Source organism: Juglans microcarpa x Juglans regia, chromosome 6D (genome assembly GCF_004785595.1).
Source record: "Juglans microcarpa x Juglans regia isolate MS1-56 chromosome 6D, Jm3101_v1.0, whole genome shotgun sequence".
Taxonomy (NCBI): domain Eukaryota; kingdom Viridiplantae; phylum Streptophyta; class Magnoliopsida; order Fagales; family Juglandaceae; genus Juglans; species Juglans microcarpa x Juglans regia.
In genome coordinates this window covers 22,252,120-22,324,208 of record NC_054604.1, presented here as the reverse complement: position 1 = coordinate 22,324,208, position 72,089 = coordinate 22,252,120, and the positions used below count along the sequence as shown (strand labels likewise).

Below are 72,089 nucleotides of genomic sequence, written 5' to 3'. Positions count from 1 at the left end.
TCCAAGCACCATCATCACTTTTATGTGCTTTATCATACAATTGGGTCAGATCAAAGTCAAAAGGACTTTTTTCTTCCTAAAAAAGGAAAATCTATATTAGAACTTAAATCAGAAAAGTGTATTATATGTTAATATTTAACGGGGACTAAAATAACTTACAATTTTCTTAGACAAACGATAAAAAGATCAAGAACTCGCATGATAGTGTATCGTTAATTTTGATCTAGTTGCTTTGTTCACAGTACTCCGTTGCTAAAAAAAATATTATGTCTATATGTTTAATACATATATCATATACTATTAAAAAAAGATAACAGCAAAATTACTTGGGAAGCAAGATCTTCAAATCTATCACAAACTTTCTCCCATTCGTTTGGTGGCATTGCATGGAATGAATTTTGGAGCTTCTGGTGGGGTACTGAACTCCTAATAGTGTGTATGGCATCGAAATTTGAACCTCCAGAATGCATTCGACATCATTTCCTCAACCGTTTGTTGATCCTCTCATCAGCCAAAATTTAAGTTCAAACTTGTCCTTTCAAAAATTATAAACAATTAGTATAAATACACAGTAACTTTAAATTAATATGTTATTCTTAGTTTCTTGGATTGTAGCTTATTACCAAGAAATATTTTTTTATGTGGTCTTTCACATCTTAGGAAACTTTAGACCAGGTGGATGTTGCCATCGATGCATATGTGCAAGTAAGCGTACCAACATAAAAAGCAAGCCACACTACTGAATCTCTGGAGCCACCGGTGTGATCATCAAGAATATCAACTTTAATTTTACCCACTTTCCTTACTTTCTCTATACAAACACCCCTCGTAGTTCCTCGACCTCGACACTGGCTTACAGTAGCTATATATACAGTAATTAAAGCATATATTTTAATTAAATTATTTGTATTTTATAAATATATATTACTTAAATCAAGCATTAAATGTGGTATTTTATTTGATATACTATACCTTGTTTTGGGCTTGATAATGTTGGCCCACTATTGATGGTAGGTGAACCACATGGAGAGTCGGTAATGGATGGGATGACACACGTGTTTACTTTGCACTTGGGAGGCATATCTGTTTGAAATTGTAATAAATTATTATTCGAACAAACATTACGGATATTTACAATAATGATACTTACACAAATATCTGTTTGAAATTCATTCACTATCAGTGTTGTTGGACTAGTCGCCCTCATCCTCATAATACACTTCAGTTGATTCATGTTCTTCCAATATTTCACCCTCGATTATTCAGGTTGAACATCTTCGCTACGCAATGAGGCCATGTTATATTGGCTTAGATCAACAAATAGATTTATGACCGATTCGTTTTCTTGATAGGCTTCTTCATTTGCTGGACTATCAACTTCTTCATGTGGTTCATCTACCTCTGGAATCTAATCATATACATTTCTTGACGCAAACTTCTCCACTACCCGCCAAGGGTTCCCGTACTATGGATCATCTAAATAAAAAACTCGATTTGCTTTGTAAGTGAGAACGAAATGATCGTTCTCATACCATATGCAAGATGTATTGACACTCACAAAAGATTTATCGTTAAGCACTCCGAACCTAGGATTTGAGACATCCCACCAATTACATTTAAATAACCAGACCATATATCCCTCGACGTACTTTAACGCTATGATATCTTCCACAATTTTGTAGAAATCAATGTTATTATCCACATGGCTTCTTTCGACTACGATCCCATAATTTTGAGTTTTCCTATATCATTCTATATTAGCTGTGTGAAATTTATACCCACGCACCAAACATCCTAAGTATTGGTTGGCCCGCTTGGATGGACCACGTGCCAGAGCATACAGTTCTGGTGAGATTTCTTCAGAATTTTTACCATATTTGGATACAATCTACATCAATAAATATTTTTTTAGTTATATAAATGTTAGATAGAAAAAAAAGTGGAGTTTAGTGTTATGAAATTCGTATTATTAGATCAGGCTTTACAGTAATACCTTTTGTTCAAACCACGAGGTGAATTCCTTTTCGTGCATCTTTTCTACATCAATTACACCATTCGTGCGAAATAGTTGTATATGTTCGTTGCACATGTTCATGTGAACTATTAATGTAATTCATACTATATTATTATACCTAAACTTAAAAATACTATTGATTTAGAGGATCATCACTAACTTCAAGTAGTGGTCAATCTCTGCACAGTTATTCAATACATACCATTGAGCTCTTTCAAACTCTTGCCCACATAGGTCATAGCCCCCTTGTGCACCTATGGGACGTACGGTCTGAGAAAACACGTAAAATGCCGATGAGACTCCCATTTGTCCACCTTCATAATTTCGATCCGGTCTCGTAAATCTAGTATCAACCCTATAGAAATACATTGAACAAAAGGTATGCCACTCATTATCAATGTATGACTCTACAATCAAACCTTCCGAAAGAGCTTTAGTCCCCACAGATCGCTTAAGTTTTTCCAAAAACCGTTCAATAGGATACATCCATCTATATTGAACCGGGCCAGTGACTAAAGCCTCACGAGGTAGCTGCACAATATATTGTGAGAATATATTAGGCACTCTGATGTCAATAGAATGTGGGTACAAACTCTCAAATTTGCACAATATCACTGCAATGTCAGTTTCCATTTCTAACAATGCATCAACTTTCAACATTCTACTACAAATGTCTATGAAAAATTCACATAATTCTGTGAGAGCAGTACGAACATATCAAGTAAGCTTTCCACCCACACCAATCGGCAACAGACGCTATAAAAATACATGATAGTCATGACTTTTGAGACCAATTATTTTCCAATCATTTGTTCGAACACATCTTGACATGTTTGAAGCATAGCCATCAGGTAATTTGATCATTTGAAAATGTATACCATCCAATGGGTATATAGGCTGATGACTCATTATCTTGAAAATACAACTCCGGTCTTATCCCCAACTCCTTTAAATCTTTACTAGAGTTAATTTTATCTTTTGACTTCCCTTCTATTGACATCAGAATGCCCAATATATTCTCACATATATTTTTCTCAATGTACATAACATCTAAATTGTGGCACAATGTCAAGGTAGACTAGTATGGCAGCTAAAAAAAAATACTTTTTTTTGTTCAACTCAACTTCGCTGCTTGTCGTTTTCTCTTTAAAACTCTTACATCTTTCACAAATCTATTTTCTAGATACATTCCCAACTGCGCGATAATATCATTCCCAGACAACTTTGACAGTGATGATCTAAGCTCAACCCTTTCATCAAATATCGTTCTATTTGAATGCCATTTTATGATCATGTGGTAAATATCGACGGTGTCCCATGAAACATAAGTTCCTACCATTTGTCAACCGCTAAGACTATGTATCTTTATTGCAAACAAGACAAGCCATTTTACCTTTTGTGCTCCACCCAGACAAGTTTCCATATGCTGCGAAATCATTTATTGTCTACATCATTGCATCATGCATTTCGAACTCCCGCAACTAGGCCGCATCATATGTATTGACACCTTGATCCCACAACTCTTTCAACTCTGCAATCAGTGGTTGCAGATACACATCTAATTCGTTCCCTGATGACCTTGGCCCTGATATCAGTAGAGTCATCATAAAATACGGATCCTTTATACACTTCCAAGGTCACAAGTTATAGGGCATTAATATGACAGGTCAAGTACTATGAAAAGTGCTCATATTTACCAAATGAATTAAAACCATCCGTTGCTAAACGAAGACGTACATTGCAAGGTTTTTCGGCAAACCATGGATACTTGACGTCAAATTTCTTCCATTGTAAAGAATCTGCATGATGCGAGAGGAAGTTTTCAGTTTGGACTATTTTTGTGTGATGCCAAGACATATATTTTGAAGTCAACCAAGACGTAAACAATCTCTGAAATCGAGGAATCAACGAAAAATGTCTTAACACCTTTTGGGGTACATTACGCTTATCGGATGTCCATCTTGGCTCATGACACACTAAACATAAATCAAATTATGCATATTACTGCTAAAAGAGAACATAATCATTTTTACAAACGTGGATGATATTATAATAAAATCCTAGCCCTCTCTTCAATTGCTTTGCTTTGCTTCATAAAAATTACGAGGTACTACGTTATCTTAAGGGAGAGCCTCTTTAAATAATTCTAACAATATCTCGATGGCCTAGCCAGAAATATGACAAATAGACTTAATATGTAGCAGCCTCACTGTGAAAGACAACCTGCTATGACGGGTGCACCACTCGTACAACTCTTGTTGTTCATCCTCCCACACTCTTCCAAAGTTTCCATTTCCCTCAAATGATTGTGTAGATGTTCCTTCTCCATCCTCGTACTAAATATTCCTACACCCAGATCGTCTAACATCTGAGTTATATCCTCTCCATTATCATCATTGTCATCAGAAGCATGCACATTTATGTCGTCCATGTCGAGGTTGTTACCTTCCTCCATTTGATTGGACTGACTGCTAAATCTAACTCTTTTAAGAAATGGTTCGCTATGCAAGACCCAAGGTGTGTATTTAGGATCGATTCCATTTACAAATAAATACTCCTCTACTACCACCAAATTATAAGAACTAAGATGTTTGCACTTCTTGCACGGATATCTTATAAAACCTCGGTTGTTAACACTCATGCGAGCAAACTCTATAAAAACCTTCACCCCTTGTGCATACTCCTTATAGTCTCGCCCAAGTCTATCTCGCAATAGTATCCAACTCTTATCCATTGTCTTTCCGTTACTAGTCGACTGTCTATCAAAAAAACCCAATTCATGGGATAAACACTATCAAGATTATATTCATACATGTTTACCATCTATTTTATAAGGTAGTTGGTACTATCCCATTTGAGAGATTATCATCTATATCGCATATATAGTCAATCCAAAACTCTAATGTTAATAAAAAGTTCGGCAGCATTTTCCTACAATTCTCCAAGTATGCTAGTCACAATAAGTCGTCGACCCTATTCATGGGCCTAGAAATTTACAGACCACATACCCGAAGAATGTAAGAAAACACTGAACCAAAATTTTAATTGACTAACACAAGAGTTTAAACTGAGTATATCTACCATATAGATGATAGAATCTCAAACTGTCCACTTTGGATAATTCGAGAGTTCTACCCAAATATTCTTTAAGAGAATATTTGACCACAACTCTCGAATGGGTCTAAGGTTGAATTGCATATAAAAATAACTCTAAATTCCATCACCTAACTAGTAAACCAACTCCTACAATTATTAAATTTGAACTCAAATCACATTCCAAATTACAAAAAGTGGGAGAGAAGCCGGCCAACCTAGCGGAGAACCTAGTGCTCAGCCAGGGATACCGATATTATTTGAGCGGGAGATTATTCTAGATGACTTTCACGATATTGCTTGGGATGAATAGAGCATATACTCCATCATCACCGATTGGGGATGGGCACCGATCTATCAGCAGAGGGGTGTTGCCTATCCAGACATGGTCGGTGAATTCTACTTTACTATGGGGGAGATGGAGGCTGATGTGGATACCTTTACCTTTACCGTTTGGGGAGTGAGTATTTCTATCTCACCCTCTATTATTTCTGATTTTATTGGTATCCCACATGTGATGGGCGCATACCCTGCACCGGCTACAAGGACAGATAGGGAGAGTGATAGTGAGAATGACGCTCCAGCAGATGACGGTCTCACAGGCGATGAGGTTGGTCAGATGATGCATATTGCTTCGGCTCCTCCATATGATGGCATCAGGTAGGCTGTACAACATTTTTTAGAATGTTAAATTTAATTGTTTCCACTGACATCAATCCAAGGAACACAAGACAGATTTTGGCATCGAATGAGCTAGATTTATGTTACGAATAGCTCGAGGAGAGCCGATTGATCTGCCATTATATTTCTTCCACCGAATTCGATCTGAGTCGCAATATTCTAGTGGAGACAGTCTACCATTTGCACTGATGATCTCTAACCTACTAGTTCCATTAGGGGTTAATGTGCAAATGACTGAGAGGAGGCAGCCACAGATTGGGCCTCTTAACATGATGACATTCAACAAGAGCGAGAGTCACTTGCGGAAGACTCAAGTTAATATTCCAGCAACACAAGATAGTGGCAATCTAGCTTCTACTCATGCTGGTGTTTAGAGGCAGCCTGCTGGGGCTACTTTTGATGAGGTGCGATCTCTGCTCGAGGAGCATCACTGACTTTTGAGCAAGGAGATCGTTGAGCCCATCATAGAGAAGCTTCATGAGATGGAGGGACACATATCTTCCTTACATAATGATTTTGAGCTACTTACTAGATAGATAGTTTTAGTTTTTGTTTGACTTTTTTATGTTCCATCCAACATATAATATATTTTTGGGATGTAATTAGTGTATGATTTTTATTTTTGGTGTTTGCTAGCTTGTTTATTTTTGGGATGCAACCTGTGAGGAGGCCTGCATTGACCTTAAAAGGTATTTGAGCCACCCCCCGTTGTTTAGTCAAACAAAACCAAGGGAGGATCTGACCGTGTACCTAGCCGGGTCCCTGCACGTTGTGTCAGCAGTACTGGTACGTGAAACGAAGGAAGGACAATGGCTGGTCCACTACACAAGCCAAGCATTCCGCAGTGCCAAATCTAGGTATCTGCGAACCCAGATGTTGGTGTTCGCCCTAGTCATTGCCGCAAGAAGATTGAGGCCATACTTCTAGGCCCACCCAGTAAAGGTACTCACCAACCTTCCCCTCAATAAAATTTACAGAAGACAGATACCTCAGGACGCCTCGCCAAGTGGGCAATCAAGCTCAGCGAGTTTGACATGGAATACCTACCCCGCGCAAGGATCAAAGGACAGGTGCTAGCAGACTATGTTGCAGAGTTCACCAGCTTCCCAGAGAAAGTCCCAATTGCACCTCAAGGAAAGCCCTGGCAAGTCTACGTAGATGGTTCATCTAGTCGGGGTGGTGGAGGTGTGGGGCTGCACATAGTGACCGAGCAAGGAGATGAGCACAACTATGTTGTCAAACTCACCTTCAAAGTGACAAACAATGAGGTCGAGTACGAAGCACTCTTGGCCGGGATGTCGGTTGCACGGTTGTGAGGAGCAGAGGAGATAGAAGTAAGGGCTGACTCCCAAGTAGTCGTTAGCCAGGTACTTGGTCAGTTCGCTACGAAAAGAGAAAGGCTGTAGAAGTACCTCCAGATCGTCTACAATAAGCACGACTTCTTCCTCTACTTCTAAATCCAGTAGGTCCCAAGAAAAGAGAACCAAAAAGCAGACCGGCTTGCTCAGGCCGCATTTGGATAGGAAGAACTACCCCTCCCGGAACACACTATAGTCAAAATGGTCGACGCCCCATCCATTGGACGAGAGGTGTCTGTCACCGCGCCAGCATCCCCAGAATGGGCAACAAATATTAGGAATTTCCCACATGAGGGCAAACTACCAAGTAACCCAGACAAAGCGTGGAAGGTTAGAAACAAGGCAGCTCGGTTCACCCTATTGGAAGGGATCTTGTATAAAAGAGGCTTCTTCAAGCCACTCCTTATATGCCTCTCGCCGAATAAGGCGCAGTATGTGCTGGCCAAAATCCATGAAGGAATCTGTGGGAGTCACCTAGGAGGAAAAGCACTGGCCGCAAGGGTGACCCGAGCTGGGTACCATTGGCCTCACTCCCTCAAAGATGCGGAGAATTTCGCAAAAAAATGCTCAAAGTGCCAAGAGCACAAGACAGTGCTGCACTGCCCACTGGAGGAACTGACGTCGATCACTACCACCTAGCCTTTTGCCCAGTGGGGCCTAGACCTCATCGGCCTGTTCCCAACAGACTGGGGAGGAGCCAAGTTTTTCGTCATTGCTATTGATTACGTCATGAAGTGGGTTGAAGCAGAGACCCTAACAAGCATCACCTCTCGAACCATCATGAAGCTCATGTGGAAGTTTGTATTCTGGCAGTTTGGCATACCTTAGAGCTTCATATTAGACAATGGAAGATAGTTTGACTGTGCACATTACCAGAAGTGGTGTGCAAAGTGTGGAATCAAGGCGAAGTACTCCTATCTAGGACACCAACAAGTTAACGGCCAAGCTGAGGCAACCAACAAGACCATCCTCTCCACCCTTAAGAAGAAGAAGCTTGGGATGCACAAAGGAGCGTGGGCCACAGAACTCTCGAGCATACTATGGGTGTACCAAACAAGTATCCGAACCCCCACCAGAGAAAGATCATTTGCTCTCACATACAGGAGCGAGGCCGTAATCCCCATAGAGGTCAGCATGCCCACTTTCCGCTTTCAGCACTTTGACCCAGATGCCAATAAAGAGAGGATAGCAGAGCAATTGGATTGGTTGGAAGAAAAAAGAGAAGAGGCGGCTACGCGAACAGCAGGTAACAAGCAAAAGGCAGAGCAATACTTCAACAAGCAAGTCAAGCTGCGCTCCTTTAAAGTGAGCGACTTGGTGCTATGGCCAACCGGAGTTACTACCCAAGAGGAAGGAAAACTGGGACGGCAATGGGAAGGCCCATATGTGGTAACTGCAAGCAATCGACTCCACTCCTACCGCCTCAAAGATAGTCAAGGAAATGAGCTCCCCCACTCCTGGAAAGCCAAACATCTGAAGACGTACTACGTGTAAGGGTGTGAGGCAATATTTTCTATGAACAATGTAAACTTGCTTTATGAATGAAAATGCTCGAATGCTTATCTCAAATCCCTTGTCGTAAACTAACAAAGTCCGTCCCTAAACTCACTGCAAGGTTCAGGTAATGTTGTGGATCCCGAGCCCTCGCAAGACCTCTGAGGGATAAGGCCGAGTCTTCTAACTTGCCGATCCCCCGTCCAACAAAGTCGAGTCCCTAGAGTCACAACGAAGTCAAGTCCCCAGACCCGCCGCAAGGTATGGCCAAATCCTTGACTTGCCAACCCCCTCGTCCAACAAAATCGAGTCCCTAGACACGCAACAAAGTCGGGTCCCTAGATCCATTCTGCGGTAAATCCAAGTCTCTTGACTTGCCGACCCCCCACCAACAAAGTTGAGTCCCTAGATTCGTCACAGGGTTCAAGTGATCCCAAGCCCTTGAGAAGACTTGACTCGCGATGAACGAAGTCGGGTTCCTAGACTCGCTGAGGGGTAAGGCCAAGTCTCTTGACTTGTCGACCCCCCGTCCAACAAAACCTAATCCCTAGACTCATAACAAAGTCAAATCCCTCGACTCGTTGTTGGGTAAGGCCAAATCTTTTGACTTGCCGACCTCCCGTCCAACAAAACCGAATCCCTAGACTCGCAACAAAGTCGGGTCCCTAGACCCGCTGTGAGGTAAAGCCAAATCTCTTGACTTGCCGACCCCTGCCCCCCGGGTCCAACAAAATTGAGCTCCTAGACTCGCCGTGGAGTCCAGTGCGGGCACCCGATCATAAGCCCTCGACAAAACCTGACTCGTGACTAACAAAGTTAGTTCCCTAGACCCACTATGGGGTAAGGTCTAGTCTCTTGACTTGCCAACCCTTATCCAACAAAGTCGAGTACCTAGACTCGCCACAGGGTCCAGGTCGGGCTCCAGATCCCTAGCTCTCAACAATACCTGACTCGCGACTAACAAAGTAGAGTCTCTAGACTCACTATGGGGTAAGGCCAAGTCTCTTGACTTGCCTACCCCCCAACAAAGAAAAGAAAGAGAAGGAGAGTTGAGATTCACCGTGAAAATAGACAAAAAGTAAGACACAAATGGTTAGGAGACATATTTCAATTTCATTTCATCAACAAAGTATACAACTCTTATAGAAACGAAAATAGAAAGCGCTATACAAAGGCCCTACAAAGCTAGAAAAAATATATATATATTGCCCAAGCCGATCACTGCGGAGGAGGAGGCGGAGGAGCACCTGTGGTATACGAAGGATACCCTGCCTTCTCAAAGTTCTTAACATAATCTTGTGCTTCAGCATTTAGCAGAAGGGAGGCCAAGTCTAGAGCATGCTAGTCCAACCCATGATTCTGGAGTAGGTGCTCACACAGCTGGATAAGGCCCTCCTTGTAACCATAAGAATAGGCTGCATCCCTGATGGTGTTGGCCACCGAGATCCAAGACCTGATGTGGCGCCCCCATGTGGCGCCCCCAGCCCTCGCTTGGGATTGGACAGTGACTGAGATGTCGGGACATATAATACAAGACTACACACCCCTCGTACATAATAGATAATATGCTATGTACCTAAGTATACTAGCAGTATGCAATAGCATAGCAGCGGAAAAATTTATAAAAGTCGGATAAACTAAGCAACACAATAAGCAATTGCAAAGCACATGGCACCATACTAATTTTATAACCTAAAAACATTATCCAAACATAAGCATGAGCCATAAAGGCGTTATATCCCAAAATCATGAAACTTAGTTTAAATTTCCAAAACACAAGATTTCCTCAAAAATAACATAGATCCACAAAAGCTGGCCATAAGAACTGTTGCCTTCTTTTCTTTTCTTTTTTTCTTTTCCAAAATACTTAAACTCCCATGCTCCTCATAACCATTGTCCCATTAGGAGATAGACACCAAAAGACCCCAAAGGATTGCTAAGGCTTGGGTGGTATCAGACCTAATTCCCTTACTATTGCCGTTACGTCAGCCGAGGCTTTAGAGGCTCACTCTAAGGACATAGACAATTGATCCATATTCCACCAAAACCTCAAATTCTTAGAGGGTTGATAGATCGTAGCATCAATCTCGGTCTCACTAATACTATGTAAGATCTCCCTGAGAAGCTTAGCTATATGAATTAATACATCTGCAGTGTAGTCTTGATGAGCTTGAACAGTATACTCATCCTCTATCAGAGAACCATCCAAGTTCATGTTTCCTGGGTATCTGCGGTACCTGTTACAACTTCTACTATTCTGGTTGGGGAATGGTAGTAGAAACTACCACAATGAGATTTCAAGAAATCTCAACAAGTAATCACACAACATACCACAGTTAACACATGTATACAAAAGGTATATCATGATATGTGTGCATGGACATGTACTTGACTTATGCCTTTGAACAAAACTGACTTATGCATTTGACCATTATCAAAAGACTTGTAACAGAGACTTAAGCTTTTCATAAAAATTTCTTAACTTTTTCTTATTCGCGTGAACTTATTCAAAACTTGCCTTATCAGAATATATTATAAGATTTGCATCAATTGATTCCTAGCACTTATGCTCATATTCTTATTCAGAGAGTGGATACAACACGTTTCCCCTTAGCACTGTGTGTTCCTGCTAGTTACCGCACCATCAATAGTTTTTGCACCGTAATGAATATGTCATAAATAGAGATTCATATTAACCCAACCTTACTTCTCAGGTTACATGCCTTATGCACCCACTAGTGTTAGGTGCTTCCTAGTTCTGGTATCCTTTAAAAAGAATCAACTCGAGACTTGTCGACGATACTTTATCGACCTAGGGGTTACCACTCCATTCTTAAGCACTCAAGAGTAGACAGAGGAGTTCCACTAGGACATTCCCCTGCCCTAACACTTGGGGTCATGATAAAACTTTTAAACTTTTTCTTTGAAAACCATTTCTTTAAAAACACTTTTCAAAAACACTTCTTTCCCAAATGCATGTGACATGAGACTTAAACATGCTTACTAATACCTGACATATGACATGAAATGCCGTGCATGAAACAACCAGGCATAACATATGCATTTCATAGCATGATAATATAAACCATAAGAGATATCAAATCATGTACATGGAACCATGAAAACTTGCTTGGGCCGAAACTCATAGGCACAAAAACATGATGATTTATCACATAAACATGTTCCAAACTTCAAACATATAATATAGAAATCAAGACATAGTGAAACAAAACATGAAATCATAGGTTTTTTTATCAAGGTCCGAAACATCCAAACCATGATCAAACTAAAACTTCATATTACATAAACCATCAACCTCAAACAAGTGAAAACTGAAACTCATAGGCATATTTCATGGCATTTTCATCATAAATCTGAGACATATAATTCCTTCCTTAAAGTTACTCAAGATCATATTATCATATTCAAGCAAACAACCAAGAGATAACAAACAAAGCAATCATAATTATGGAAGGATTTACACAATCATATACAAATGTTAACCAAGAGTAAGTTGAGTGAATACGTACAAAATCCTCGTAAAGAATACTAGCAAGCTGTAAATCCGAACATACTATATTGGAAAGAGCATCTAAAATCCTATCTCATGTTCTTGAGTGTGTGTGTGGATTTCTAGAGCATCACTTGGTCTTTAACCATTCGGCTTCTATGGTTTTTAGGTTAAAACCCCTTCATTTCACTCATAAGGTAAAACAAAACCTAAAGTAGGAAAAAATACATGTGATGGTCGAAACATGGAGGATGAACTCCCCCTTCACTAATCGGCCTCAAAGGTTTTTCATGAAAACCCTAGGTTATTCCCAAGAAAAAGGTAGAAAGTGAGTGTGCTCTATCTCTCTCAAAGTCTAATGAGGTCTGAATCTCATTTTTGGATTGAGAAAAGACTTGTGTGTGTGCAAGACTCAGAGGAAACAGATCCTTACCTTGCTAATCCTTGGTAGTGCCGAAATCCCTTCTCTTGCAAAGATCCTCCTTGTTTGGTTGGAAAGAAAATACAAGAAAACGTGGGAACTTTCAAATGAACATGGGAGAATTGTGTGGAGAGAGTGGAAGCTCATGCAAATCCAAAAAATGGAAAGGGAAAAGCCCCCTAGGTGTGAACCCTTTTCTTTATATATGAGACCTTTCACTTCCCTTCTTGGTTGCATCCAAAACCCTTGCATGGATGATAAGTGACAAGATTTCTTCTTCTCCTTTCCCTATTGTCGAAATGCCTCTCGGAGTTCCTCACTTAGACTGCATAGGGAAGGGACATTTTTGGGGGGTGGCGTGTGGGACATTTTCTCCTTGGTAAAACCATACATGCCTTACCTACAAGTTATGAGGATTGGACCTCATTTCTTTTCCCTCTATTTTTCTTCCTCTCCTTTTCTTTTCTTTTCTTTCTTTTCTTTTTTTCTTCTTCCTTATTTCTCCCCTCCCCCGTGCGCGCAACTCCCTCTCCCTCCCTCTCTCTCCGTCCGTTCTTCCTCTCCCCCAGCCCGCCGCCGTCGCGCCGCCGTGCGCGACACCGCCCGGCCGACCAGCTCCCCCTCCCTCCGGCGACCTCACCCCCCAAATCTCAGCCCCTACCTCGCCGCCGGTAGCCCACACGCACCCCACGAAGCCGCGGGCCACTTTCACGCCAGCGCCGCCGTGAGCCGGCGGTGGCCTTCACCGCCCAGCCCGCTAGCTTCCCCAGCCGCCGGCGACCTCAACCCACCAATATCACCTCCGTTCGTGCCGCCGTTAGCCCCCACGAAGCCCACGAAGCCGCGGCACTCTTTCCGCCGTTGCGCCGCCGTCGCACCGCCATTGGCCACCATCTTCCTACCACTTCATCCCTGACCTCTTGACAACCCATTGGACCCAACCCCAGCTCCGATCCGTCACCGGTGAAGCCCCACTAAGCCTATTTCCAATTTGTGCATTTTTGGCCTAAAATCACCCCTTGCGCCGCCACCCACGGCAAACCACCACCACCATTGGCTTCACCGACCTCTCTAGGCCCTACCCTACCATTTTTGGGTCTTCGTTTGTCCTCGTTGAAAAGTGGGTATCTGTGACCCGCGGCCACAGTGTATTTTACACTGTGGTGTTGCTCAGACATCACCACTTGCAACTTCGTGATCCTTCGGAAATTGTTATATTGCACTGTAAGTATTTTCCATAAAGAACTTTCGTGATTTAAATATATTTTTGCACTAACACATATTATCTGTGAATTGGTTTGTTTTGCCGGACTGAGTCCGAGGAGTTTCGGGGGTCGGATGGATTGTGGACGGAGTTGTGTGTTTGTTTGCTTTGTGAATTGTGGTTGTTGGTTGTTGGTTATGGCTTGTTCATGTACATCGCATATTGCATGCATGATCATGTTTGTAAAGAAAACTGGGTTTTCGCATGATTGCATACATGTTCATGTGTTTATTGGAATTGGATTCTCATGTGAGTAAAAAGAAAAGAGACTGTAGGGATGGTGGTAAGCAGGGATGGTGGTTGTGTCCCGCCTGTGATTCCCGCCTACAGTGCTCTGTTAAGTATTCATTGTGTGTAAAGGAACTGTAGGGATGGTGGTAAGCAGGGATGGTGGTAGAGTCCCGCCTGTGATTCCCGCCTACGGTGCACGCGATAGGGATGGTGGTAAGCAGGGATGGTGGTTGTGTCCCGCCTGTGATTCCCGCCTACGGTGCACGCGGTAGGGATGGTGGTAAGCAGGGACGGTGGTAGAGTCCCGCCTGTGATTCCCGCCTACAGTGTCCGATAAATGGGTTGTTTGTGTGAATCATTTTATGGGAAAATGTTTTACGGAATGGGATTTTTGGCGTGTGTTGGAAATAATCATTTTTCTGGAAAAAAAATGGTATTTTATGGCTAAATGTATTTTGCTATATTGTTGGTTGCATTAATGTATTTTTATCCCGAGAGTTGTTTATACTTACCTGTGGTACCATTTTATGGTATCGCAGATTTTGATGCAGATGATGATGACGAGCCTTAGCTTGGCTCCGTTGGAGGAGTGATCTGGGATTGCTCCTGTTTAGTGAGTTATATTTTTATCAATTACTGTATTTACCTTTTGTATTATATTTGGGATGATTGTATATTTTTAAAGATAAATTGTGTTGAATATTTGTATTTAAATTTCTGGTACTTAGTTGACTTATTTATATTATCCGCTGCGACTTTTATTGTGCACCTTTGCATGTTGTACACACACTTGAGCACATTTCGTTGGGATGCGTGACCGTATTGTCACCATCCTGACGTCTCGATTCCCTTGTTTTTGTACGTGGGAGTCGGGGCGTCACAGCCAAGGCCCTTCCAATGGTGCCCGGCCTATTTTCCCCCCGTAGTGCAGTCTGCGGTGGACTCGCCATCCCTTTACTTTAGCTCTTGGACGTAGCATTCTCATGCCAAGATCTATTCACCTCAAACTTCTCCCACTCCTTGGAGAGTTGGAAACTTCATCTTGAGGTGGTATGTCGATGTGACGGTACTTAAGTTGTTGAAGGTAGGCTTGATAATGGCACTGTATGACGACGAGGTCTTGACTATTAGGAAGTCAACCATGATAGGGGCAGAGGCTACTACCAACGAGGACTGACAACGTGATGGTTCCCACAGGTTGAACCATACTTTCGGAAAACCTTTCAAGGGAATAGGGGCCGACTACAGCCGAGTAGCATCTATGCCCATTCTGGTGAAGGCTACCTAAAATAGGATGTCCGCAGAACTCATGTTGTCGATGAGGATTCTACGGGTGGTGAAGTTAGTGATGGGCATAGTGACCACTAACATGTCGTCGTGGGGCTACAGAACCCCTTCCTCGTCACCCTCTGTGAAGGAGATGACAGGGGTAGGGCACCCCTCCGATGCTTGGCGAGATGGTACTCGGCCGAGTACACCTCGTGATACCAAGCTTGCCTGGCGAGTGCTTTCTTGCTTGAGGAGGTAACGCCCCCACCCGCAAATCCTCCTGCTATGGTTTGAATTTTCAAGAGTGGAGGCCCCTACCGCAGCGGAGAACGAGGACAATCTTACTGTGGTTCTCTTACCGGTGGTCTCTGCTAAGGACTATCTGCCCTCCTATGCTGGTTGCCTCGATCCCAGCTCCTCTCTCTCGACCTTCCTCTTCTTTCTTGCTCTAGTCTCTAGGCTAGGGGGCGGCGTTGCCTTTCCTGTTCTGCATATTCCCTCATCCCTTACTGGGAGAAGTAGTCCTCGGTATTCTACAAGGTGGACCAGTGGTATGTGCAGTAGCACCGTGCTATTCCCCAATCGTCTTCCCTTTGTGCGGTGGAGGTATTGGCCTCGTGAATAGTGAATGTTGGCCGGTCATACCGTGGTCTAGGTCCCCTTCCTGGGACTTCCTCCCATCGCTTTTCTTGGGAGCACTTCTTTGGTTTCTGGTGGGGCTTAGCCTTGGCCAGGACCTTTGTCCTTTTCTTCACCCACTCCAACACCTTCTTTCTTGGCTCCGTCAATGCTCGAGGATTGACTTCTGCGTTGATGAAATTGTCAGCTTGATCCATGAACTCTTGCAACGTCACAGGAGTCCTCCTTGCCAGTTCGGCCATAAACTAGGATAGTGGCCAAACTCCTCCCAGGAGCGCTGCCAAGGTTATCTTCTCGTCTTGGTCGTCGGTGGTCATGCACTCTTTGTTGAACAAAGATAGGTAGGAATTCAAGCTTTCATCCTCTGTCTATTTGATGGTGAGGAGGTATGCCGCCGGACGCTGCCTCCTTCGACTGGACATGAAATGGGTCTGGAACAGCCTGACCAGCTCCCCAAAACTATCCATTGATCCAAGCGCTAGTCACCCGAACGACAAGAGTGCCGGCCCCTTCAGAGTTAGCAGAAATGCTCTGCACTCTACTTCGCCTGGGAAGCCATATAGCATCATGTGAGCCCTAAAAGTTTCCAGGTACTTAAGAGGGTCCTTTCCTCCATTAAATATTTTCATACCTGGGATCCTGAACTTTAGAGATAAGGGCACCGCCATCACCTCCTCCGTGTAAGGTAGGCCAGTGCTTGTAAGCCACTGGTCCACTGTTGACGACGTCCCCATCTTTCTTGTTATCTCCTTATACTTTCCTTTCAGATTTTGGAGCTCATCTTGCATGTTCTTCTGCTCCTTTTCTTTATTCAGCTCGACTTGCATGTTCCGGGATCCCACATGTTCACTATCGCTTGACCCTGGTCCGTCAACCAACTCCTGTTGAGGTTTTCTGAGTTCCTCATTTTCCTTGCGAGGTGTTTGCACTTCACCAGTTAACTTTGTTACCCATTCGTCCATAGTGTTCAACTTTACTTTCATGGCGCATCCTATGTTTCTCCTGAGTTACTCAAAACGGGTTGTCGCATGCATGAAAAAAACAGGCAAGAATCTATAACGATCCCATAGACGATGTCACTGTTAACGTTGTGTTTTGCACACCTTTGGGCCAAACTCCGACAACTTAGGTACTCAAAAATGGGCCTGCAAAAGATGGAGAGTAATGCAACTATGAGAGAGCTGCCTTGGGCTGGGGAACCTCCAATGCCAATGTTAGTAAATATTCTTGAAAGTTTGTAAATAAGTAAAGGAGTCTAGGGATCAGAGAGAGATATTCTCGTACCTGGGATATGCTATTTATACTATAAGTCTAGTGGGGACAGATCGTGCCTGTCCCCATGAAGTCTGCGTCTTTTGTATTGTTCCCTGTGTCAGAGTTTTTTAATGCGGGGTGACTCTGCGACGATATCATTAATGTGGCGCCAGATAGTGGAGCTATTAATGCTGCATGGTTCTCCGACCTCCTTCTTTAGGACTATCTTTTTAATGGTCCATTCATGTCTTTCCTATCAGTAGATCAAGGGTCCCCTGCATATTACGCCTGTTATGCGGGGGAGCACTTGAAAGCTGGATACTACTCAAGGGGCCTTCAGATCAACGAGTCTCATCCCTACAACACCATCCCCTTGCAAGTTGTGTCCAAAGGACTTTTCCTGTGGGCCGAGCCTTTGGTCTCAATTCTCTTTCATTCACAAGCTTCCTGGGCGTAATTGGTGAAAAATCCCCTTACAGACTCAATCACAACTTTGTAGGCATCTAAGAAATGCAAAACACTACATCGGCGCGTGTGGCCTACATGCCAACTGTGAAAGGGCATGAATAGTCAAATCTTGAAGATCTGAGACCCTTAAATTTAATGGAAAGGCGCATGTGGCCTTTGGAGCTGGATTTCCGATAGGCCCCACATGCCATTTTGGGTAGAGCGTGAGGCACTCTTGCCCACCGCTTTTTTACCCTGCTTCTTGCTAGCTCCTTGTAGATTGGCAGCGCGAGAATCCAATGGTGCAACATGTGTAGCCCGTTGGTTGCAAGAAAGTGGTAGATCGACAATTTCCTATCCAAAAGAAGAAAGTACACAAAAACTTTACATTCGACTTAGAATGGGAAGGAGAGACGGAGGAAGGAGCCAGAGCTGCTCCCCCGGCCCGTCTCATATCTGCACCTTTTGTAGATTGAAAGTGCGGCTTTAGAGAGAGGAGAGGCTCTAGAGAGAAAGGAAGGATTGAATCTTAGGTCTAGATTTTATTGGTTGACCTTTTCTCTTTTCTGAGGGTCTCTCTTCATATGTTTGTAACCTTTTTCTTCATTATTTCTATCACTTTTATTTCTTGATCTCCTTTTTTTAAGAGCGATCCGTATGCATACACGGATTGTTCCCAAACTATTATGCACGAACATATGGTTTTTGGTGATGCTTATTTAATCAATAATGTTAGATAAAGATATAAACTATGCAAGTTTTGTGTAGACCATTTGAAAAAAAAAAAAAAAAATGAGAGACCCATTATAAAAATGTTAGTTTTTTCATATAAATCCCATTTTTTTAAAAGGGTTTGCGCAAAACTTGCAAAAAATTATTAGAAGAAGATTACAAAAACCGGATACTAGATTAAACTATTGAATACAACATATTTACCCATGTTTACAAAGACGCATGATTCAACCATTGGAAATAGAAGACAAAACGGAAGGAAAGAATAAGACAAGGAAAAGCGAAGCAAGCAATCTCTCACAAACGTACGTAAAGCAAAGGAAGGTAGAAAGGGAACTGAAAAAGAAAGAAAGTGAGAAGAGAAGTAATGTATGGCTCGTAGAGAGAAAATAACTCTATTGTGGTTATTCAAGCTCAACGCTTAACAATGGGAAGGGTAGATTTGCTCTTTTACGGAATAGATAAAATAAGAAAAGATAAATGGACAATAATGGATTTTTGGTAAATTTAAATAATGCGGCTGTCAGCATCCTGTAATTTTGACAAATAAAAGAGGACAATATAGGCATAAAAACTTGTGTGAAAATTTTAAAATAAAAAATAAAAAAGCTCAAATAAATACCATGAAATTTTATTTTTTTATAGCGTAGATTTTTATAAACCCAAAAGGTGGTTCCGCGCGCTCTACTTTATCCCAATACGAATCTTGAATTTCTTTTTTAAAAGACAAAGAAATATTCTTTTTTCTTTTTTCTTTTTATAGGAAACATGAACTTTTCATTAAATCACAAAAATATTACAAATATTCATCAACCCAACAGACTTGTTTGAATACAACTAGGGACATAACCCCACCAAACATTGATGTCATTGACATTCCATGCATATCTTGCTAGTTTATGAGCAGCTACATTGCAATCTCGGCAGACATGTTGAATTGTGCACCTCGGTACCCTTTGCATAAGCTGTTGAATATCCTTTACAATATGTCCCAGCAAAGATCTTGAATTATCCAACTCTAGCTTGGATTTCTTTAACCCTCACATATAAGTGAGTCACTTTCAATATGAATCTCCTGTAGACCAAGAGGAATACTTAGTTATAGCCCTCTTAGAATAGCAATCAGCTCAATTTCAGATGAATCATTCACTGCCACTTCCTTTTTACTAGTTGCCATAAGTATTGCTCCTTAAGAATGTTCATCTGGGTTGGATTTTTTCCCAATCCAATCCAAAACTCGAGAAACCGGATTCCAGTTCCAAGTTTTGGCCTGGATCAAACCCGGGTTGCAAAATCTGGACGTATCCAATCTGGATACGGGTTTGAAACCCAGTACCCAGGTCTTTTTTTAAAAAATTACTGGTATCAAACCGACGCCGTTTTAGTAACCTAAAACAGCACTATTTTTCATATGATGGTTAAAAACTTCCCCTTCTCTCTCTCTCTCTCTCTCTCTCTCTCGTCGCCATCGCCATCGCCATCGACCTTTACCTCTAGGACATTGTTCGGGTACTCTCTCTCTCTCTCTCTCTCTCTCCCTCCCTAAAACTATGTTTCTGTGCGTGAGGAATGGATGGGGTAATCAATTGGTTGATAATGGTTTGGATTGTTTATGGATTCTGTATTGGGTATCGACTTGTTTATAGATTCATTGATTCTCTATTTTGCCTTTTTTAATGACTCTATTTGGTTGTTGGGAAAATGTAGAAGGAAAAAAGCCCAAGTTGATTCATGTTATTTCATTCACGAATTATGTGATTTCCGAGGTTAAGACAAAAAGGAATTATTCGATCTTCTGCTTAGGCATTCTGATTTCTTTAATTCATGTTATTTATTCTCCTTTTTTTGGGAATTAAGAATTTTTGTTTGTAGTTTCTTGGTGATTCAGGTGTGTTAAATTGTTTTTCCGATACTTGAAAAAAAATGTGATCTATCTAACTCTCTCTAATAAAAAAGGCAACCCATTTTTTTTTGACAACTTGGGGTCAAAGTTTTCTTGGAAGGCTCTCTAAGATTACTGACTATAGATGTTTGAGTTGTTTAATTATGTTGGGTTGAGTGGTTTGTGATTTCAATCGGCTATGTATATTAAATGATGTATATTACTGACTACAGATCTAGATGTACGTCCGGTTGGAAGTTCCTAAACCCACTTTAAAGAGGCAAATAATTTAACAACCCACTTTTAAAAAAATATAAAAAGGTAATTTTCACCCCCTAACTTTTCAGTCATATACTAACTAATCCTAGCATCACTGGTTGAATTAATCATGTGGTGTCTCTCAAAGCCTTGGTTGTTGATAGAGATTGCTACTCATGAATGAGTGAGTAAAAACAGCAGGGACTCAGAAGCTTTGCCTTTCAGTATGATTAATTATATTACAGAGATTGCTACCACTTTAATGTTATGGTAGAATTCATGAAATGAAGAAAAAAATAAAAGTAGTAGAAGAAGGAAGTGAAATTTATTAAAAAAGTAAAGAAAAAGATTGAAAAGTCACAGAAAAGAGATGCGGCCAAGTACTGAATATGGTAGAAAACCCACTTGGAGTTTGATCTCCTTATCCAACAGGTGAGAGAAGATAGAGCTAGTGAAGTAGATTTTCTATGGACAAGTTGGCTGCAAGTGATTTTCATGGCCAAGGACATCCTGTAGTGTTTCAACTTTCTTTCTTGCTTTTAATTTTCATAGTCAAGTAGGTGAGATTTTTTTAAATCTCGTGGTGAATACAGACACACGATTGGATTTTCAATCGGGAGTGACTTGCTTTGCAATTTTATCTGTTTTTTTCTTTTTTGTATTTTTTTTTTTTTTCCCGCAATGGCTAAGCAGGCGCCACTCTTCATAATATGGTTAAAAGCTTAAAGCCAAAGCTTGATAATTTCTAGCTATGACTATATATCATTCATTGGATAACTTGATCAGCTAGTGGCCTATAGCTATAGCATATGGTTGTGTATACTTTGTTTGGTTGCTTGGAAATATATATATATATATATATATATTATATACTTCAAATAGGATAATAACAACATCTGCAAGTGCTAAGAAATTCTTCGTTTCCTGTTTTCTTTCTTTAATAGGGTGATCTGTAAAACAGTTTGGCTTACAACAAGCGTACAAAAACGTCACATTTATAAACATTATAAAAGAAGGGGGGGAGGGGGGAGTAAAGAAAAATACCATCTCTGACTTATATCTACGTTTCATACCTGGTGTGGTTGGTTTGAACACTCAACATTGAGAAAAAAAAAAAGCAGTACTGAATTAAGTACATGATTAAATTTTCTTTAGATATATTCTGAGTCTTCATTTTATATTCATAACTAACTTGTGAATCCTCTAAATATTTTTTACCAATGAAACATTCACATAGGTTAAGATTATTTGTTTGCTGTGTTTGATTTTTTATTCTACTGTGTTTCATTACTCAATAACAGATAGAAAAAGATTCAGTGAGTTGTAATGTCGATACAACCAAGGGGTTGGTGATGACTCATCTTCTATTCCAGTGGATATGGAGGAGCATGAGAGTCTTCCAACCCCTTCATCCACATATACACAACATCCTACCCATTTCATCTCACTTTTACCCAAGAAATCCAAAAAATACCTAGTAACCAATCGGTGGTTTTGGGAACACTTTACTAAAGTGCAACTTATTGACCATGATAAACCAGAAGCTCAGTGCAACTATTGTGCTAAACTATACAATTGTCACTACAAGAATGACACTTCATCTATGATACACCATCTCCCGAATGCATGTGAAACTCCCCCTCTTCGTGTTAAAGGAGTTGAAAAAAGTTTATTCTCTAGTATTAAGAGGGATGTGGTAAAGGAAAATATTAGTATGAAGATGATTTGCTTGGATGTTCCTACTAGATGGAACTCCACATATTTGATGTTGACCGCTAAAAAACACAGACAAGCCTTTGAATACTATTATATGTATGTGGATAATAAATTCGTGGACCCCACTAGTGATAATTGAAAAAAAACACAGACTTTTGTAGAGTTGCTGAAAATATTTTATGATGTTACATTGAACATTTCTGGTTCTTTGTATGTGACGACTAATGTATATTTCTAAGAACTATGCACAATTGAATATACATAAAATCATATGTGCAAGAGTCATGATATTATCACTTGGACCATAGGCATAAATATGAAAAGTAAGTATGACAAGTATTGGGATAGCACATATAGGTTCAACTTGATAATATATGTTGCTTTTGTGCTTGATGCACGATACAAAATAGTATCAATGAGGTTTTGGTGAAACAGTATAAAGGTGATGAGTTGGCAGATAGGATAGAGGCCAAGGTTAAACTTTTGTTAAGCCGCTTGATTGAGCAGTATAACAATTTTTGTGTGGCTAGTAGAGGGAGTTCTAATGTGGCTCAAGGGAGGCCAAGGACTACTTCTACTACTACATCGACTAGATTTGATATCAAGTTAGAGAAATACCTTCAGGAGCAAGGGTTTATGGAGTTTAGATCAAAACTAGATAGGTATTTGTCGTAGGGGTGTGCACAAAAATCACCCAGTTTTGATATTTTGGATTGGTGAAGAGTTAATGCCACAAATTATCCTATCCTTGCTGAGGTAGCACGTGATGTGTTAGCCACCTCCATGTCCATTGTTGCCTTAGAGTCTGTATTCAGTACTGGAGGATGCATCTTGGATCCTTTAAGGAGTTCATTGTCTCCAGGTTAAGGACCAAACCTGTCGACATCTGAGAGTTGAAAGAATATGTAAAGTCAATGGATCCTAAAGGTAAGTTTGAAACTTGAAATATTTTTTTAATATCTATCTAACTCAATTTATTATATATCTAACTCATTTTTTAATATTTTTTTTAGATGGTTTTCTAGTTTCATCTTCAACCGAGGCTGCTGTGAGTCTCCCTTCCCATTCATGCTGAAATATATGTTGATCTTGGATGGTATGTAGATGATTATTTTATAGTTGCATGCAGCATGGTCACGTTTCTAATCATTCTAATTAATTAATAATTTCATATTTATACTTTATAGTTAATACTTCCTTTCTTTATGCTACAGGTTTTGTAGTAGCTTAAGGAAAAATGCTTTGAAGCATGCTAAGTTAATAGAAGACCAAGTTTTGGACAAAATAGAATGGACAGCAACAAGAAGACCAAGCTTTGTAGTTTTTTGTTGTATATTGAATTTTAATTAAAGCAATGTATGTGTTTTGTAATATTCTTAGTAAATTAATTCAAACAATGTAATATGTAGTGGACTGCATCGTGTATGTCACATGCATTTTAATTTTATTTTATTTTAAACACATGTAAAATCATTCTAATGCTACATCAATATCATATAAACAATGTAGGCTTTTATGTATTAAAAAAAACCTGGGTTCAACCTGAAACCCAGATTCCGGGTTTTAAAAAACTTGGATTCATCTGGGCTCTATCTTGGGCCTGACCCAGGCTAACCTTGTTTATGAACAGTCCTACTGCTCAGGTTCTCGGGCCAGAACTTGGATGAACAGTCCTACTGCTCCTTTGTTGTCTCGAAGAATCAGCCTCACACTTGCAAAACCTTGTTTATGAAACATTGCTCCATCCACATTAAGTTTAACAACATCTTGAGGAGGTGGAATCCATTTTGTATTTTTCTTGACACTGCTTTGAGGTGCTCCCTTGATTGACTTAAATAACTTTTGAATAGAAAGAGCTTAATTGATAACACTCTGTTGGCAAGTGTTTAACTTCAACTATCCATTGATTCCTTCTATACCAACAACTACATGCAGTCAGGAACACTAACTCCAAGTCGCCCTTCTTTTTACTCTCTTGTATTTGTCTAGCAAAATCCACAAACTGTGTATCGGGTTCACCAATTTGTAGGTCAGGAAGAACTTTCTTCCAGCTCTCTTGTAAGAGTGAGCAATGACATCGAGCATGCATTGTGTTTGCTGCATATTTAGAGCAGAGTTGACATAGATCATCAATCACTACTTTCCTCTTCCTCAGATTTGATAAAGTAGGCAACCCCTCCATAGATACCCTCCAAGCAAAAACCTTCACCTTGTTGGGGATGCTTATTTTCCAGATCCCTTTCCAAATCCTTTTTTGCCAACTAGCATTTGAAGATTCAACATGTCCACTACTTTTCTGCATATCACTGAATAGCATGTAAGCACTTTTACCACTAAACCTGCCACTTCTCTCCATAATCCAGGTCAAAAAGTCTTCATAAATCTCAGTACTCAGAACCATTTTCAGCACTTCATCTGCTGCTCCTAGTGGAAGTACATTTCAAATTTTTGAAACATTCCACCATTTGCTATTTGGATCAATTAGTGCCTCCACTTTTGCCCATACTCTTGGATCTCTCCCTCACCCACATGCACTTTTTAAGATCTTTAAAACCTGGAATCCAATTGTCATTCCAGATATCAATCTCTTCCATTACCTACCCTCCATCTGCAACCTTGTGCCAATTTATCCTTAACAGACTAGATGCCCTTCCATGCATAAGAACAAAGTGACGTCCTGACAGTAGGGCACGACATGCCAAAAAACCCAAATAACGAAACGATGCCATAATTACAAGTCTCATCACGCTACGCATGATGAGACTTCGCGGGGTATCTAGAAGGGGCCTAATCCTTTCTCGAGGGACTGCTAGGTCATATCATGGGCTTGGGCTATAACACAACCCGATAATCTAGTTGATCCAAGGCCTAACCCAATCCAAGCATATTCTAGCTAGCGCCAGAGGAACAACCGCCCAAGAACTTCGGGATAAAAGAGTTATCGGCTCATTTAAAGATAAGCTAATCCTCAATATCCCGAAGGCCTGAATTTCAAATAATGGGTGAGATAGTTATCACGTATTAACAGGAAACGTCGTGAGCTTTATTTATATCATCCAAGTATGATTATGAACCCATATGAATGAATTGTCAGAGAAATTCCATTACCTTTACTGACTTAGGCATCGGAAGTGTTCTCCTGAAATCCCAAGCCTCTTTCCTCTTTAGTTGTAGGTGACCATGTGTAAGAAGTTGTGAAACACGTCCTTGACAAGACTCATTCACCCTTTCTTTTATCACTAATATGTAATATTCGGCGCTGCTGTACTGATATTTGCCAAAAAAAATCTAAGGATCAAATAAGACGATGTGACGAGGTAGAATGAAAGGAGAGAGCTGAGTTATGCAGAAAAGCGCTAAAGCATGTATCCACAACAAAAGATCAAGAGTGTGCAAACAAGAAGCTAAAGTAAAAGCCCGCGTAGAATTAGCTAACCGAATGACAACTATATATAATATCAGAATCTCTAGAAATGAGGGAAGGTGACAAAAATGGACCAAGGAAACTATATATGAATACACATGAAGAATTCAATAGGGGCAATACTGACGTTGCATAGGAAAAGGTAAAATGTTGTAACCAGAGTTCTTCTGAGTAATGTTACTAATAATCTACTTTATTATCATTCTCTAATCATTTCATGATATGATATAAATTATTAGAAACTATATATTATGTTTCATTTGTTGGCTTATCATTTAATGTCACATTAAGAAATATTGAGAGAATGATGTTAAAAAAATGATAAATAGATTTTTCTAATAAGTAAAAAGATAAATAGACAGTAGATCTTCCGTAAATTTAAATCATGCGGCTCTCAGTAATCTTGTAATTTTGATAAGAGTTTTGCTATGTACAAACAAGTTTGCGTACCAATCTGCGTACTAATGTTGTTACCTTCATATTCTAAATTCAAATTAGCACTGTTTTCAATAAAATCTACTTTCTGACCAATCATATTGAATGAATGCGCGTATTATAGGCATTAAAATTTCTGGGGTAAAGTTTCTAAAAACCTTTTCTCATATAAATACCATCAAATTTTATTTTATTTTATATTTTTTTTAGTTTTCTGAAATTTTGGGAGAAGCCCCAACCCAAAGGCTCCACTCTTATCCCAATGTTATGAATTTTTATTGCTAATCAACAAGCTTTGAGCGTCTTTTTAAAAAAAATTAAGAAACAACTTGAGTGAAGGAAAGTATCACATTTATCAAGTGTGCGGGATAGTATGTACTGTATAATGTGGAATGTTACTTTGCTCTATTTTGTTGATACAACCACTTGATCTGAGTTTTCTTTAAAAAAAAAAGGCTAAAACTATATCAAGAGTACACCAAATCACCTGAGACTGTTAAAGGCAGAAACCGTACATCAAGACTACTCTCTCTCTCTCTCTCTCGCCATCAGCACCAATGTGCCTAACTTGTCTAGAACCGTGAGAAGAAAATGAACATAAAAGAAATAAATAAATAAAATAAAATAAATAATAATAATTGAATAAAAAAGCTTTTTAAGAATCTAAAAAACATAAAAAGATGAGAAGTTAGAAGTCAGAAGTCAGAAGTGCTTAGCTTATAAAAAAAGTTAAATAAATAAATCCAAAATAAAAAAAAACAAATATATAAAATTTAGAATAAAATTAAGAAAGAGAACAACTTAAAATTAAAAGATACAAAAAAATCCTAGGTTTCACTTATTTAGTTTTTTATTTATTAATTTTTTTTTTTTTTGTTAAAAAAATGTTGCTTTCGTTAGTTTTCTAACTTTTATTTTTTTGAATTTTTTGCTTTATTCTTCATGTGTCCTTTTTTTTTTTTCATTTTAATTCTCATATTTCTCGTCTTCTACTTTTATCCTTAGAATTAATTTTTTTAAAACTATTTTCACTTTTTATTTTTCTCTAAACATTTTATACATCCACGTGACACGCCAAACTTCAATTAACGCGAAATTAAGACAAAGTGATTGATGAACCTAATTGGAAAAACCATCACATTTTAAATACAACACAACAAATTGAATAGTAAGGACTGAAAAATAAATGTATAAAATGAGCAAGTGTTATAATACTAAAAATGTTTGTAATTTTACTCTATTCTATTTGGTTGGTTTTCCTCTCCGGGTCTCCCTTGAGTAGAGGTTTCTTCCTGTCATTGTATAGGTTTGATAGAAATATTTTGAAATGGAGGATGCATGAGAGGCGCATGCAAAGATGTCCCTTTTGAAACAAGAGAAGGAAGAGATTCATGTAGAGACAAGTCTGTTGGAAGATGCAATAAAGAGAGGAGAAAACTGTTTGATTATTAAGCTTCTCACCACAAAATACTACAACAAAGAGGCTTTTAAGCAAACAATGAAGAATGTATGGAGATTTGTTGGAGATTTGTGAAGCCTATCAGGTTTCGAGACCTAGGGTCGATGTTCATACATGTTGAATTTGAGGATGTTCAAGATAAAGAAATGATATTGGAATGGGGAGAATATATGGTGTTGCTTAAGGAGTTTGATGGCACTCAACAACACCATGGACTTTTGATAAAAATATGGTGTTGCTTAAGGAGTTTGAAATAGGTTCGTCAAATTCAAATAACAGAGTCTATATTTTGGGTTCGTATTCATGATCTGCATTTTATGGCTCGCAACGAGTACATTGGCCATCTCATTGGGAGTTCACTGGAAAAAGTTATGGAAGTGGATTTGGAGAAAGAGGTATTGGAATGGGGAGAATATATGCGAGGTAGAATTTGTCTTGATGTCATGAAACCTCTCTAGCAACAGAGGAAAAAAAAAAATCAATGTTGGAACAAATAATTCTTGTTGGGTCCAATTCACATATGAGAGATTGCGCGACTTTTTCTATTGTTGTGGAACACTAGGGCACAACCATTGGGAGTGTGAAAAGTGGAAGGTAGCTAGTGAATGTTATGAAATGGAAGGGGTTCCCTATGGGCAATGGCTTCGCACTGAAAATTCCAGTGATTGGAGATGGGAGAACCGGCACCAACAAACAAAAATTGATCATATTCCGACAACTACTACAGTGAGTCATAAATGGCAACAAGTAGAAGGGCCAAAAATATCGGATTGTTCATATTTGGAGGATAGTTTGGAAGGTGGAAATGGTGGGACTATGCAATAAATTTTGGAGGGAGGGAATCATGGGATTGTGCAGGATCCTCGTGATCCTCAAGTCACTAGTACTGACGTGATACCCGCTATAATTTAGTTAGCAACAGATGATGAAAGCAAGAAATCAGGCATAATGAAAATACAGGGGGATTCCAATACACTGGGGACAAATCAATTATATATTTGGGAAGATGAAGTCGTGCCCATAAATGTGAAAAAGGGGTCTACATGCTTAGGTCATTCATAGACTTTATCCCAGGATGAGAGCCTACTTACGTCGCTTTTCATTAGCCTAATATCAAAAGCCATAAATGGAAAAGAAGGAAGGTGGAAGCAGATGTGATAGCCCAGGGTGTTTTTCTAAAAGGGGAGACACAACAGAGAAGGAAAAGGGAAGTTTCAGAGATCGAAGAAGAAGATGAACACGACGGGAGGAAGAAGGTGTCTAATAGAAGAGATGCACATGGAGAGACGAAGTATAATTCAAAGATATCCATAGAGGCTATTCCACATCCCTGCTGAGATCACCGAAAATCATAAGCTGAAATTCCCGTGGGCTTGGGAACCCACGTGGAATTGGTACCTTTCGAGACCTTGTCAAGAAGGAAGATCTCGATATCCTGTTTCTTCAAGAAACAAAGTTAAAAGCTCTCCAAATGGAATTTTGTAAGTATAAATTAGAGTTCTAACATTGTTTTGTTGTTAATTGTGTGAGCTGTTGTGGAGGAATTGCAATGTTGTGAAAGGATGTGATTAATTTCTCTGTTTTGAATTTTTTGAAATACCATGTTCATGCCAAGATTAATTGTGAGGATGACAACAAAATGGAATGGTTTATCACAGGTGTCTATGGATACCTTGATACAAATTACAGAACAGAAACTTCGAGTTTAATTAGATCACTTTATCATAGAGGAGAGCAACCTTGGTTAGTATTTGGGGATTTTAACGAAATTCTCAGTTTATCTAAAAAGTGTCAGGGCAGGAATAGACCAAAAAAAACAAATGGTTGATTTTCAAGCTGTCCTGTTTGAATGTGAATTAAGGGACTTGGGCTTTAATAGATCTCCATATACCTAGTGTAATAAAAGGGAGGGTAATGATTGTATTAGTGAAAGATTGGATAGATTTCTGGCTAATTCTAAGTGGTGTAATCTATTTCCTATGAAGATGGTTACACACGGAGTTGTCGCCTACTCAGATAATCTTCCCTTGTGGATTGATATGGATGGGGGTAGGATTTACAATCAATGAAAGAAACCATTCAGGTTTGAAGCTATGTGGGTGGAGGAGAGAGAATGTGCTGATATAATTGAGAAGTCTTGGAAATATATTGGGGGTCATAACATTATGCGTGAGGTAATGGCAAGGATTTCTAAATGTAGTGAAGAGTTGAATATATGGAATAGGTCTAGATTTGGAAATGTTCAGAAGCAACTACAAAAAGCTAAGCTAAGATTACAAGAACTTCAAGTTTCTAATCCTACATATTCTGAGGTTATAGAACACCAGTCCGCTAAAGATGAAGTGCAAAAATGGTTAGAGAGAGATGAAATCATGTAGAGACAAAGATCTAAGGTCTTATGGCTTAAAGAGGGTGACCAAATTTGAATTATTTCCATTCAAAAGCTTCTATTAGAAGAAAAAAGAATAAGATTATAAGGTTGCAAGATGCTTTTGGGGTTTGGAAAGAAGGGGCCAAAGGGATACACTCATTATAGATTATTTTCAGACTATTTTTCTGCTAATGGCCAAGCGAATTTTTGTTGATATTCTTTCCCAAGTTGAAACAAGGATAACAACTCAGATGAATAAGGAGCTATCACAGCCTTTTTTGGCAAAAGAAGTGAATCAAGACCTTAAACAGATGCACCCCACCAAAGCGTCCAATCCAGATTGTATGGCTCCTATCGTCTTTCAAAGGTATTGGAGCATCATAGGAAGTTCAATCACAAATGTTGTTCTGCAAGTTTTAAATACTGATAAGTTCCCTAGAGGTATAAATCACACTTTTATTACATTGATTCCTAAGAAAAAAATCTCTGATAAAAGTTGTCGATTTTCATTCAATAAGTTTTTGCAATGTCATTTACAAGCTTATTTCCAAAGTGATTGCTAATAGACTTAAAAAAGTATATTACCTCATGTTATATATGTTTCTCAAAGTCCTTTTGTCCTAGGAAGGCAAATTACTGATAATGTTCATATTGCTTATAAGCTTATACACATCCTGAAAAACAACAGAAAGGGTAACAAAAGGGTATATGTCCCTAAAGTTAGACATGTGCAAAACTTATGACACTGGAGTGAGTTTTTTAGAAACAATTATGGCTGCACTTGGTTTTGCTACAAGTCTGATTAAGCTCATTATGAAGTGTGTTAGAACTGTTACTTTTTCAGTGTTGGTTAATGGGATCTCAAAATTATACCTAACCGAGATTTGAGATAAGAGGACCATTTATCCCCTTACTTATTTTTACTATGCATTGAGGGTTTGATAAGTCTACTGAGGAATTGTGGTGGAAATGAATTTGTGGAATGAATCAAAATTTGTAGAGGTGCCCCTCAAGTGAATCATATTTTCTTTGTTGATAATAGTGTCATATTTTGTAAGGCTCATATAGAAACAAATAGAAACATTCAATTGCTGCTAACAAAATATGAGATAGCCTTGGGGTAGAAAATCAATTGAGAGAAAACATTTATAATTTTTAGTAGAAATGTGACAGAGGAGTTAAAAGAATGGATCATGTCTCTATGGGGTGGGAGTCATACTCAACAATATGAAGAATACATGGGCTTACCTCCTATTGTTGGCAGATCAAAGAATCAAGCAAAACAAAAAGTTTGGCAGAAGCTTCAAACTTGGAAAGGTAGTCTATTGTCTCAAGGTGGAAGGAAAGTTCTTATTAAAGCAGTAGCACAGTCTATCCCAACTTATGCAATGAGCTGCTTTAAGTCACCAAGATCATTATGTAATGAGCTGGAAAGGATGATGGCACAGTTTTGGTGGGGGAGGAGATAAGAGGAAAACAAAATTCACTATCATTGGGGTAATGATGTGTGAATCAATGTTTAGAGGAGGATTGGAATTTAAAGATTTAAAGATGTTTAATCTAGCTCTTTTAGCAAAACAATGGTGGAGAATTTTGCAGAATGAGGAATCATCACTCCACAAAATGTATAAGGCCAAATATTTCTCTAAATCTATGATTCTAAGTTGGGCCAAAATCCTTCTTATGTTTGGAGAGGAATATGGGAAGCTACTAAACTACTAAAAAATGGTTGTCTATGGAGAGTTTGCAATGGAAAATCAACGAAGGTGTTTCAAGACCATTGGATACCTGGTTTTACTTCCAATCAACTCACTGATCAAACTATTGTGGAAGAATGGGAAACAATTGTTGATTTTCTTATTGATAATAATACCTAGTGGGGGAATGTGGAAAATATTAGAGCTCTTTTCAATCCAAATATAACAACAGAAATATTAAAGATCATAATCTACCCCACCTCAAATGACAAGTGGTATTGGAATCAAGAAAAGAATGGGATCTACTCTGTCAAAAGTGCTAATAAGCTTCTTCATAATACTTCAAAGCTGAACATAGGAGAAACATCAATTTAGTCCAAAAAGAGGTCTTTTTGGAAGAGATTATGGCAGATGAAACTTCCAAACAAAATAAAGATATTTGTATGGATGGCCTGTTGTGTTGGTCTTCTAACTTTTCACAATATGAAAAAGAAACATGTTGCTGTGGAAGATAAATGTTGCTTCTGTCAAAAACAAACAAAGGACGTTCACATACAATGTTTTTCTGTGAAGGAATCTGTAAGTATTGAAATACTTATATTCCAGTTCTACAGCAAGTTGAGCAATGTTTGTCCTTTTGGGATTTGGCAAATTTTGTTAAGTAGGCTCTCACGAGGATCTGTCCATATTTTTCTCAATAAAATGGAGATTTTGGTTCAGAAGGAATAAACTCATTTATGAAAATGTGTAGCATGAACCAAAATATGTGATTGAGCATGCTTTATCTTTGCAGAAATCTCACAAAGAGGTGCAGGTCTCTGTGCATAAGGAATCAAAGCAAATGTGTTGTTGGATACCTCCTCCATCTGGATATTTGAAACTGAATGTTGATGGCACCATTTTTTTTTTTTTTATCAAATGAAAGCTGGTGTAGGTGTTGTCCTTAGAAACGAAAAAGGGGAAAGTTATCCTGGCATGTAGTAAGGTGGAAAATGAGATAACAAATCCAGAATCTGTTGAAGCTTTAGCTAAGCTTAGAGGGCTGCAGTTTTATGCTCAATGGGGAATCCCGAAGCTTATTGTGGAAATGATTGCTTATTATTGGTTAATGAACTTCATTTATCTTGAGAAAATTTTTCAGCTCTAGAACATTTATTGAAAGAAATACAGCGACTGTTGAAGAGCTTCCAAGAGTGCAAAGTGCTACATGTTCGTCGATTGTTGAAGAGCATAAAACTGTTGAAGAGCATACAGCGACAGCCAAAGCCGATATATACGATAAGAACAATTTGTAATACTCTTTCTTTCAATGATATTGATGTTTACCTATCAAAAAATAAATATCTTTGTAATTTTATTATCCTTCCCGGGGCAAGTCGGCCGGTATAATTTAGTTAAAACACACACTGAAAAGCTGGGCCATTTTTAATTTTTTATTTTTTTTGGTTTAAAAAAGGCCCAAATCGATCGAATTGTAATGTGCAATTAAATGGGCAGCGGAGACGCACGCGCGCACACAAACTAGCAAGCACTTTTCACTTCCCTTTTAATTATAAATTACACGTTCTTCTATCCTTCTTCCCCAACCAAAAACGAACGTAAAATCCACTCCACAAAACCCTTAGCCCTAAAGAATGCTGATGAAGGTGTTGGACGCCACTGTATCAACCTTTGACAGTGTCTTTCAGAAGTTCATATCGGAAGCACCCAAAAATAAGCCAATTTCATTCTCTTCTTGGCCGCCAAAGACCCTTCTACCTCTATCAGCTGATTTAATGCTGTAGCAGCTTGGCAACCAATTAAAATAAAAGAAATTTGATGCAATTCGTAGAATTGCAGTATCTGCCATAGATGTTGCTAATCAGTCAATGGAGATGTAAACTTTATGACAGTGTAGGGAAAATCAAACAAAGGCATGAACTATGCTTTAGTAATCCCAAACATTCTCTCTCATGTAGATGCAAGTTACCAACAAGGATACATGCATGTGGTGCCTTTAGAAAGATGAATGCCAAATACTCCTGGTGCTTCATTTTGGTTGTCTAATCTGTGCCTAAACTTACACGAAATCGACTCTGCCATTGGATCAATAGCTTCTTTTATAGGATTGATTTCTGTAATGCCATAATGCAATGGCCAAAAGACGAACAATGTTTAAGGGCGGGGGAGTCCTAATAATTTTGAAGTTTGAACTCTGGGTATGAAAGAAAAGCGGGGGGATACATCTCAAGCTGAGCAAACCCGTGCTTGAGTGAATAACTAATTGGCCAAAATCAGACAACATTCACCAAATAATAATACACATTGGTCACCATAATCAGGCACGGTATAATACAAAAATATGGTAGTAGAAAATAATTTGTACGCATTGGTGAAGCTTTGACCTCTTCAGAAAGTTTTGCACTGTACAATAAATAGTAGCTAGATCTTACCTTTATACATGAAGGCCATGTAAGCACATGGCCCAACTTTGTAACTCAAATTTGAGTCTTTGAAAATGTAGGTGTCAACTTCAAACGAATATCGCTGAAAGGTTCTTCTTGTTGAACATCGACAAGTCCATAACTCTTCAAAACCTGAAATCAGCAGAAATGAATTAAGACATGGAAAATTAAATTTTCTACACGGTACTTGATTAGTAGACTATTCATCATGTCTACTATTCGAGGCCAGAAAGTTCCAATCACTAACTTCTCACTTTGAAATGCATGAAGCAGGATAAGTGAATTAACCAAAGTGAACTCAGTTTCACAAACTCAAGAAAAGGGCATGAAGATGGACAAAAGATCAATGACTCGCATTTTTTTTTTTTTTTATGAGTAAACAAATTTTATTGATCAAAGAATTAGGCAAAGCCCGATACAAATACAAGAACAATGTCTGTCACATTTGTAACAGAAGAAACTAAACAGATGCTAACAAGTTGATACACAATCCCATGATTTTTCAATATTCAAGAGAGTGAATTTCCTATGGATGCAACTTTCAATAAAATAAGCTGGTTATACACATCCAAAAAAAATGCGTATCATTAAATAACATATAAAAACATGAGTTCTTCTACACAACCACCTCTTATTTCGCAACCTCCACACACTGGCTGACGTGTCATTTATTTATTTATTTTAATTGAAACGTGTGTTTTGTATTTGGGATACAAAATCTCCCACCCCACATTCTCCCCCCTCCTGGCATTCTGTCTCTCCCTCCCCCCTCCCAGCTCGTTGTCATTCTCCACGACTTGGACCCTCCGCCCGATTGGTTGTGCTTCCGACATCATCACCGGTCATCATCTACAAGCCCGTATTTATGGCCTTTAAGCAGGAATTTCCATACTCAGAAAGAATCTCTACACTCTGGTCGATAGCCCTCTTAATATTGTTTCAAGTTTTAAAACTTCCTAATGCTGAAAAGATTAGATTTAACACCAAAGAAAGCGACTGATGAAATAACCCAAAATTGACTTTAACGCGAAACTGATTGTCAGAATTAAAAGGAACTCCAAACCAATTTTAAGTATTTATGAGTTTTACTTCACAACCAATGCAGAATTCTGCACCTTCTCAAACAATTGTTTCCTCACCAGATTATGCAACCAGCCGAATACCTCATTTCGACAGCCAAATCCAACCTCTCCGACATCTCCAAAGCGCTCTTATTGTACATGAATAACGTGTAATACAAATCAAAGCTATCCTCAGTCGTGTTCTCAACCAAATCCAACAAGGCCTCATATCCCTAGGTATTAATCACCATGGACTCCAAGTTGAACAGCTCCAAGACCCACCCAACCGTATGGGTAATAAACTGCGACCCCGCCGCGTGCTTGTCGTACTCCTCATAGCACATCTCCACCATTCTACACCCTTCTCTCGCGAAAATATCGAGGAACTTCTAGCATTGCGAAATCCTCGACTCTTCGTCACCAATTCGAACCTTTTCATAAACGAAGGCAAGTCCGTTCTACTTGTGTCTAGCGGGTCCAAATATTGGGTGAGAGCAAATCACATCGAAATTGGAATAGTTAGAGTGAGAGTGGGCGAGTATGGTGTGGCCTTGGAGTACAAGGGTGGTTGCTCAAAACTGCCCGAACTTTCCGAAGCCAATGATGGCAATCTTGAGATGCTGGCTAGAGTGGAAATGAGCATAAGCGGCGAGCTTGGATTCATAGTCAAATGGCTAAGCAGTGTCAAGGACTTGCATGCAGATTTCTCGATGACGGCAAAGAGAGAAGATGGCAGCGTGGTTTTGAAAGTTGTAGAGTGGCACAGAGGGCAGAAAGGGAGAGAAGCTTTCAGTCTGTCTGCGATGTTTGGAGTTTGAGAGCGAGAGAGATGGCTGGGTTAGCATGGGATCCTTACAAAGAGGGCTCAGTGAGAGAGATAGATCGGGAGTGACGGGGGTGAGGGAGATGGGGTATTTGTTGAGGACATAAAATAGCATTTCTAGGGTTTCAAGGGTGATGGGTGAGGGAAGAGTAAGATCGGGTTGAGGAAAAAAAGATGGGCATCTGTGAGGGAGAATAGATGGGCACTAGGGTGAGAAATAAAGAAGGCTCGAGTCTGAGGGAGAAGGGGATGGCTGAGGGAAGCTTGGGGGAGTGATGGGTGAGAGGGAAGAACCGTGACATTGGACCATAGACCGGGTTTGGGTGTGTGGCGTGCGATACTAGACCGATAGTTGAGTAGATTTTTTCTAAAAACATTAGACTACTCTTTTCCCAATGCCAAAGTGTCTCATCTCCCAATCCACTCCTCTGATCACTTGTACTCAATATATTAGGCAAGGACTTAGCTCCAAACCCTTTAAATTTGAAGAATTTTGGGCTAGGGACCCGACCTGTTTGCGATCAAAGATGCTTGGAGCCTGCCTTTTAATGGCTCACCTAGCTTTGTTTTAGCAAAAAAGCTAAAAGCAACCAAAAAGTCTCTCAAAACCTGGAATATCAACTGCTTTGGCCACATCCAAACCAATATAAAAGCATTAAAAGCTCAATTGTCCTCTCTTCAAGCTCAAACCAACCTAAACTCCTTTGCACATAAAGAGGACACGATCCGAGCTTGCCTGAATGAATAATTGAAAAGGAAAGAAATCCTGTGGAGACAAAAATCCAGGCTTCAATGGCTCACCACCACGGATTTGAACACAATTGTTTCACATGTCATCCACAATGAGAAGGAGAAGTGATATCTATTGTCTAAGAATGCCTCAAATCTGGGATTCCAACCCCTTGAATATTCAAAATCAGTTCCTTGATCAGTTCAAGACTATTTACCAAACATCCTGGCCTACTATCTCAGATGAAATTGAGGCCTTATTCCCTGACAAAATTTCTCAACTTGACAATAACCTCCTCTGTAACATCCCCACCGATGAGGAAATCCTTTCAACCATCAAACAAATCTCATCTTCCAAATCTCCTGGTCCTGATGGATTCATAGAATTCTTCTTTTCTTCAAGCAATACTGTGAAGTATAGTCAAGGACGATCTTAATAGAGCCATAAATATTTTTTTTCACCAATGGTCATCTGCTGAAAGAAATGAATCATACCCATATTGTCCTCATCCCCAAAACTGAAGGCCCCAGCAATGTTCTTCAGTATCGACCCATCATGTCTGTTACAAAATCATTGCAAAAATCCTTTCTAATAAACTCAAGTTGGTCATGCCCAAATTCATATCCCCTCAACAATCAGCTTTTCTTCTAGGCAAATTAATCAAGAAAACACCATTCTAGCATAAGAAATCTTTCATGCCCTAAAGAAAAAGAAATGAAGGGGCTTATGGCTATCAAAATAGACATGAAAAAAGCCTTTGATTTCATAGAATGGAACGTTCTGTTAACAATCCTTTCTTGTCTTGGTTTCCAATAGCCTTGGAACAATTGGATCAAGGAATGCATTTCGACTGTCTCCTACTCTCTGTTGTGATCAATGGACAACCACAAGGATTAATTCACCCTTCAGGCAAGGAGACCTTTTATCCCCCTTCCTCTTTATATTAGACAGTGAGGTGCTCTCTAGGCTCATTTGCAGAGAACATCAAGGTAACATCAAGGGCATTAAATTGAGCACAAATGGTCAATCTCTATCCCACCTTTTTGCAGATGACCTTATTCTCTTTGGCACTGCTTTCCCCCAAAATGCTCAAGCTTTCAAGGACTGTGTAGACAAATACCCACAATGGTCTGGCCAAAAAATCCATTCTGGAAAATCCTCCATTCAATTCAACAATAACATGCTTCCTAACTCCATTAGGGATGTCAAAGCTATAATCAATTTCAAGATTTCTTCCTCAAGAGCTAAATATCTAGGTTTCCCTCTTAAGTTTGGCGGATCCACCCAACAGCATTTCAAAGATATTCTAGAAACAATTCAAGGGAAATTAGCAGGTTGGAAAACTAAACTTTTATCTCAAGCAGGTAGAACAACTCTTATTAAAGCAGTGTCTAGTGCTATCCCCTCCTACACAATGTCTTCCCTGTGGATACCTAGTTCCATATCCAAAAAAAATTGATGGGGTTTTGATCAAAACAAAACCCACAATTCCACCCCAAAATCATGGAACTCCATCTGCAAATCAAAATCCTTGGGTTGGTTTGGCACCTTATTAGTAATGAATCCAGCATGTGGAACACCATCCTTCCAACCAAATACCTAAGAAATTTTAATTGGCTCTCTGTTACTGCTAAACCTTCTGACTCCAGATTCTGGAAAGGCCTTTTGAAACAAAAAAAATTCCTAGCATCCAGCTTCTACCTCTAGATTAACAATGGGACTAACACTTATGTGTGGTCTGATCCCTAGATCCCTACTCAGCCTAGCAATCCCAACTCCCCAATCCTCTTCTATATTTCAAGACCCTCTCTTGAAGGTCTCAGAATTAACTCTTGAGGAGCCTAGAACATGGAGCACACTCCTCCAATCTCTTTTCTCTCAAGAATCTGTGCATGAAATTGAAAAAAAAAAAAAAAACCATCTAGCTCAATACCAATTCCATAACCAGAATGGCATTCCCAAATGGCTTCATCATTCCTCAAGGAAATTCTCTGTTACACAATCTGGAAAAAGCTTTGGTCTCTTAGAATTCAAGATTGTTTAAAACTTTCCCTTTGGAAGGTTATAAACAACATCTTACCTACCAGAACTTTGCTTAGTATTTGTATCCCTCTCATAGAGAATCAGAAACATTGCCCCATCTGTCATATGGAAGATGAAACTCTAACCCATCTATTTCTGAATTGTCCATACTCAAGGATTCTTTGGAGGCAATCACACTGGCCCCTTGACATTTCCTTATTACCAGACCAAAGGCATCATCAATTGGATAAATCTGTTTCTCAGCCCCTCCAGTAACATGAACATCTCGTTTGATGAGATACAATACTTCCAGTTTTTTGCTGTTCTTGCTATGGATAACCTTTGGTTCACCAAAAACCAAATTATTCATGATATACAAAGTCCTTCTATAGAGCAGTTTGTTTCTAAAACCATCAGATGCTACAAAGAACATTGTCATGCCTGGGACAAGAAATCCTCTGATAATAATCTCATATGGGAGCCACCCCTTATTGAAGATCAATTTCCTATAACATTTGATGTGGCAGTAAGATCAACAGTAGTACATCTGCAGGAATATGCAGAAATCAAGATGGATCCCTCAAGTTTGTTATAACTTGTTTCACAACCAGCACCAATCCAAACCAAGGAGAAGCAAAGCAGCATTCATAGGTATTGAAGAAGCATACTCACAACAACTCAGGAAGATCTTAATAGAAGGGAACTCCACAGTGGTAATCTCAGCAATAAACAATCCCCAAAAAGCTATAGACTAGGTTATGGAAGGAATTGCTAGGGACACAAAATTCCTTCTGAGACTTTGAAATCTGGGAAGCAGTCAAATACATCGATCTCAATATCGAATGGGCTCATTCCAACAAAATGTGGAAATATCCCACTCATCAAGATCCCCCCAATGCTTATTGGACTTCCATAGTGGAAAAGAACCTCCCCTTTAATTTTCTGCCTAATTTGTATATTCTTCTCTGCTTAAGGCTTGTAATGAATATTTGTAATTGTTAGTTATGCTTATGAAGTCTATTTGCGAAGGAAAAAAACAAATAAAAACATTGATTCTTGCTGCTGCACCACAAAATAATAACCTGCCTCATCCGTAATTATCTCCAAGTGGTAACACCTACCTTATACAGATATCTTCCAAAAATATGGCACAATGGAAATGTTTCAGAAACTTACAAGCGTCTCATAAAACATGCGGGCACATAGCTTTCTTGTCCTTCCTTCTAAAGTCTTGTTCAAAATGAGATCTCCAGAAAGACCTTCTGAGCTTGCACTGAAAGGAGAATGTCTTTTTAAATATTGAGCAACAGCCCTGTATGTCAAAGACAAAAATATTAATTGTCCACCAAAATGGGGTTCACATACTATAACTAACAAAATCTTTTTTACTTACCTGGTTCTTGCAGACAATGAATCTATTCTTTCCGTTCCTTGTGATCCTGCTATAAGCAAAAACATGTTATCCATATATTGCATACGAAAACTGGAGTTCATATAAACTTCCCATGTACTGCCATTAAGATTTCTTACCGGGTTACTGAAAAGGGTACATCCTACAATTTACAGAACCACCCAAATCAAACATCAATATAAATCCTTACTTGGCTTACCTGTTGGGGTATTGTTATCTTCTTCCAAAAAGTAAAGGTCCTATAATGAAACAATTCAATAAGTCAAAATACTGCTTATCTTAAAGTTTAAATGCAAGTAGTTCTCAAGGGAGGGGATGGAGAGGAACAAAAAGATGTCCAATAACAACTAGTAAAAATATTAAACATCTCATATATTTGAAATGGTATCATAATCTTAAAGAAGCTGGATCTGTAACAGATGTATAGTTCATACGATAAGACATGAAAGACAGGTGATTTAGCTATCATGTAAAAACCCTTGAAGTTATTTCTTTTTCACTAAAAAAATGGGATGAGCTGTCTACTTCTTGTAAATGGAAAAAACCAATCCCTTAAAAATACCCAACACAAAGGCAATTCTCAGCATTCTTGAAGTACAAGGCTTACATCTGCTTCGGCAGAATTCATCAAACCGGGAATATCTGAGAGACCAGTGTTCTTTAGACTTAGATGCTCCTCTGAAAATGTCATTCTTCTTCTCTTCTCAGACCCACCAGTTCCGGTGGATGCTGCTAGATGGGGTGTAGATACCCTGGTCTCAATGGTTGTTGCAGGAGTAAAGTCACATCTTCTAATAGGAGAAGGCGTGAATCTAGCTTGGGATGGCACAAATTCGGGTAAGAAGCTGCCGCCATCAAAGGCTTCAATATTTCGAGGACGTTCAATTTCCATGTCAAGTTCAGGCACAACAGCAGGAGATTGAGCATCCCTCGGCTCCAGGAAAGCTTCATTTGTTGAAGCAGGAGATGCTGCAATTTTAGGATCTGGAAAAGTTTCCTCAGAGAAAATGAGATGGGGTTTTGTAGATATGAGGTCCTTGAAAATATCACAAAGATCCAAACACAACCCTGCATGTAGAAGCCCCAGTGCTTAGAACAAAGAATCCTTAAAATGGATGGCCAGCAGCAATATAAAGATCAGCGAAGAAAAAGGCCCACTCACCAGTCAATGAAGGCTGGTGAAAAACTTGTTCCTTTCGTAAAGTGTTGTTTAACTTCCAGATACCCAAAGTAGAGCAAGGGGCATCCCTTTTCTTTCGCAATAAATCACTAGAATCTTCAAGAGACTTCTTCATAAGTCTACAAAATTTACATCCTTACATCAGTAAACCAGTACCAGAGAAAAAATCAATCCAAGGATTACATGACCAGCCATACTTGTTACTCAACACTGTGGACTCATCAAAGAACTGTTTTCTCTTCTTCTTTCTTGCTTTTGGCTGCTTAACAGGTGGAGTTGATCGAATAATCCCTAGCCCAGGAGAAATATCCATTGGCACACCTAGAAAGACAAATGCTCAGACTTGAAACAATCAGAGTTCTCATATCCCATCAATACATCCAACAATGAGAAAAATGCACTCACTCAATGAAACATGTGCATCAAAAATCTCGGTAGCCGGTTGGGAAGCTGCAGAAGGTGGTGATTCTGAATGTTGCTGAAATGGTAAAGACTGCCCTACAGACAATAAATTTTCATCCATGATTGGAGGGAAGGTTTCCTTCTCATTCATTGTTTGGTCTAAGGATCTGTTCTTTCCACCTAGGTCGTCCCCACAATCTGGAAATATTGGAGGAAGGTTTTCTAAGCCAAAACCATGAACAGAATCACGTAGTATTTCCCTCTCTGGAAGATCTTGGGGGATATCAGCATCGTTATCAAGCATCTCTGTATGATTACTTGGACTCTCATCTCGAGATTCCACATCATGTGGAAAACTTTGAGGGTTCTCGTCATTGCTAAGCCTCAAGTTATGTTCTTCCCTCTGATTACTTGGATCGGGATGTTGAAATCCATCATTGCCATTCACCGGAGGTGAAGGGAGAATGCTGTAAATTAGCAAGAGGAGCAATTATTACTTTAGCATTCCATGATTAAAAAGAAAAGGCAGTGAAAGTACTTAAATGCACTCAGAAACATACCCATCCATCAGCCTGACATCAGAGTCAGAAAACACTTCTGGACGTGAGGAATCCATCATCATGAAATCCTAAACAGATCAGAAAACTACTGGTGGTGAAAATATGCAATTGAAATACCACAGAATTTGGCCAACGCAAGATGAAAGCAATGATAGTAAACATTGATGTAACAGAATAAAGGTCTCCAACCTCATCAAAAGAAATAGCAACATAAGGGTCTCTTCCAATAGGAATTTGATCTGTAGCACAAAAATTTACACTTGTTTAGGCATTTATGAGTCGAGAGAACACACAATTGAAAAGAAAAAGTGAAGCACGTTTATGACCTGCTAACGTAATCTCCTCTCGACTCTTGAGGTGATTATCTGGGGACCTGAGAACAAAAATTCAAAAGCTATTTATATGGAGGTTTACAGGTGGAGAAAAACGGTGAAAGAAAGAAGTTACAAGAAATTTACCCCTCATCGTAAATATCATGGTCTAAATCCAATGTATCGAGGTCAAACGTGTATGGCAAAGTGATAGACTGAACCGGTGCCTGTCTAGCATCCTCCGGCAAATTGAGATCTATAGACGCAAAGGCCTTTCTTAAACCATTCAAAACAGCATTACAGTCTTGGAACAAATAATCCACTTTCTTCGAATATATCCGAACAACACCTAATAAAAGGTGGCCCGACATTCTGAGGGCAATGGGAACTTCCGGAAACATGATTCGATCTATAAAGAGACATTTGGATCACAAAAGAGTTAACTTAAAAACTGTGTCTACCATGTAACACTTTAAAGGAGGATAGGCATACCGTTGAAGTTAATAATTAACAAATCCAATACACAATCATTAGAAATTAAAAGAAAAAAAAAAAAAAAAAAAGAATTTATTAAATCATTTTATTACCAAATAACAATAAAAACTACACTTTTAAACCATTTTGAAGAAGTTACGAAGCGATGAAGATGAAGTTTAGCACGGATTTAAAATTAAATAAACTTTGATCTGGCGGGTGTGTTTGAAAAAGTGAAAATGAAGAGTTGGGTTCACATACCGACGGTGGAGGGGATATCGGTGGAACTGTAGTGAGACTTTTTGAGGCGATGTTGAAGATGAGCGGCACACCACACCGTTCCCAGAGGCCCTTTTCGCGCCAAAAATGTTTGAGAGTAAAACATTGTTTGTTGTTGTGGTCACACCCTGGACCCGAGGTTCAAGTCTTCAACCTGAAATTCACGATAATAAGAACGTAAATGAGTAATTCTATACATCAGCCTCTTACACCGCACACCCATACACGTGGTTGTCAGGTTTAATTTTTTCTTTTCTTTTTTCCTGAGCTTCTCCCCAAACAGCCGTATCTTCCCTCCGTACGAACATCTCCCTCTCCGTGCGAATATCTCCATGTGAAGATTTTCTGTAAATCTCGCATCTCTATAAACCTCGTCTCTCTCAGGCTCGTCTATTATTTTCTTTTACTTTAGCGGATTCATGGGTTTGTGGGGGTGGTGTTTGGTAGGAGCAATAATTATTCAAGATAAAACAACCAGATTGTATTTCTACCGATGAAACCACACAACATTACGAACCTGAGTATGGACATGTTTTTTTCTTGCTACAGATAAACCCGATTGGTTGATGTGCTGTGATTTTGAGCCACTCAGAGCATCCTTGCTCGGTAGGCCATTAGAGGTTACTAGAGATTTTCCATCTGCTTTATTATTTTGTAGATTTTTTGTAGCCATCGCTCCATGTGCAGTTAGAGAACTGGAGATAGGGTCACTGCTGTTCTTATTCACTGACGAAGAACATGATTTTCTCGCCGAGTCTTTCTAGATGTGCGTGGCTTCAGAGGGGAGGGGGGCAAGAGGAGGGTGGGTTTTTGTTTAGAACCAGAAATATCAGACCGGTGGCTTATACATAGATTTTTTCGAACGTAAATACAAAAATCTTCTAAAATCAAATGTCTTAGAATCAAAATAAACTAAACACTACCAAAATTTCCATTAACTTGGACTAATACACTTAAGCCACTTAACACTTATCTTACCTTTCTCATCTAATCCTGTCACGTGTCGAGGTCGGTCGATTTGAAAGTGAGGCGGCGGCTTGGGGCTGAGTCGTTTGGCTTGTTTTCTTGGACGGTGGGGAGTGGTGCTCGACGCAGGGGGTCTCGTAGCGGGCGTCGTGTTGTGGAGGCTATTGGACGGTAACGCGACGGGCGACGGTAGACGAACTGGAGAAATGGAGATATGCACTCTCAGAGAACTGTGAGGGGTAAACAAATGGGGGCAACGGATGTGGCGCAAAAACAAAATTGAAGGCTAATTGTTGGGGGGAGTGGGCGCGGGAAACTCAAAGTGGCGCTAAACAAAGTTGCGGCGTGACGTGCGTGGGCGAGTTTTAGGGAGATTTGGAGCCGAATTCGGTGGTATTTTGGGCCTGTTTTGAGCCCATTTATAAGAGAGGCCTGCCCAGTACTGCTCTCGCTCCCTCTCTCTCCGGCCATCAGCACCAATGTGCCTAACTTGTCTAGAACCCTGAACCGGGATAAGAAAATGAACATATAAAACGAATTTTGATTTTAAATTAAAAACTTTAATAATTTAAAAAACATAAAAAATATGAGAAGTGCTTAGTTTATAAAAATATTTTTAAAAATTAAAAAATACAAAAAATAAGTTTCTCTGATTTAATCTTTTTGTTCAAAAGATCTTGCTTTCGTTAGTTTTCTGACTTTATTTTTGAATTGTTTGGCTTTATTCTTCTCACGTGTCGTTGATTTTTGTTTTTTAATTTTAATTCTTATATTTCTCTCTTTTTCCCTTAGAATTAATTTTTTAACTATTATAACTTTTTTATTTTTTCTCAAAACATGTCATTATTTTTTAACTATTATGAATTGCAGTTAGATCTGTTTTGCCGCGGGCCTCCATTCAGCAGTTGGAGATGTATGATCATATATCTGCTTTTTCTATTTTGCTGAGTTCATAGCATACTTGCTAATGGAGGTCATTGAAGTAAGCATTACCATGTTTAATGCAGTGACACATTCAATGAAATTAATACCCCATTACCTACAAATGATCCAACGTATATCTCGTTGCTTGGAGCTTCTGCCTACAAAGCAATGTCCAAAGGTGACAAATATGCCATGTGGTTAATGCAGATAAGGTCGTCAAGCTACAGAACCACGCACAACCACCCCGACCCCCAAAAAAATGTGTTATTAATAAGGGTGTAACGGGTCTCATTTTAAAGAATTTTTAGAATCGAATCGATAAATACTAGTTTTAAAAATTTAAGAATCAATACGGATCGATTTATCATCAAAATCGAAATTTTAGATTTTTCTTGTTTCAGTCCAGTTCAGTTTTCCAGTTTTTCAATTTACCATTTACAAGTGTGACACTATATATGTTTAATATTATAATTTTTTTAATACTAAACTAATTGTGAGAATTTAGTATTTATTATTAACAATTATTAATTCTTTAATGTTCAATTATAGTAATATAATATAAATAGTGTCTAACTTATTAGCGAGATTAATAAACTTAAAAAAAAATATTAAAATAGTATAATTAGTGTCTAATTATACTAGTATATTAATTTTATATTATAAGATTAACATACTTGAATAATAATATTAGAATCTCGTATTATATTAATTATAAATGTAGTATATAATATATATAATAATAATATAAAAATTATATATAATATAAATAATTAAATATATATATACCGGTCCGGTTCGGTTTAAACCGATTTTCAAAATATGAAAACCGATACTGCACCAGTTTAGGACCGATTTTCATTTTTGAGAACCGGTACTGCACGGACCGGTTACAAACCAGTTCAGTCCGATTTTCCACACAAAACCACCTCAAATGAAGTATATGCGTATAACTAGCCTCGTTTGTTTTCCCAGATGAGATAAGTCGCGATTAAAGTTAAAAGTTGAATAAAATATTATTAGAATATATTTTTTTAATATTATTTTTGTTTTGAGATTTGAAAAAGTTGAATTGTTTATTTTATTTTGTGTGAAAATTTAATAAAGTTGTAATGATTAAATGAGATGAGTTGAGTTGTGAAAAGTTGTGAAAATAAACGAGGCCAGATGAATTAGATTCTAAAAGAGTATGTTTTTCTAGGTTGTGATAAAGACGTTCTGCATTAAATTCAGAGAGTAATATTTTTTCTTCAAGAATGTTGCTAATGCTAGCTTCTGACTTGACCAAAGTTACTAAAAATTAAAAACAATACGGTGTTGATACTCAAGTGTTGCATAACTCTTTCACGAGAAACAAAAATAGCAGTATGGAATAGAAGGGCTGGCTTTTTTGTGGCTGCACCAGAGTAAAGATCAGGGCTTTTGGTTTTAGTGGAAATAATAGAACAACCTTCCTCTTAAAATGCACTATGTTGAAGTGTTAATATTATATCTCCATTCTCCTTAATTCATTTCTGAGATAGATTTGTTGCCCAACTTCTTTAGTTTTAATTCGAACTTCTGGTCTCTCAGCGTTATCATGTATTTATGGTACAACTCATAGTCTTAAGATTTATGTTTGCACTAACTAATTGCTAATGATTTTTGCCAATATTCGCAGGCACTTCTACATTCTGTTCCATATGGAAAAATGATAGTTCTTGATCTATTTGCCGATGTCAAACCAATATGGGGATATTCATCTCAATTTTATGATACTCCATATGTCTGGTAAGTTGATATTTTCTCAGAGGATACGTTTGAGCTTCAAGAAATTTCTATGATAATGAGAGCATTTCAGTTCCTTTTTTCGTTTTTCTGGAGTGTGAGTTCAATTTCTTAGAAAATCTGTTTACTCCTTCATCACTTTAATGGGCATCAACCATCAAGTGTATGCTGCATAGCTTTGGTGGAAATGAATATTGAAATGGATGCCATCTTGGATGCCATCTCTTCAGGTCCAGTTGATGCCCACAACAGTAAATATTCAACCATGGTATGTCAACTGGCTTCCGTGTACATATTCTACCATTTTAAGCATCAAATGAATTTTCAAGTATTTATTGTTGTAAGCCTAAACTGTAGGACTTTTTGGTCGTTACCCTAGACTTTCGAATATTGTGGTATATTTGGAAGAGCATTTCAATTGTGTTTATTTTTACACCAGGTTATCCATCAATAAATCCTTAATAACTTGTCAAAAAAAAAACAAAAATACACCAGATTATCTGACTGATAATTTTTATTTATCTTCTTGATTACTGTCTACACTTACATATATGAAAAATTCTATTTATCATCCTGTAAGGGGATTTGCCCCACAAGGCCCTATCAAGCCCGAACCAGGATAGAAAGCCATGAACCCTACCCACTAGGAGGCTCCCATGTACGTAACCAACAGGAGGGATGGTGCTGCAAAGGATGAGACTCATCGATCTGAGGACCCCTCAAGTAGTGTCCAATCATCGAGTGTCCGCCCACAAGGCAGACGTGATATACGAAGAACCGTTGATTTACTAATTGAGAATGCATGAATGGACAAGAAGGAAGGCAGACTAAGAGGAGAAGGTTGGAGAACCATGCCGCATTAATGGCTCCGCCATCCGGACAACACGCCACATTAATGACGTCGTCACAGAGCAATGTCATATTAATGATGTCGTCGTAGAGTCATGCCGCATTTAAAGACTCTGACAAAAGAAACAATACGGGGAACCCAGACTTCATGAAAGCAGGCATGATCTGCTCTTCAGACCTGTAGTATAAATAGTTGATCCCAGGTACGAGGATACTCTCTCTGATCCCTAAACTCTCTTACATATTTGCAACACTCCAAGAATATTTACTAACTTTGTCATTGGAGGTTACTCGGCCCCAAGGCTGCCCTCTCAAAACCGCAATATTTTCTCCCTTGTGCAGGGCTCTTCTTCGAAAACCTAAGTTGTTGGAGCTTGGCCCAAAGGTATGCGAAACACAACATTAATAGTGGCGTCATCTGTGGGATTGTAATGGATCTTGCATGTCCTTTTCATGCTTGCGACAACTCGATCCAAACAACTCAAGAGAAAATGAGAGACGCCTTGGAAACAAGGCTAAAAGCCATGGAAGAGTAGGTGACGAAACTAATTGGCGAAGTAGAGGTACTCTGCAAAGAAAACAAGGAGCTCATAAATCCCCAGCGGAGCGAGATGGTGGGGAAGCCAATGAAACTAAGGACATGGGGTCCCGAAACAAGCAAGCGGGACCCAAGAAGGAAGATGAGCAGAAACACATACAGGAAGAACTCTGCAGCCTCATAGGGAAGTACAAGGAAATAATGCGGAAAGTGAGTACGTCGTAAACGGTGGACCAATTGCTCACAAGCACGAGTTTACCCTATACTGAAAAAGTTATGGCGGTTCCTTTGCCACAGAAGTTCAGAGTCCCTGCTATGGAGATGTATGAAGGAGGATGGAACCCTCTCGAGCACCTAGAAACTTTCAGGACTCACATGACGCTGCATGGCTTTCTCGAGGAAATAGTTTGTAGGGCATTCCCACTGACCCTGAAGGGGTCAGCATGTGTATGGTTTGTGTCACTAGCACTTAAATCAATGGACAGCTTCAGCGAGCTAGTTAGGCAGTTCCTAACCCAATTCGTGTCCAGTCGGAGGAGGCGGCGTCCTGCTACGTACCTCCTCACTATCAAACAAATGGAGGATGAAAGCTTGAAGTCCTACTTGGCTCGGTTCAACAAAGAGCGCATGACCACTGACAACCAAGATGAGAAGATAACCTTGGCGACACTCCTCGGAGGCATTTGGCCACGCTCCCAATTCATGGCAGAACTAGCCAGACAAACTTTCGTGACGTTGCGAGAATTCATGGACCAGGCCGAAAACTTCATCAACGAGGAAAACACGCTTCGAACGTTGACAAAGCCACGAAGGAAGTAAGTGGAGCTTGTAGAGAGGAAGGAGAAGGCCCCAGACAAGGCCAAGTCCCATGAGAAAGGGGAGAAAGGCTCCTAGGAGGAGCGGCGAGAGGAAATCTCGACAAAAGGACCTGCACCACGATACGACCGGCCCACATTCACCATCCAAAAGGAAGACAACCGGGAAGCAATGCGCTGCTACTGCACGTACCATCGGTCCACCTCACACAACCCCGAAAATTGTTTCTCCTCTGAGGAATGAAGGAATATGCAGAACAATAGAGACACGGTCACTCCCTGCCATAAGGCAAGAGCAAAAGAGAATGGGAAGATCGAGGGAAAGGAGTCAGGACCGAGGTGACCGGCACAGACGGGGGAATAGCCCCCAACGACTGGGTATAAGGGGGCCACCACCAGGTCGCCCCCACTCACCACCAAGGAAGTAATCCCCCCTTGGAGAAATTTGAACCATAGCTGGAGGGTTCGCGGGCGGGGGCATCACCTCGCCGGGTAGGAAAGCACATGTCGGCAAGCCTGATACTACGAGGTATACTCAGCTGAGTATCATCCTGCCAAACAACCAAAAGGTGACCCCACTCTGGTATCTCATTCACGAAGGTTGATGAAGAAACGGTTTTGTACCCCCACGACGACGCCTTAGTGGTCATAATGCTTGTCGCCAACTTCACCACCCTCAGAATCCTCATCAACAACGGGAGCTCTGTGGACATCTTGTTCTAAGAAGCCTTCGTTAAGATGGGTATTGAGGCCTCTCGGCTGCATCCCACACCCACGCTCTTAAAAGGTTTCTTCGGAAGCATTGTCCAGCTAGTGGGAACCATCACGCTATCCATTCAGGTGGGAAGTAACCCATGCACGACCCTTGTAATGGTCGACTTCTTTGTGGTGAAAACGCTGTCGACATACAACGCCATCATCTGGAGACCCATCCTCAATAACTTAAGGGCCGTCACGTCGACCTACCACCTCAAAATGAAGTTCGCAACCCCCAGGGAGTGGGGGAAGTCATAAGAGAGCAAGTGTCAGCAAGGGAATGCTACGTCTAGGAGCTTAAGCAGAAAGATGAAGGTCTCGCCTTGGACGGCAAGAGCAGAACGAGATAGGCCAGGCACACCATCGAAGAAACTACAGTAGGCCTCCATCTACACCTCACCCTGCCAATTTTAAAGGGGCAAGGGATGGTACACAGCTTTGGAGAGAAGGGTGGAAGACGACCTCCCCAGATCGGAATTTCGTGTCCCATAATTTTGTAATGCCTCTTTATCTAGCTTGTACATTCCATTTTACTTAATAAAACACAACTTTTCAGGAAAATGCAAAGCATCTGCTCCATGCTCTCACATTACCAGTAAGGCACCAAAGATAAAAAGCGCGGATAACAAAATCTACAGCAACAAGATCATCAACAAATTACCTCCCCGTGGGGCACCATAGGGAAATATAGGTCTAAAAGTTGTCTTATCCTCCCACGGTGGAGTGCGGGCAAGTCTTTGGCGGCCCAAAGATAAAATTTACCTTCCTTAGAGACTTCATTAGGCGGGAACGGGTCCAGTCACAAATTGTCCAAATAACTTACCTCATTGTGGGATACTATAGGGAAAGGTCGGCCCACGAATGGCCTTATCCCTCCGGTAGAGGAGAGCAGGATTGTCCCCACGGCCCTCTAGAACAAATTACCTTGACCTTCGCCGCAAAGAAGATTGGGATCAACACCAGTCTGACCCAACACTTTCATTTCATGTGATATCAACGAGTGAGAGCGAGTCCAGTAATAAACTGCTTGAACAACTTACCTCCATGCAGGACTCAATAGGGAAATATCGGCCTTAAGGCGACCTTATTCCTCCTGTAGAGTAGAGCAGGTTCTGCCTTCAAGATGGCCCTAAGAATTTACCCCGACTCCTACCAGCACGAAGAGCGATAAGCCAAATTGTTGTCCGAACTTACCTCCCCACAAGATACCACAGGGAAAAGTAGGCCTTAAGGTTGCCTTGTCCCTCGTAAGTGCGGGTAGTCCTCAGCTACCTGAAATCAAAAAATACACATTCATTGTAAGTGTCAACAGGAAGGAGCAGGTACAATAACAAACTGCCGGAATAACTTACCTCCCCGCAGGATACAAGGGAAAAGGTACGCCTAAGAGCACTAGCATTTGACTCATCAAATGAGTCAAATCTTTAAAATTTGATGAATTTCACTTTAAAATCTTGGCAATGGATTCATCTTCTACTCAAATGTGAAGCTTTCAGCTACAGTAGATTCCTATTTATCTTCAAATTTGAAGAACTACTATTTAACGTCTATCGGATTATTTTATTACCAAAATCACTCTTTCGCACGCAATTTCGTTCTTTCTTCCCTCTCTTCTCTACTTTCTTCTCTACCCTGAAATCCCCAAATCCCTTTTCGATTCTTCCTCTCCCTTTCTTTCTTCCTCTCCTCTCCCTTTCTTTATTCCTCTCCCTTTCTTCCCGATTCCAAGATTCCCTTCTTCCTCTCCCTTTTTTCCTCTCAGTTTCTTCCTCTCAGTTTCCTTTCCTATTTTTCACCAAGCTTGTATCATATCCTTTGCCGAGAAAGTAACTAGTTCATCTTCGTGAAGCAGATGTTCAAGTTCATACGAGGTGTTTCAGGTGAAAGAAGACCTCCATCACCACTATAGGCGCACCGTTACCTCTCCTTCCTCTGCTCGATTCTTCGATTCTCTGCTCCGAACGTTCTCCATCTCCGTGAGTTCACTCTCTCATATATATATTAATCATATATGCATGTATTAGAAATTTTGCACTACATTTGTATGCTTATGCATGTATTTTTTCCCGTGAAGAAATTTTCAACTCTATGTATGTATTTCAATTCTTCTGTTGTTTAAGTTGTTTGAAACAAATAGTTGTTTTTTCAATCATTTTTTGTGGGCTTTCTGTTGTTTCTTCACGAGCAAAATATAGATGCTTTTTTTCAATTAATTTCATTTTTTTGAAGCTTTGTATTCAGTCGATAGCATCACATTCAGGTACCATCGCTTCTAGGTTTACAAAATTACTAAAATTTTTTCGGCATTCAAATGATCGGTAGTGTTTTGAGAGAGAGATATAGAAAAGTACATGTTTTAGATAAACATGGGACTGGGAGTTAACTCATATCTCTGCTTGAAAAGCTGGCATTATATACATTTTAAAACAATAGAAAGTTGAGTTCATTCCCGAAATTGGGACTCCAACAGGTTGGAGACCTCATCAATTTTGTGTGATGATGTTGGACCCCTCCTTTGCCATATCCATGAGGCTAGACCCCAGTCAATCTTTTGATTCAATTCTAGCATACTAGATTGGCCCACATTTGAGTCAATTCTTGGATTCCATCCAGGGCAAGCTCTTTAGCTCTAGCATCAAAATATATTGAGTTGTTTTAAACAAATAGTTCACACATATACCCTAATTTATGTACGGGTAGTAATCATCATGAGTTATTTGGTTCCATGAATGCCAATAACTTAACTTTTGTGCCTATGTGAATTATTTAGTATTTAACAACCTCTTCTTGAGCCTGATGGTCATGGCATTTAGACGCTTATTGTATAAATTTATGTCCAGAAGTTTACTCCAAACTGTTTGAAGAAAACTATTAGTACTTAACAGTTTAATCTAAATCAACTTTGGGGAAGCAACATACAGCTGGGGTTGATATTTTTTTCACATTCTACATATTTATTGTCTAAATTTATTCTAGATACTTATTTTTTTTCTTGAGCTTGATATTTATTGTCTAATTTTATTCTAGATACTGTCCAAGTTGTCATGATCTTTTGAAGAAAACTGTTAGTTCTTAACAGTTTAATCTAAATGAACTTTGGGGAAGCAACATGCAGCAGGGGAAGAAATTTCATCTAACTTTGAAATATGAATTGGTTTTTATTTAAATGGTTGATTGTATTTTGGAAAGGTTAACTTTTTGTAGGTTGATTGTAATCTGAATTGTGACTTGATTTTGGAAGGAGAACTTCACACTTGATTTGAATTGTCACTTAATGTAAACTAAATTGTGACTTGATTTTGGAAGGGGAACTTCATTGATGTAATCTGAATGTTGGGTATATTTAGATGCTTGTTATTTATTTTCTGTGATAACTGCAACTTGAGTTACATTAATAGTGCATTTTTAACTTGGAGCTTGTTGTGAAAGATTAATCTGAAAGTGCATTTTTAACTTCGAGGTTGTTGTGAAAGAATAATTATGTATGTGCATTTTGTGTGATGATAGCAACTTGCTGTTGAGTTAGATGAATCTGAGTTAATTCATTGCCTAGGTGTTGTGAAAGATCTTGTTGGTGTCTTCTACTATAGATGTCTATCTGACCTAATTGGATTGTAGATGCTTCAAGTGAATTTTTTTGTGAATTGATTAGCATAAGCCACAGAAGCCAAATTATGATTTAATTCATTTTTTTTTTTAAATTGAAAATTTCAATGCCTCTTTCACCTCAGACACTAATTGTTGTTATTAAAGATAATTAAAGATATGAAAGAAAAATTAAAAATATTATTATTAAAAAAATAATATTATATTATTATTTTGATGAATCTAATGGCTAATCTAATGTGGGATTATGGATAGAAATATTTTACATTTATGAAAAATATGTACTTTTCATCAAATTTTGAAGATGAATTTGATGAGTCCAATGCTAGTGCTCTAAAAGGTTACCTTGTCTCCCCCGCGGAGGAGAGCGGGATTGGCCCTTGCGGCAACTCAAAAACTTACCTTGACCTCCACTACGAGCTAAGAGTGGGTCTAGCACTAGCCTGACTTAAAGTGTTACATTTTCCTATGATGTCAACGAGCGAGAGCAGATCCAGTAACAGACTGCCCGAATGACTTACCTCCCTGTGGCACTCAATAGGGAAAGGTCGGCCTAAAGGCGGCCTTATCCCTCCGCAAATGAGAGCGGGTTCTGCCTTTAAGGTGACCCAAAGAACTTACCCTGACTCCTATGAAAGAGCAGACCGCCCCAATGGCGGCCCGAAAAAGTTACCTCATTGGAGAACCAAATAGGAGTGAGCTAACTTGAGGTAGCCTGACCCCTCCCCAATGGAGTGCGGGTTTAAGTCTTACACTGCCAAAAAAAAAAATCATAATTCAAAATCTCCCTTATTTTGTTTTATCAAAATTCTATCTACATAGAAATTGGTCCCCCGAGAAACTATAACCCTTATGTACTCTCCAAAGTTTTCTAAAGCCCGTATATACAAAGAAATGCCTCTCTTCAATTTTTTTATATGGCTCAAAATTTCATTTAATTTCTATATATCATGTATTTACTATAATGCGGTCCCTTCCAAACTAATATCTTTGCCCCCCAACAATTCTTTCAATTTGATAGGTAAATTCTAAAAAAACTTAAACTAAAATTAAATTTATGAGAATATTAAACTTATTAATTTAGACCCCAAATTTCTTGATTATAAAATATTAAATTTCTTAATATGGAACCCAAACCGAAATAAACACTAGAAGAAATATCTAAAGTTGATATCTTGCATGAAAAAAAAAAATTGATAACTTTTATCCTTTAGATTTCATTAAGTAAGAAAAAAAAATTGTTTGAGCCCTCAATTACTTAATGTACCAGCCAAAAATATCCAGATTTTACATGAAACTTGTATAAATTAGCTTCCTAGAATGAAATATGAGCTTATAAAAAATCACATGATAGTTTTTACTGAGAACAAATTTTCTAAAAATATCATTACAAAAATGATAATAAATGAATATTATTCATTGAAAGACTCTCACAAGAAATCGAAAGGGGATGAGGATAAGTTGTGTTTTTTAGTATTTTATTTTTACATGTATATGCCAAATTATAGACTTTTTTTCTTTAAAAATGAATGCTCTATTTAAATTAGATGATTTTACCAAGATGCAATTTAATATATATTTATTATCTTACGATTTACAGTGAAATTAAATTTAAGATTTATTTCTTTTTATTTTACATAAATGTTAGGCGTTAAAAAAATTGGCCCCCACGTAAAATTTTCTGGTTCTATATATATATATATATATATATATATATATATATATATATATATATATATATATAATATGCTTGCTTAGGGAAAAAAAATGGTGAACATGGATATTATATGTACACGTAAATTCAATAAAAAAAAAAGGGAAAAACAAAGTGTTTTTACTTAATTATTAAGTTTTACGAGTGAAGGCTGTGGCTTCTGTTTATGAAAAAATAAAAAAATAAAAAGGCTAAAAGATTAGTCGATCGAAGTCTTTGTACGTCTGCTTTCAAGAATCCACGACAGTGAATATTGAAAAGGAAATATTTCAAAGTGAGAGGGACAGACAGATAGAGACGGAGACAGCAGTATCGAGTAGAGTACTCTATCCTCACCATTTTCATTTTCACTCCCTCTCTTCTTTTTTAAAGGATAATCCCAGGCCTCAATTAAGAAAAAATTATATATATATACACATAAAACTTCATATCTCCGTACCAGAGGTACAGGTGTACAGCTAGCTGATGATCAGAATCACACAGATGAGCGATCTGACAGACGTGAACGACATTTAAAAAAACAAAAGCCCAAAAAGAGAGCTCATGCATGCACCGCCTCTCTTAAGCTAAAGTAGTACAATATATACACAACATTCTGGACTGATGATGAGTCTCCATTTTATCTGCACCATTATAGAAATTAACGTAGTTTTGGTTTCGCTTCCCTTACTCATTGGACCCTTCAATTTCGACCAATAAAATTTCAGCTTGGGGGGCTGCAGCTTCTAGTTCTTCTTGACGTTGGATGGTGCAGCCTCTAATAAGGATAGCGATCATGTATTGGAGAGTGTGATAAAGCCAACGGAGAAAGCTCTGGAACACGTCCAAAACCATTCCAAACCTAGGAGACGTGACGATGAGTATGGGAAAGACGACCCAGAAGAGTGATGGTGGGAAAATGAGTGAGGCCAATATGGAAACAGTCAATGGAAGAGAGAAATCTGCCACCCGCAAGCGGATTGACTCCAGAGTGAGAGTGAACTGGAGCTTCATAGATATGAAGAGGAAGAGCATCATGAGAGCGGCAAGAAAGATGACAAAAAGGGGATGATAGAGGATGTCAAATGCCAAGTTGACATGATTTCTAGGCCAAGGTCTGTCTTGGGACAAGAGGATCATAATATAGAGGCTTAGGACTGGTGGAACCAGATACCGGAAATCCACGAGGCAAGTAATCATTCTAATTCTCTGCTAATCAAAGAAAATTTAGGAATAGATACCGCAACAAAGACCAGTGAAATATTACATCAAATGACGAGCCTATAAAGGGAAAGAAGAGACCGAATGTTGGCCTAAGCGTGACGCATGATTAGGGTCATTAAAAAAAAAAAAAAAAAAAAAAGGGACAATCGGTTAAATCAGAAATCGGTGGGTTTAATCAAGTTCGTAATCGGTCCTAAATTGGTTTGATATCGATTTTCAAATTATTTGTACTGAATCAACTGGTATATATAAATATATATATATATTAAATTTTTATATTATATAATATTATATATTAAATTGCTACTTAATATAATATGAAATTTTAATCTTATTATTCAAATATACTAATCTCACTAATAAGTTAGACACTATTTATATTATTGTACTAGCGTAATTCAACACTAATAAATTAGTAATTGTTAATAATAAATAAATTCTAATATTTAAGTTTAGTATTAAAAAATTATAATACTAAACTTAAGTAATGCCAAACGTGTAAACGGTAAATTAGACCGGATTGGACCGAAATTGATCAAAAAATCAAAAATTTTAGTTTTGGTGATGAACTAGTCTATATCGATTCCTAAATTTTAAAATTAATATATACTAATTCAGTTCTAAAATTTATCCAAAATGTAATCAAACCGGCCGGTTATATTAACATGACCGCGGCCACGCTATAAGATTACGCAACTTACCCTAGCGGCCAGGCCATTCGACGACAAATTCAAGGGTAAATTAACTATGATATTGGCCTAATGGACCAACGGTAAACTCTCCTTCTTAACAAGCCGTATTCTTGATAGTACGTATTATTAGAGCATTCCTTTATTTAAATTTTCATCTTAAATAACTAAGTAAGGCTTGGTTTGGATAGCAAGAGTCTCTCAATATCCTATTTTATCTCATCTCAATATCTAAACAGTACAAACACAAATACTTTTCAATTTAAGTTTTTTAACATTTTTATCTAATCATTACCTAATCATTATAACTTTCTCAAATAAAACATAAAAAAAATTCAACTTTTTCAAATTACAAAACAAAAATAATACTAAAAAATTATATTCTAACAATATTTTAAATTTATATTATTTTTATTCAATTCTTTTTCTCATTTTTCAAACTACAAAACAAAAATAATACTAAAAAATTATATTCTAACAATATTTTAAATTTATATTATTTTTATTCAATTCTTTTTCTCATTTTTTAAAACTTCATAAAACATCTAAACTCAAACTATTTTACTATTACTATTTATCATAAACCATTTCATTATTACTTACAGCTCATTTTATCTCATCTCACTATCCAAACGAGGCCTAAACCTTACTTTTATCAATTTTAGTTAACAATTTTTACAATACACAAAAGATTAGCTTATCTCCTCTTTTTCTATATTATTTAAATATTTTTAATTTCTATTTTCTGTTTATTTTAAATACTTGTTAAATTTTTAATACTGTTAGCTCTTTCAATATTTTCATATATTAATAAGATTACAATATCTATGTTGCGAAAATGGCATTAATAACCCAGTAAAAAAATTTAAAAAATTAAAATGAAAAAACACATTATCCTATTTTTTGTGAACTTTTAATCATTTTTTCATGTTTTGCGAATTAAGTTGTTATTATGAGTATTTTTATTAAAATAAATTATTCTAATAATATTAGAACTTTTTCATGTTATGTAAATAAAAGTTTAAATGTAAGACAAATAAATAATAAAAAATGTTTACATAGACGAATATTGCGCGCATGTTAAGTATATAGAGAATCAAATGTTTTATTGTAAATATTATATATGGAGGAAAGAAGAAGAATAGAAAAGAATATGAAATGTTTTAATCCAGCCCAATAATTTTAAAATCAGAATATTGATAATTTTTATTGGGCCTAAATAATATTTAATGAGCCATATTGGATAAGCCCACGAGCTAAAAACTATTGAGGTTGATTAGGAGTTTTAATTAGCTTCAATAACTAAGTTAAATCTTATTTATTATTTTTTGAACGAGTTAGACTTCTTTTAGAATTTAAAGATCGGCCATTAGAAATTTATTTCAATTTAAAATATCATTGATTGAAATTCCCTACACAGTCTCAACCACTCTCATTCCTACATTAAGGCTGTGTTTGGATATTGAACTGAGTTGAGTTGAGTTGAGTTGAGTTGAGATGATAAAATATTGTTAGAATATTATTTTTTAATATTATTGTTATTTTGAGATTTGAAAAAGTTTAATTGTTTATGATATTTTATGTTGGAATTTAAAAAAGTTGTAATGATGAGTTAATGATCCAAACGTACCCTAAATGAACTACTAGAGTATGTTTTTAATTTCAAACACACTATGATTACAATTCTAGAATCCTCTTCACCTTAAAATTTCTAAACCCAACCCATGTCATCCAATAAATAAAGTCACATGCACTGTATATGCACCTATCTCTTTAAGGCTAGACTTTTTGATTTTAGCTTTCTTTTTACCTCTAGCATGTCGTAACCTCATCTCCCCCACCATGAAACACGGCAAAACAACCATCGTCTTTTCCTCCCTTCTAATCAAAACCATTGTCGTCCCTTCATCACACCGTCATTGATTTTGTGTCAAAAATTTTAAAAAGCAATACTATAAGGTAAGTAATTTGATCATAAATTATGATTAGCATATGTTGACTAGTTATATATATTATTATTAAAGTCAATTCTTTGAAAGTCAGTGTTTATGTACCATGCATGTCATGATATTTGCAAGCACGTCATTTATCATATTTCATTCTCCATATTATAGTTATTTATGTATTATGTATCTCACGTTGCATAAGACACATAAGTTTTCTTAAATTCAAGTGCAAGATAAAAATCATATTAGTTTAATCAGATAGTCATTCAGATGCATGATACCAATGTAGTTTCATGGTGGATGTGCAAGTCACGGACTCAAACGTGGTCCACCATAATATGCTAGAATGTTATCAACAGCTCCCCTTGCAGACACGGGACATGGGGCCGATGCACAACCTTGCACACAGGGTTAAGTGTGTTAGGCAGCCAAATCTGATCAGTTAATTAACTCAGATAAATCAGTCGTGCATAGCATAAGCATGAGTATGAGAAATCATATAAGTTCTCAACATGAAATGTTTTATGAAAAACATTATGTTAAATATGTTTACACTATGATGGGTTTCTTACTGAGTCATCAACACATTTTAGTTCGTTTTTGTATTTTTAAACCACCCTAGGTCAAAATATTTATGAAGGTAAAGCTGCAGGACAAGACTTTAGTCCAATAAGGCGTGACTGTGGCCTAGATCATGAACATAGGTTTTAAGTTACGATTTTTATGGTACAAATTTTGAGCAATTTTAATAAATACTTATGTGCATTCTCTCTTATGATCATAGTATTTAATAAATAATAATTTTATTTATGGAATCTTTTGTACTTGGCACTTCCTTTGGAATAAAAAAAAATTATTTAAGTCAAGTTTAGATGTAACACCCCGTATTTTAGTGTATTTTTACTGAAGGATTATTTTTAATAATTCAAAAATTTATTCTCTTATTTTAAAATTATCGGATATTTTAAATGGGTTATTTTATGATCTTTAAATTGTGAAAATTAAATTGTTATGTTTTCTTAATATTTATTTATTGTTGTACATTTAAATTGGTCTTCTTTTAAATTAATTGATTGTGGGATTTAATTATTTTATTTTCATTGTATCATTACATTTAAATTATTTTAATTGATTTGCTGTTTTGAAATCATCTTCGTTGGATCATTATTTGTGACCCAAGAGGTGAGGATTGGACCTCATTTCTTTTCCCCACTTTTCTTTTTTTCTCTTTTTCTTTCCTTTTTCCTTCTTCTTCCGCGATCCTCCTTCCCCACGCGACAGCCCTTCTCTCCCTCTCTCCCGTACGCTTCTTTCTTTCCACCCAACCCACTGCCGTCGCACCGCCGTGCGCGACACCGCCCGTCCCGTTCACTCCCCACCGGCCGGCGACCCTTCCCTGTAAATCCCAGTCTCTATCTCGCCGCCGATAGCCCTCACGCCCAACTCCAAGCCGCGGCGCATCTTGAGCTCCAGCGCCGCCATCGCGCCACCTCCGGCCACCATCTCTTCACCACTTCATCCTCGACCTCCGAGCAACCTAATGGACCCAACCCCAGCTCCAATCCGCCACTGGTGAAGCACATTCAACTCCATCTCCATTTCGGACTTTTTGGCCTTAAAACCACCATTTGCGCCGCCACCCACGGCAAACCACCACCACCATTGGCTTCACCGACCTCTCTAGGCCCTACTCCTATCAATTTCGGGTCTTAGTTTGTCTCCGTTGAAAAGTGGGTATTTAAGACCCACTGCCACAGTGTATTTTACACTATTACGTTGCTGAGTCACCACTTCTTGCACCTCTGTGATCCTTCGAAAATCATATTATAGCGCTGTAAGTATTTTTCCAAAGAATTATTGTGATTTAAATATATTTTTGCACTAACTCATATTATTGTGATCTGGTTGGACATGTAGGACTGAGTCCGAGGAGTTCGGGGGTCGGATGGATTGTGGACGGAATTGTGTGTTTGGTTGGTATTGTGAATATTGTTGGTTGTTGGTTTTGGTGTTGTTCATGTACATGGCATATTGCACGCATGATCATGTTTGTAAAGGAAACTGGGTTTTCGTGTACATGCATTCATGTTCATGTGTTTCATGAAAACTGAGTTTTCATATGTTAAAGGATTTTGGGTGCGTGTGTATCACGACCCCAAGCCGAGATGGGGTATTATCTCGGTGGAGCTCCTCTGGTCACTCGGGAGCGGAATATACTGAGTGACGTCCCCTGGATTGTCGCCGGGCGACAACGGGATCGGACGAGATGGTCTCATGCTGACTCCGTGGCCCCTCTGCTGGTGGGGGCTAGAGGATGCTTGGCCACGAACACGCTGGGCGCGGAACTGAGCATCGCTACGAAGTCAGGACGTGCGGATGATCCCTAGGGGAGATCATGGTGCATTGGTTAATGGAATAATGGGCTGTTTTCTGGAAAAATAGCGTGTGTTGATTAAAAGGATTTTATGTGATTCATTTTCTGAGAAAATGAGATTTTATTGATTTGGGTCATTTTCTGGGAAAATGACGGAGTATTCTTTTTGGGCCAAAATGAGATTTTGGCGTGTGTTGGAAAATATCTATTTTCAGGGAAAATAGTATTTTTGGATTTAATGCAAATCTCATCATATGCATGCTTGTTGGTAGCATTAATGTATTTTTATCTCGTGGTTATTTGGGTTATACTTACCTACGGTACCGTTCTATGGTAGCGCAGATTTTGATGCAGAGGAAGATGAGGGTGAGCCTGAGGAGTCAGCTCCGCTCGATGAGTGATTGGATCACTCGCATTCTGGTTTGGGACTTGTAAAATATTTATTTTGGATGACTGTATAATTTTTAAATATTTTTACTGTTTGTTTAAATTGTATTAACAATTCTGATACTTAGCTGTATTAATTATCCGCTACGTTGTTTTTGTACACTGTTGCATGTACACACACTTGGCACTAACGTTGGGATGTGTGACCTTGTTCTCATCATCCCGGCATCTCGATTCCCGTATCTCCTTACATGGAGGTCATGGGAGCCACAGGTGGTATCAGAGCACTTCGGCTCTGGGTAAACCCACATGTCCCTTAGGTGAAGTACCAGAAATATTATTTTAAAAATATAAGTTAAATTATTTATTTTAAGGTATCATTTAATATGGATTTGTTATTTATTTTGTTTATGTTATATTATTTTATTTTACTTTATCTTAGTTATTTCAGTGTTACTTTTGTTTTGTGTTTGATTTTGTTCGGGTGTTTAAACGGAGTTAAAGATTGCTATGACAGGAAGATGGTGAGACCAAGAAGGCAAGCTAATGAGCCCGAAGATGAATTACCAAGATGTGATGGAAATTATGCCATGGCGAGGGCGTTGAATAGGATGACAGAGTTCCTCCAACAGAATTTCCAACTGCCGCAAGGAGATTTAAATAGAGCGGTCCAAGTTGGGTGCACCTATGAGCGCTTCCTAGCGCATAGGACTCCTGCCTTTACTGGAAAGGAGGATCCACTGCGAGCTAGGAGGTGGATAGAAAATCTTGAGAGAACATTTGAGGTTTGTGGGTGCACGGAGGCCCAAATGGTATTGTATGGAAGCTATATGCTGCAGGGTGAAGCGGCAAACTGGTGGCAGACCAAGCGGCAACTCCTAGAAATGTAGTTGGGATCTTTTGCTGCTGTGTCCTGGCAGCGATTCAAGAAGGAGTTCGACGACCGATTCTTTCCTGTTGCGGTGAGACGGCAAAAGGCTCGAGAATTCAATAATTTGGTACAAGGAGACATGACGGTCGAGCAATATGCTAGGAAATTCATGGAGCTTGGGCGATTCGCTACTCACCTCATTGCCACTGAGGAGTTGCGAGTTGAGCGTTTCCAAGAGGGTCTACGCCATGATATACTTAGACAAGTAGCCTGTCTTGAGATTGTGGATTTTCAAAAATTAGTAGATTTGGCCACTATTGCAGAGCGGGAAAATACTTTTGTGGTAGGCTCCCCTCCAGGCCAGAAGAGGCGGAGTTTTGCTGGTGAGGGCAGTAGTTCTGGGTCACCGCATAAGTTTGTACAGAGGACTGGGGCTCGTTCGCAGGCAGCCTCTGGAGTTCGTGCAGGAGGTCGAGCTCCAGTTTGTAGCAGGTGTAATAGAGCCCATGAGGGTGACTGTGGCCAGAGAGGGATCCAGTGCTTTAGATGTGGCCAGTCGGGTCAATTTGCTCGTGAGTGTCCCAGTCAAGCTCAAGGAAGTCAAGGAGGACGAGGAGGTCGACGAGGCGGGAGGAGCAACTAGAGACAATTAGTACAAGCCCGAGTATATGCTGTGACTCCTGGTGATGTGGATTATGGGGCTCCAGAGACCCACGATGCTGGGGTGATTACTGGTATGCTTTTAATCTAATTGTTGGACTTGATGTTTGGTGTGAGTTGGTTTTTTTTTTTTGGATTTATCTAGTGTATGTGTTTGCTTCAGGTAGAGTTCATCTATATGATTTGTATGCATGTACCTTGTTTGATTCTGGGGCGTCTCAATCTTTTGTGTCCACTACTTTTGCGAGGATGTGCAATCTAGTCACCGAGCCGTTACCACAATCCTTAGTAGTGACTCTTCCAAATGGTGAGGTGGTGTGGTGCTCCAAGGTTGCTTTAGGCTGTCCTTTGGATTTTGGTGGGAGGATATTGGATGCAGATTTGATTGTATTCAAGTTGCTTGGATTTGACATAATTTTAGGTATGGATTGGTTGCATCGATATTCTGCAAATATCAATTGTAGAAGTCGGATAATTGGCTTACAACTTTCGGATGGAGAGTATTTGGAATTCGTGGGAAGCAAGTTGAAAGCAAGACCTGCAGTTATATCTGCAATTCAAACTAAGAAAGATATAGCATGTGGAGCAGATGCTTTTTTGGTTCAAGTGGTGTCTACGCCATCCGAGAAGAAGTCTTTAGTGGATATTCCAGTTGTGGAAGAATTCCCTAATATATTCGTGGACGAGTTGCCCGGATTGCCTCCTGTTCGTGATTTGGAATTTGTTATCGATTTGGAACCTGGAGCGGCTCCTGTGCATAAGGCTCCTTACCGTATGGCACCATCTGAGTTAAAAGAGTTGAAAACTCAATTGCAGGAACTTGTTGATAAAGGATTTATTCAGCCTAGTACTTCACTGTGGGGAGCGCCTGTTTTGTTTGTCAAGAAGAAGGATGGTACACTCAGAATGTGCATCGACTATCAGGAAATTAACAAGGTGACTATCAAGAATAAGTATCCTCTTCCTAGAATTGATGATTTGTTTGACCAGCTTCAGGGAGCAGCTGTCTTTTCGAAGATTGATTTGAGATCAGGGTACTATCAGTTGAAAATAAGAGATAAGGACGTGCCCAAGACTGCTTTCAGGACGAGGTATGGGCATTATGAATTTAAGGTGATGTCTTTTGGATTAGCTAATGCCCTTGCCGCTTTTATGGATTTGATGAATAGGGTGTTTCGGCCTTTTTTGGATTCTTTTGTGGTGGTGTTCCTTGACGATATTCTGATTTATTCGCGAGATGTGGAAGATCATGCTTGTCATCTTCGTTTGGCACTTGGAAAGTTAAGGTAGCATCAGTTATATGCTAAGCTAAGTAAGTGTGAATTCTGGTTGGAAGAAGTTAAATTTCTTGGACATGTGATTTCCCAGGAGGGAGTGGCCATAGATCCTAGCAAAGTGGAAGCTGTTTTGTCATGGCCTCGCCCCTCAACAGTTCGTGAGATACGGAGTTTCTTGGGACTTGCCGGTTATTATCGAAGATTTGTGGAGGGGTTTTCTCGACAATCTGGACCTCTCACTGCTTTGACTAGAAAGAATGCTGAGTTTGTATGGTCTGATAGTTGTGAGAGAAGTTTCCTAGAGTTGAAGAGAAGATTGAGTTGTTGCTTATGCATCTCGCCAGTTGAAAATTCATGAGAGGAATTATCCCACCCATGATTTGGAATTAGCGGCTATAGTTTTTGCTCTTAAGATTTGGCGGCATTATCTGTATGGCGAAGTCTGTGAAGTCTATACCGACCACAAGAGTTTGAAGTATCTGTTTACTCAGAAGAATCTCAATATGAGGCAGAGGCGGTGGTTAGAACTGATTAGCGACTACCAATGTGAAATCAAGTATCATCCTGGAAAAACGAATCTAGTCGCAGACGCTTTAAGTAGGAAGTCTCAACAGGTGGAAGAAGCAGAGTCGTCAGATGTGGATTCTCTCTTTTGTGGGATGAGGAGACTCCTTATTGAAAGTTTGCAGCAGGAAGAATTATTATCTTCGGTTTTAGATGTCCGGGTTGCGGATTTTGAAGAATTGAAGACTATTCAAAGAAGGGATCCAAAGTTGTTGGCCATTAGGAAGAGAGTCAAGAAGTCTAAAGGACCCTTGCACTATAGTATGGATAAGGATGGTATTCTCCGTTTTCGGGATCGTAGGGTGATTCCCTGAGATTCAGAATTTAAGGAGCGAATTTTGACAGAGGCTCATGTGGCTCCTTATTCAGTTCATCCAGGAAGCATGAAAATGTATCTAGATTTAAAGAGAAATTACTGGTGGGAAGGAATGAAGGTGGATATTGCCATGTTTATCGAGAAATGCGACACGTGCTGTCAAGTTAAAGCTGAACATCAAAGACCTACTGGTAGGCTTCAACCTCTCCCTATTCCTAAGTGGAAGTGGGATGATATTTCTATGAATTTTGTGGTGGGTTTGCCGAGGACTCCTAGTGGAAAGAACTCAGTTTGGGTGATTGTTGACCGGTTGACCAAGAGTGCCCATTTCTTACCTATCAATAACACTGACTCTTTGGGTAAGTTGATTCGGTTGTATGTTAGGGAGATAGTACGTTTGCACGGAGTGCCCAAGAGTATCGTGTCAGATCGGGACCCACAGTTCACGTCCCTTTTTTGGAAGAGTTTGCAGGCAGCTTTAGGCACTAAGTTGAAGTTTAGTACTGCATATTACCCACAAACAGACGGTCAATCAGAGCGTACTATCCAGACTCTTGAGGATATGTTGCGTGCTTGTGTCATGGAATTTCAGGGGAGTTGGGAGAATCACCTGCCACTAATTGAGTTTGCTTACAATAACAGTTTTCATTCCTCCATTCAGATGGCCCCGTATGAAGTTTTGTATGGGAGGAAGTGTAGATCACCGTTGTGTTGGGATGAAGTTGGCGAAAGTAAATTGATTGGGCCTGAGATAATTCAAGAAATGAAGGACCAAGTTCAGTTTATAAGGACTAAAATGGCAGAAGCCCAAAGTCGCCAAAAGAGTTATGCAGATACAAGGAGAAGAGACTTATCATTTGAGATAGGTGATTAGGTTTACCTTAAAGTCTCTCCGATGAAGGGGTTAAGCGCTTTGGCAAGAGGGGAAAGCTTAGTCCGAGGTATGTTGGCCCTTTCCAGATTATAGAGAAAGTTGGCCTAGTTGCATATAGAGTTGCCCTGCCGGATTATTTTGGGGATGTCCATGATGTGTTCCATGTGTCATCTTTGAAGAAGAGTTTTGGACAGCTAGAGCAGCGTTTTGTCGACCCTGAACGCATTGAACTTCGGCCTAATCTTTCTTATGAAGTTGCCCCGACTCAGATTGTGGATTGGAAAGAGCAAAGGTTAAGGTCTAAGACAATACCTTTGGTGAAGGTGTCATGGGGCGATCCGATGGCTCAAGATTTCTCTTGGGAGAGAGAAGCTGACATGAGAGAGCAGTACCCATATCTGTTCGATTGATTCTGGCGGTATGTTCTTAAGTTTGCTCCTAGTTGAATCTTGTTCCTGTCTTAACCTTAATGTTTGACCTTGCTAATTTCGAGGACGAAATTTTTTTTTAGGGGGGAGAGTGTAACACCCCGTATTTTAGTGTATTTTCACTGAAGGATTATTTTTAATAATTCAAAAATTTATTCTCTTATTTTATAATTATCGGATATTTTAAATGGGTTATTTTATGATCTTTAAATTGTGAAAATTAAATTGTTATATTTTCTTAATATTTATTTATTGTTGTACATTTAAATTGTTCTTCTTTTAAATTAAATGATTGTGGGATTTAATTATTTTATTTTCATTGTATCATTACGTTTAAATTATTTTAATTGATTTGCTGTTTTGAAATCATCTTCGTTGCATCATTTTTTTTTTTACTCAAGAGGTGAGGATTGGACCTCATTTCTTTTCCCCACTTTTCTTTTTTTCTCTTTTTCTTTCATTTTTCCTTCTTCTTCCGCGATCCTCCTTCCCCGCGCGACAGCCCTTCTCTCCCTCTCTCTCGTGCGCTTCTTTCTTTCCACCAAACCCACAGCCGTCGCACCGCCATGCGCGACACCGCCCGTCCCGTTCACTCCCCCACCGGCCGGCGACCCTTCCCTGTAAATCCCAGTCTCTATCTCGCCGCCGATAGCCCTCACGCCCAACTCTAAGCCGCGGCGCATCTTGAGCTCCAGTGCCGCCGTCACGCCACCTCCGGCCACCATCTCTTCATCACTTCATCCTTGAACTCCGAGCAACCCAATGGACCCAACCCCAGCTCCGATCCGCCACCGGTGAGGCACATTCAACTCCATCTCCGTTTCAGACTTTTTGGCCTTAAAACGACCATTTGCGCCGCCACCCACGGCAAACCACCACCACCATTGGCTTCACCAACCTCTCTAGGCCCTACCCTATCAATTTTGGGTCTTAGTTTGTCTCCGTTAAAAAGTGGGTATTTGAGACCCACGGCTACAGTGTATTTTACACTGTTACGTTGCTGAGTTACCACTTCTTGCACCTCCGTGATCCTTCGAAAATCATATTATAGCGCTGTAAGTATTTTTCCAAAGAACTATTGTGATTTAAATATATTTTTGTACTAACTCATGTTATTGTGATCTGGTTGGACATACCGGACTGAGTCCGATGAGTTCGGGGTCAGATGGATTGTGGACGGAGTTGTGCATTTGGTTGGTATTGTGAATTGTTAGTTGTTGGTTTTGGTGTTGTTCATGTACATGGCATATTGCACGCATGATCATGTTTGTAAAGGAAACTGAGTTTTCGTGTACATGCATTCATGTTCATGTGTTTCATGAAAACTATGTTTTCATGTGTTAAAGGATTTTGGGTACGTGTGTATCACGACCCCGAGCCGAGATGGGGTATTATCTCAGTGGAGCTCCTCTGGTCACTCGGGAGCGGAATATACTGAGTGATGTCCCCTGGGTTGTTGCCGGGCGACAACGGGATCGGATGAGATGGTCTCGTGCCGACTCCGTGGCCCCTCTGCTGGTGGGGGCTAGAGGATGCTTGGCCACGTATGTGCTGGGCACGGAACTGGGCATCGCTCGTTGCACAGTGGGTGCTTGGCCACGAACGAGTTGGGCGCGGAACTGAGCATTGCTACGAAGCCAGGACGTGCGGATGATCCCTAGGGGAGATCATGGTGCATTGGTTAATGGAATAATGGGCTGTTTTCTGGAAAAATAGCGTGTGTTGATTGAAAAGATTTTATGTGATTCATTTTCTGGGAAAATGAGATTTTTTTTATTTGGGTCATTTTCTGGGAAAATGTCGGAGTATTCTTTTTTGGGCCAAAATGGGATTTTGGCGTGTGTTGGAAAATATCTATTTTCAGATAAAATAGTATTTTTGGATTTAATGGATATCTCATCATATGCATGCATGTTGGTAGCATTAATGTATTTTTATCTCGTGGTTATTTGGGTTATACTTACCTGCGGTACCGTTCTATGGTAACGCAGATTTTGATGCAGAGGAGGATGATGGTGAGCCTAAGGAGTCGGCTCCGCCCGAGGAGTGATTGGATCACTCGCATTCTGGTTTGGGACTTGTAAAATATTTATTTTGGATGACTGTATAATTTTTAAACCTTTTACTGATTGTTTAAATTGTATTAACAATTCTGGTACTTAGCTGTATTAATTATCCGCTGCGTTGTTTTTGTACACTGTTGCATGTACACACACTTGGCACTAACATTGGGATGTGTGACCCTGTTGTCATCATCCCGGCATCTCGATTCCCGTGTCTCCTTACATGGGGGTTGTGGGTCCCACATTAGTGGTACTCCTGCTTCCCACAAGAATTTTTAAAAATGATTTTATTCTTAAACTTGGGGAGCGGGGTGTTACTGTTGGTATCAGAGACATGTTCACAGATTATGTGGAGTTTTCAAAATAAAAGAGAAGAAAACCTTTTGAAAGAAAAAACATTTTACTAGGAAAAAGGAATTTTGAAAAAAGAAAGTGAAAAAAAAAATATAGGCTATAGTCTCCTCAAGGCATGTCCTGCTCTGCAGTAAGTATTTTTAACTTTTAATATTTATTGTGTTAATAAAAATTAAGAATGCAAAATTTTAGATACATGCATGTCAAAATGCACCTATTACGTGAAAGGGTTTTAGCGCACAAGGTAAGAAAGTTTCTAAATATGATGTTAAGAATATTTGGTTATAAGATTGATGATTCATCTTGTTCATGTGAAAATAGGCGTATATTTTGTGGAGTTTTATATGAGGAAATTAGGAATGAATTTAGAAGATTTCTGAGGTCATGACATAGATTTATGTATGGCGTATGATATTTCTTGATGATCGGTGATAAATATCTTATGTTCTATAAGTAACGCGATTCTATAGCCAAGTACGAATTGTAAGATTTAGGACCTTAACTTTGGAGGATATTGGGTTACGATCTATTGAGGTTATTAGTTTAGGTGGAGATCAATTTTATTATTATTATTTCATGTAGAGAGTTGTATTTTTGTGGAGATCGTTAGTTACTTTTGTATGTGAAGTTAAGATAATTGTTGGGTGAATTTATTGTTAGGCTTTTAAATCAATCACATTGTTAAGGTTGATATATGTTTATATTTTAATTGAATTTGGAGTGTATGATGGTTGACACGTAGTGTACTAATGTGTATGCCTAAAGGATTAGTGAGACATCAGACCAAAATATGAGACAATCAGAATTTCTTAAATATCAGGTTCGACCAAATGATTAAGGACTAAATAGACATGAAAAGCATCTGGCAAATAAGTATGTAAGTTATTTGAGATGTAGCAAATTTTGAGTACGGAATTTTTATACGGAATGGAAAATGTAACGACTCGGCCCGATAATTCTAAGGTCAGAATATTGATAATTTTTATTAAATCTCAATTATATTTAATGGGCCATATTAGATAAGCTCACGAGCTATAAACTATTGAGAATGATTAGGATTTTTAATTAGGCTAATAGCTAGGTTAAATCTCATTTAATATTTATTGAACGAGTTAAACTTCTTTTAGAATTTAAAGATTAGCCAATAGAAATCTATTTTGTTGCCCAAATGACTAACACAAGAAAGGGGGTGAATTGGGTAGTATTTAAAAATCCGCAATTATAAATTAAATACACAATATAAAATATGAACAAAATACGAAGCCACAATAAATAAAAAGAGTAAGGGTAAGAGGAAGCAAACTCAGTATTTTAACGAGGTTCAGCCCTACTGCCTACGTCCTCGCCTCAAGCTACCCCTTAAGGATTCCCAAATTCACTACCCAATCTCTTTCAGGTGGAGATAGAAACTTAATACACATTTGAGCAGCACCGCTACAAAGAATCCATGCAGAACACTCTCTATACTTGCAATCACCTAACACGTGGTGATTCAACGTCTATTCCCTTTGTAGAATACCTTCTACACTTGCAATCACCTTACACGTGGTGATTCAATGTCTATTTTCTGTGTAAAACACATTTTATACGTACAAGGGTTATACACACTCTTTTACTGATATAAGAGCTGATAGTGGGTAGGTTATCAAAAAACACTTCTCAATGAGTGAAATAAAAACAATACAGCGCAAACTATATATTTATCAAAATAAACAAGGGTTAAAGCTCAATGCTTAGAGAATAGAAATTTAAAGTTTTGAATGAATGTTGTATGCTCTTGTTGTTGTGTATATTGTTCTAAATTTGAAGAACTCAAATGAGCTATTTATAGGCATATGAGATTTTATTTTCAAATTTAAAAAGATTCACATGTCAAGGACAATATCATTCACTTTTCAAAATTTTCAAATCAAAGTTTTGAAAATTTTCAAAGACAACATCATTCACTTTTCAAATCAAAGTTTTATTTTTCACAATTGTTGAAGATAAAATCATTTACTTTTCAAAATATTCAAATCAAAATTTTACTTTTCGCAATTGTCAAAGACAACATCATTCACTTTTCAAAATATTCAAATCAAAGTTTTACTTATCGTAATTGACAAAGACAACATCATTCACTTTTCAAAATTTTTAAAACAAAGTATGCACATGTAAAAGATAACAATTAATCATCTTTCAAAATTTTAAAATTTAAACTTTTAATCATGTCATGCACATGTGAAATATGACAATCAATCATCTTTCAAAAATTCAAATTTCAAACTTTTAATTTTTAAATATATCATGCACATGTGGAAAATGCAATTTGATGCTTTATGATAAAAGATTAATTTTGAGCTTTAATCCAATTTCGAATTTTATCAAGAGATATACAAAATTACTCTAAGAGCTTCATTTGCAAGCTTGTTCCCTTTATTGTTCATGCTTGGCTCATTGATGTGCTTGGCTTCATTGTGTAGACAACTTGAGGTTGAGATTTCTTTATGCTTGAATTCATTTGTTATCATCAAAATCAAAATCCATATGTAGATATATAATTATATGAAACTTGAAATATTGGGTTCAACATGCGACAAACTAAAATCATTACTGATTGAAATTTCCTACACAGTCTTAGTCACTCTCAATCCTACATTAAATAAACTACTAGAGTATGTTTTGAATTTCAAATATACTAAGATTACAATTCTAGAATCCTCTTCACTTTAAAATTCTTACACCCAACCCAAACCATCTTATAGTTAGAGTCTCATGCACAGTAGGTGCACCTACCTCTTCAGCCTAGACTTTTGTTTATAGCT

At 38.7% G+C, this 72,089-nt stretch overlaps 2 protein-coding genes across 3 annotated transcripts; one reads left to right on the top strand and one right to left on the bottom strand.

The window, feature by feature from the left end:
- Window positions 1-33,172: 33,172 nt before the first annotated feature.
- On the bottom strand, window positions 33,173-44,617 carry LOC121236166 (sister chromatid cohesion 1 protein 3-like). Of its 2 annotated transcripts, none has more exons than XM_041132694.1 (16): window positions 44,326-44,617; window positions 43,865-44,121; window positions 43,330-43,501; window positions 42,742-43,003; window positions 42,610-42,656; window positions 42,473-42,522; window positions 42,284-42,351; window positions 41,727-42,190; window positions 41,519-41,642; window positions 41,304-41,440; window positions 40,749-41,209; window positions 40,341-40,380; window positions 40,124-40,172; window positions 39,907-40,042; window positions 34,052-34,226; window positions 33,173-33,324 (listed from the first exon to the last, which is right to left on the bottom strand). In XM_041132694.1, the coding sequence occupies exons 3-15, from the start codon at window positions 43,451-43,453 to the stop codon at window positions 34,128-34,130; spliced, it is 2,061 nt and encodes a 686-aa protein (XP_040988628.1). In that variant the 5' UTR covers window positions 43,454-43,501; window positions 43,865-44,121; window positions 44,326-44,617; the 3' UTR covers window positions 33,173-33,324; window positions 34,052-34,127. The 2 variants fall into 2 exon arrangements, with proteins under 2 accessions (XP_040988628.1, XP_040988629.1); XM_041132695.1 differs by having other exon boundaries at window positions 33,173-33,320; window positions 34,048-34,226; window positions 40,124-40,169; window positions 44,326-44,616.
- Window positions 44,618-48,664: 4,047 nt separating this feature from the next.
- LOC121235461 lies at window positions 48,665-49,207 on the top strand. Its single transcript, XM_041131809.1, has one exon. It carries the CDS (start codon window positions 48,665-48,667, stop codon window positions 49,205-49,207), a length of 543 nt encoding a protein of 180 aa, XP_040987743.1.
- The last annotated feature ends 22,882 nt before the right edge of the window (window positions 49,208-72,089 follow it).

Excerpts from the sequence above, each read along its gene's own strand:
- LOC121236166 (XM_041132694.1), bottom strand. The coding sequence starts at position 43,453 with ATGTTTTACTCTCAAACATTTTTGGCGCGAAAAGGGCCTCTGGGAACG. Across the intron at positions 42,191-42,283 it reads GATGTCAGGCTGATGGATGG|CATTCTCCCTTCACCTCCGG; the intron begins GTATGTTTCTGA and ends GCTAATTTACAG. Across the intron at positions 41,643-41,726 it reads TGATGCACATGTTTCATTGA|GTGTGCCAATGGATATTTCT; the intron begins GTGAGTGCATTT and ends TTGTCTTTCTAG.
- LOC121235461 (XM_041131809.1), top strand. The coding sequence starts at position 48,665 with ATGGCGGTTCCTTTGCCACAGAAGTTCAGAGTCCCTGCTATGGAGATG.